The 72089-nt window shown below is 41.5% G+C and overlaps 2 protein-coding genes and 1 long non-coding RNA gene across 4 annotated transcripts; 1 reads left to right on the top strand and 2 right to left on the bottom strand.

Moving 5' to 3' along the window:
* Positions 1 to 30008: 30008 nt before the first annotated feature.
* LOC308398380 (high choriolytic enzyme 1-like) lies at positions 30009 to 34168 on the bottom strand (the record flags this gene model as incomplete). Its single annotated transcript, XM_080884955.1, has 9 exons — positions 30009 to 30118; positions 30228 to 30352; positions 30590 to 30671; positions 31865 to 32043; positions 32506 to 32623; positions 33415 to 33546; positions 33767 to 33817; positions 33911 to 33938; positions 34115 to 34168. Coding segments are annotated over 9 exons (771 nt in total). The 3' UTR covers positions 30009 to 30116.
* Positions 34169 to 39182: 5014 nt separating this feature from the next.
* Positions 39183 to 43024, top strand: LOC308398773. 2 transcript variants are annotated; one of them, XR_013972017.1, is made up of 5 exons: positions 39183 to 39223; positions 39345 to 39960; positions 40319 to 40471; positions 40838 to 40928; positions 41523 to 43024. It is a non-coding gene; the product is annotated as an uncharacterized lncRNA (long non-coding RNA). The 2 variants fall into 2 exon arrangements; XR_013972018.1 differs by lacking the exon at positions 39183 to 39223 and having other exon boundaries at positions 39231 to 39960.
* Positions 43025 to 55691: 12667 nt separating this feature from the next.
* LOC308398459 (low choriolytic enzyme-like) lies at positions 55692 to 56697 on the bottom strand (the record flags this gene model as incomplete). Its single annotated transcript, XM_080885117.1, has 3 exons — positions 55692 to 55824; positions 56256 to 56337; positions 56589 to 56697. 3 exons carry the CDS (start codon positions 56695 to 56697, stop codon positions 55692 to 55694), a joined length of 324 nt encoding a protein of 107 aa, XP_080741243.1.
* Positions 56698 to 72089: the final 15392 nt, after the last annotated feature.

Below are 72089 nucleotides of genomic sequence, written 5' to 3' on the forward strand. Positions count from 1 at the left end.
TACTGGCCCTAGCTAGAGAGAGGTTCTACTGGCCATTTATGAAACAGGAAGTTGAAAACTATGTCACAAGGAAGTGCATAAAAAAAAAAAAAAAAAAAAAAAAAAAAATATATATATATATATATATATATGTATTGTAATGACCTGGCTGGGGTTGTTAGCCAGGTGCATTCTGGGTATTGTGTTGTCTGTGTTTTCTATCGTTCTGCTAGTTCCTATGTGTTTGATTCGCATGTTGTGTTAGTGTTATGTTAATGTAAGCCACAGTGAAGTTGATGTGTGTTCTGTGGAGTGGGTTGAATTGGCGTGGTTGGCTGACACCGCGACTCTATGTGGTGGGAGCGTGATAGGGGTTCGGTGTCAGCAGCGTTACGTTGTTGTAGAAAAAGATGGTAAATAAACGCCTGGTGTGAACCATTACTGCCTCCTGCTGGATTATTTGGGGATTACCAGTCCGCTGCTGAGACGCTCGGGGTCGTGTGGTGTATGAGGCACGAGCGCTCTCCATTCATTGCGAAGTTTAGCGATAGCTGCTAGCGCCCCGCTAACCGTTTAGCTAGTGAGCAGTTTAGCCAGTTCAGCTCCCCAAACCCATGGTCGTTACAATTGGTGTCAGAAGTGGGATTCTGAGTGTCTAGCAGACACTATGGAGCCGACCAAAGGCAAATTAGAGCGTGTAATCCGAGACAACTGCTCGCTTCTGGAAAGCATGGCTGCCGAGACCCAGCGGAGAAGACCCGAGCTGGGGCGGCCAGAGGGCCACAGCGCGCCCCGGAACAGCCACCCCCTGCTCCCCCTGCGACGGGAGGGGAGTCCTGGGGCCGCACCACCGCTTCCTGGCAGGACGGCTGCTAAGCTACAGCACTACACTGGGCGACGCAGCTGGAGCCGTACCTGGCCCAAGTCACGCTGGCTGCCACTCACAACGGGTGGGGTCAAGAAGAGACTGCCACCCACCTGGCGCTTGCACTGGAGGGCCCGGCGCTCCAGGTTCTACTGGACCTGCCCCCAGAGGAGCAGCGCGACCTCCAGGCTCTAACCACGGCGCTCGACAGACGGTTTGGACAGAGACCACCAGCCGAACAGAGCAGGGAGGAGCTGACTCGCCGACGCGAGGGAGAGAGCCTAGGGTCCTTTGCTGCGGACGTCCGCCTCTATGCCCGACGGGGCTATCCGACGTTCCCAGGAGCGGCACGAGAGGAGCTGGGTCTCCACGCCTTCCTGAGGGGCCTCACACTGGAGAGGCTGCGACAGCATGTCCGGCTGTCATCCCCCCGAGACTTGGAGGAGGCATTGAGGGAGGCTGAGCGGGCTGAGGAGGTGCTGCGGGGCGAGCCAGTGACCCAACGATCGGTCAGGGTGGTCGAGCGAGAGATGAGCGCGTCCCAGTCGGATGAAGAAGAGGAGGCCAGACGAGCCCAATCAGAGGCAGTTCCCCGTCGGAGGCGCCGGACGGACTGCTGTTATCGGTGCGGGGAACCCGGTCACCTCGCCCGGAACTGTCCCGCACCTAGTCCTCGGAGCCGAGTGACATCACCGACGGGAAACGGCCACGGGGTGGGACAGTGAGGGAACCCCCACCCCAATCATTAAACCCTCTCCGTGACGCTCATCCCGTGGTGGGCCGCTGTGGGTCCACCCGTGGACTGTACCTGGACTGTATAATTGATGGACGGTCTTGCCGGGCCCTGGTAGACACGGGGTCCACCATCTGCTTGCTGCGGAGGGGGGTGCTTCCGGAGACAGGCGGCTCATTGCCGAGAGACTGGACCCCTACCCACACAGCGTTGTACACTGTAACGGGAGAAAAGACTGTGATACCGGGGAAAAAGACTCTGCAGGTGGTGGTGGGAACGAACAGTGTGAACCATGAGTTCTGGCTTGCCGACATAACAGACGAGTGCATTGTTGGACTGGACTTGCTGGCCCACTGGTGGGCACGGGTCGATGTGCCGGGAGTTGCCATCCACCTGGGTGCTGAGACCGTGCAACTCCAAGTGGGCCGCGGTAGCCAGGGACAGACCCCCACCCCACCAGCACCCCCAAAGCCCTCGCGCCCCACAGCTCCATGCCACAGCCAGGGGCCGAGGGCGGCAAGGGTGCGGAAGAGGACCCAGGGGGCGAACCTAAGCAGGGCCAACATCCCGCAGCCAGAGTCGCCGCCTAGCTCGGCAGTCTCCCCGTCACCTGAGACTGTCGCGGCAGTAGAGGAGCTTGGGCGGCGGAGTGGGGTACACCTCAGTGCGACACAGCAGCGGCAGCTGCAGAGCCTCTTGGCAGAGTTTATGGACACTTTTGCCGCCAGGGAAGAGGACTGCACAAGGACGGGCCTGGTGCAGCACACTATAGACACTGGAGCAGCTGCTCCAATCCGGCTGTGGCCCCACCGCCTGCCCCTCGCCAAACGCCAAGCTGCCGAGGAACTGATAAAAGAGATGGCAGCTAATGGCGTCATTGAACCCTCGGATAGTCCATGGGCCGCACCTGTGGGTATGGTGCGGAAGAAGACAGGGGGGTGGCGCCCTTGTGTGGACTACAGGCATCTGAACGCGGTCACCCGCAAGGACTCCTACCCGTTACCTCGCATCGATGACGCACTGGATTACATTGCAGGGTCCAGTTGGTTCAGCTCGCTAGACCTCCGCAGTGGGTACTGGCAGGTGGAGCTCGCTGCCGAGGCACGGCTCAAGACTGCGTTCACCATAGGGCAAGGACTGTGGCAGTTTAAGGTGATGCCTTTTGGACTATGCAATGGACCAGCCACGTTCGAAAGGTTAATGGAAAGGGTCCTCAAAGACATTCCCCGTGCCCGCTGCGTGGTCTATTTGGATGACTTGCTGACTCATGCTAAGGACTTTGAACAGGCCGTGGCTAACCTACGAGAAGTTCTGACTGCCATCCGCGGGGCCGGACTAAAGCTGAACCCGGCCAAGTGCAACCTTCTTGCTCGCCAGGTGAAGTTCCTGGGACATGTGGTGAGCGAAAAGGGGGTGGCTATTGACCCCGAGAAGGTGGTTGCTGTGGGGGACTGGCCTCCCCCATCGAACGTCGCCGAGCTACGAAGCTTCCTGGGGCTGGCCTCCTATTATAGGAGGTTTGTAAAAGACTTTGCCACCGTCGCTAGCCCCTTGCATCAGTTGACAAACAAGGGTCAGCGGTTTGCTTGGACGGGGGACTGTGCAACGGCCTTCGAGCAGCTGAAAGCTGCCCTGGTGAGTGCCCCGGTCTTGGCGTATCCTGACCCCAGCCAGCCTTTCCTTTTGGACACTGACGCCAGCAACGTGGGGGTCGGAGCGGTGCTCTCCCAGAGGGGAGAGGCTGAGGAGCGAGTGGTGGCATACTACAGCTGCAGCCTCAACCGGGCTGAGAGGAATTACTGTGTTACCCGGCGTGAACTGTTGGCTGTGGTCCTGGCGGTTCGTCATTTCCAACCTTACCTCCTGGGCACTAAGTTCCTGCTCAGGACAGACCACGCCAGCCTAACCTGGATGCTGAACTTTCGCCAGCCGGAGGGTCAGGTGGCCCGGTGGCTGGAAATACTACAAGAGTACGACTTTGAGGCCCAGCACCGACCAGGGCGGCAGCACGCCAACGCTGACGCCCTGTCCAGGCGCCCCTGTTCTGCGGATGAGTGCCGGTACTGCAGGCGCCTGGAGGAGCTGGACTGGGGTCCGACATCGGCAGCAGCAGAACCTGAGGGTGCGGATGAAGGGCAGGGACCTTTCACCGCGGCGGAACTACAGCAACACCAGGTGAGCAATCCAGCGCTGGGGATGGTGAGGGACTGGATGGAGGCAGGGACACGGCCAGACTGGTCCGCCGTGTCTTCCCAGGGGCCCGAGACAAAGTCGCTGTACTCCCAGTGGAACAGCCTGGAGCTCCATGGTGGTGTAATCTACCGGCGGTGGCGAGCGCCAGACGGTGGAGGCGACATACTCCAGCTCCTGGTTCCCCGGGCCTTGCGGCCTGAGGTCCTCCGCTGGGTTCATGGGGCCGCAGGTACTGGCCATTTTGGGAATGGCAAGACGGTGCGACGGCTGAGGCGGCGGTTCTACTGGCCGGGGTGTCGTCAGGACGTGGAGATCCATGTTCATTGCTGTGACGACTGCACGGCGCAGAAAGGTCCAAGCCAGCGCTCCCATGCCCCATTGCAGCAATACCTGGTTGGGGCGCCAATGGAGCGGATCGGAGTGGACACCCCCCTCCATCCTCAGAGCGATGGTCTGGTTGAGCGGTTCAACCGCACGCTGGCCACCCAGCTGGCCAACCTGACCAGCCAACATCAGAGGGACTGGGACCAACACCTGCCTCTTGTTTTGTGGGCGTATCGAACAGCAGTGCAGGAGTCAAGTCGATGTACTCCTGCAGCGTTGATGTTCGGGAGGGAGCTCCGAACCCCGGTGGACTTGGTGTTCGGGGCGCCCCCTGAGCCGGAGATTGCTGGTGGTCCAGAAATGGATTACTTCCGGCGGCTCAGGGAGCGGTTGCACACGGTGCATCAACTGGAAAGACGGACATTGGAGGGAGCCGGGGCCCGCCAGAAACGGGCGTATGATACCCGTGCGCACGGTCCTATGCTGGGGGCCGGAGATCCGGTCTGGGTGTTCTGCCCCCAGAGGAAGCGGGGCCTGAGCCCCAAGCTCATGAGCCATTGGCAAGGCCCGGGCGAGATCCTGGAACAGCTGTTGAAGGTGGTCTTCAGAGTCCGGATGCCGGGGCGGGGAAGGCAGGTGGTGCTACACAAGGACCGGCTGGCGCCATACCATCCGCTTGCCCCCAACCCGCAGGCTGGTGTGCAGCCTGGGGACTCCTCGCCCCCTACGCCCGGCCCGGATGGGGGCGCCATGGATTCCCAGTCAAGGCCGAAGCGTACTCGACGCCGGCCCGGACATTTGCTGGACTACAGTGTGGACAGTTAAGGTTGTGGGGACACTAAACCTTTTTGGGAGGGGGCTGTGTAATGACCTGGCTGGGGTTGTTAGCCAGGTGCATTCTGGGTATTGTGTTGTCTGTGTTTTCTATCGTTCTGCTAGTTCCTATGTGTTTGATTCGCATGTTGTGTTAGTGTTATGTTAATGTAAGCCACAGTGAAGTTGATGTGTGTTCTGTGGAGTGGGTTGAATTGGCGTGGTTGGCTGACACCGCGACTCTATGTGGTGGGAGCGTGATAGGGGTTCGGTGTCAGCAGCGTTACGTTGTTGTAGAAAAAGATGGTAAATAAATGCCTGGTGTGAACCATTACTGCCTCCTGCTGGATTATTTGGGGATTACCAGTCCGCTGCTGAGACGCTCGGGGTCGTGCGGTGTATGAGGCACGAGCGCTCTCCATTCATTGCGAAGTTTAGTGATAGCTGCTAGCGCCCCGCTAGCCGTTTAGCTAGTGAGCAGTTTAGCCAGTTCAGCTCCCCAAACCCACGGTCGTTACAATATATATACACACATATATATATATATATATATATATATATACACACATATATATATATATATATATACACACATATATATATATATATATATACACACATATATATATATATATATATATACACACACATATATATATATATATATATATACACACACATATATATATATATATATATATATATATACACACACATATATATATATATATATATATACACACACATATATATATATATATATATATATATATATATATATATATATATATATATATATACACATATATACATATATATATATACATATATATATATATATATATATTGGGGTGCAACAATACTCGTATCAATATTGAACTGTTCGATACAGTGCTTTCGGTTCGGTACGCATATGTATCGAACAATACAAATTTTCAAATTTATTTTATCAACTTTTCTTCTGACAATGCTGTCTGTGTTGAGAGCTCAGTGGATCTGCGTTCGACTACTCCGCCTAGGCTGCACTGTCAAGTACAGATCCACTGAGCGCAGCGCAAGCTAGCAAGACAGAAGCTAAGCTCGTTGCAACATGGCAACTGCCTCAACGCTACCCGAAAAATGAACCTCCCCCACCCTCATTCAGATCTGGCCTTTGGAACTATCTTGGTTTTCTTGTGAAGTATGACCCTGAAGGTAAGCGCGTCATGGACAAAAGTAAAACAGTATGTCGGATGTGCCACGCAATGCTCAATTACATGGGTGGGAACTACTGCGTTGGCGCAGTTTGCTCGTTAACGTGTTGACGCTGTCCAGCCCCACACACGGGGCGATCCGCGGTAGCTCGTTAACGGAGATTTGCCGTGTTGTGGCGTTGACGTCATTTCAGATTAACGCTGACAGCACTAATGGGAACACAATGAATATGACTGCACATTTACGCCGACATCCTCCTAGTGCAAAAACAAGTGGAAGCAGACAAAAACAACAAGCACGCATGCTACAAACTTTATCCGAGTCATTAGACAGCCGTTAGCACATGATTCTCCTTATGGGGACCTGATATGTTTAATATGCTGCTGAGAATATAGCCCAGAAGAAGCGTATAGTATAGCTTTTATTTTGGAAAGAGCCATTTCTCTGTAATAAACTCTCTTTTCCAAAGATGAGTGATTTCTCGATCAGATATATTTATTTTTTTTATTACTTTGTTTCAGCAACATTAAATTTAAAAACTGTACTTTTGAGTTAAAATATATATTTATAATTTTAATAAATGACAAATTAAAAAAGCATGAACATTTTTTGTATCGAATTTTGTGTATCGTTGCACCCCTAATATATAAATAAAAAAAAAAACACCCAGCACGCCCCTGCGGGCGGTTTATCCTTCAAGCTCGGGTCCTCTACCAGAGGCCTGGGAGCTTGAGGGTCCTGCGGTATCTTAGCTGTTCCCAGGACTGTGCTCTTCTGGACAGAGATCTCCGATGTTGTTCCCGGGATCTGCTGGAGCCACTCACCTAGCTTGGGAGTCACCGCACCTAGTGCTCCGATTACCACGGGGACCACTGTTACCTTCACCCTCCACATCCTCTCGAGCTCTTCTCAGAGCCCTTGGTATTTCTCCAGCTTCTCGTGTTCCTTCTTCCTGATATTGCTGTCATTCGGAACCGCTACATCGATCACTACGGCCGTCTTCTTCTGTTTGTCTACCACCACTATGTCCGGTTGGTTAGCCACCACCATTTTGTCCGTCTGTATCTGGAAGTCCCACAGGATCTTAGCTCGGTCATTCTCCACCACCCTTGGGGGCATCTCGCATTTTGACCTCGGGACTTCCAGGTTATACTCGGCACAGATGTTCCTGTACACTATGCCGGCCACTTGGTTATGGCGTTCCATGTATGCCTTGCCTGCTAGCATCTTGCACCCTGCTGTTATGTGCTGGATTGTCTCTGGGGCATCTTTACACAGCCTGCACCTGGGGTCTTGCCTGGTGTGATAGACCCCAGCCTCTATGGATCTTGTGCTCAGAGCTTGTTCTTGTGCTGCCATGATTAGTGCCTCTGTGCTGTCTTTCAGTCCAGCTTTGTCCAGCCAGTGGTAGGATTTCTGGATATCAGCCACCTCCTCTATCTGCCGGTGGTACATACCGTGCAGGGGCCTGTCCTTCCATGATGGTTCCTCGTCTCCCTCCTCTTTCTTGGGTTTCTGCTGCCTGAGGTATTCACTGAGCACTCTGTCAGTTGGGGCCATCTTCCCAATGTATTCTTGGATGTTCGTTGTCTCATCCTGGACTGTGGTGCTGACACTCACCAGTCCCCGGCCCCCTTCCTTCCGCTTAGCGTACAGCCTCAGGGTGCTGGACTTGGGGTGAAACCCTCCATGCATGGTGAGGAGCTTTCTTGTCTTTATGTCAGTGGCTTCTATCTCCTCCTTTGGCCAGCCTATTACCCCAGCAGGGTACCTGATCACGGGCAGGGCGTACGTGTTGATGGCCCGGATCTTGTTCTTACCATTCAGCTGACTCCTCAGGACTTGCCTGACCCTCTGCAGGTACTTGGTGGTTGCAGCTTTTCTAGCGGCCTCTTCATGGTTCCCATTCGCCTGTGGGATCCCCAGGTACTTGTAACTGTCCTCTATGTCTGCAATGTTGCCTTCTGGTAGTTCAATCCCCTCAGTTCTGACTACCTTCCCTCTCTTTGTTACCATCCGACTACACTTCTCCAGTCCGAATGACATTCCAATGTCATTGCTGTATAGCCTGGTAGTGTGGATCAGTGAATCGATGTCTCGTTCACTCTTGGCATACAGCTTGTTGTCATCCATGTACAGGAGGTGGCTGACAACTGCTCCGTTCCGTAGTCGATATCCGTTGCCAGTCTTGTTAATGATCTCACTGAGGGGGTTCAGGCCTATGCAGAACAGCAGTGGGGACAGAGCATCTCCTTGGTAGATCCCGCACTTGATGGTGACTTGTGCTATGGGCTTGGAGTTGGCCTCTAGTGTTGTGCGCCACATCCCCATTGAGTTCCTGATGAAGGCTCTTAGGGTCCCATTGATCTTGTACAATTCTAGGCATTCCAGTATCCAGCTGTGGGGCATTGAGTCATAGGCCTTTTTGTAATCAATCCAGGCAGTGCACAGGTTGGTCAGTCTGGTCTTGCAGTCTCGGCTGACTGTTCTGTCTACCAGTAGCTGGTGTTTTGCACCTCTGGTATTTTTGCCAATTCCTTTCTGTGTCCCGCTCATGTATTGACCCATGTGCCTGTTCATCTTAGCCGATATGATGCCTGACAGGAGCTTCCATGTGGTACTGAGGCAGGTTATTGGTCGGTAGTTGGAGGGGACGGGTCCCTTCTTGGGGTCCTTGGGGATCAGGACCGTCCGACCTTCGGTTAGCCATTCCGGGTGTCTCTCGTTAACTAGCAGCTGGTTCATTTGTGCTGCCAGACGCTCGTGGAGTGCATTCAGCTTCTTTAGCCAGTAGGCGTGAACCATGTCGGGCCCTGGTGCTGTCCAACTCTTCATACTGGAGACCCTTTCTTGGATATCTGCCACTGTGATGGTTACTGGACCCTGTTCAGGGAGGTCGCTGTGGTCTGCCCTCAGATCCACTAGCCACTGAGCATTGCCGTTATGGGTTGCGTCCTTCTCCCATATGCTCTTCCAGTATTGCTCCGTCTCCAGCCTTGGTGGTGCTGTTCTCTTATTATTATTGTTCCCTTGCCACTGAGAGTACACCTTTGCTGGTGTACTCTCGTTTATTATAGCTGGTTTATTCTCCTGCCTTCTATCTCTCTGGTGTACCTCCTCAAGCGGCTGGCCAAGGCTGTGAGTCGCACCTTTCTGCACCTCCGTTAGTTGGCTAACCTCCCTCCGTGCTACTTTGATCTTGCCCTCTAGCCTCCTTCTCCATGGAGGGTACTGCCCCTTGTGGCTGTTCAACTTGTAGCCAAGCATCTCACTGATCACTGCTGCCGTATTGTAGCGTAGTGGTTAGACTACACGCCTTTGGAACAGAGGATCGCAAGTTCGATTGCCTGGGGCGTCTGTATCCAGTAAAGGTCCTAAGGCTTAGACCCCCAATGCTAAGCAAGCCTACCGCAGACATGAGCGAGACAGATAAATATGAAGGCATGCCGGCTCGGACGTCGCCCGGATCAACAAGGTCCGCGTCAGGTGTTGAGGAACCAGGGCACCCTGACGAAAAGTGGGCTACTGGAACAAGAAGGCATCGGTGGGCAAGAGACGAAAACAGGGCATTGTTGGAATGCTACTACGCAAGCAGAAGATCGGAAGGGGCTACATGAATAGGATGAGGGACATATATATATATATATATATATACATATATATATATATATATATATATATATATACATATATATATATATATATATATATATATATATATATAGCTGTAGTAATTCCAAGTGACCCCTAATTAAGAATTAATGTGTCTAGGTCTTTGTTAAACTTTTCAGAGAATAACTGGAAACATATTATAATAATAATAATAATAATATAATATTATCGTGATATGAAATAATTCATATCGTGATAAATATTTTTTCCATATCTCCCAGCACTAGTTAGCAATGAACCTTTTAAAAGTCCCAAACTTCACAGAAGGAGGTAAAGATGATAAGAGTTTCATCTTACCCATTATGGAAACTAAGCCTTTTATTGTAAATGGAAAGCATGAAGCCCATGACTCAGGGCACTGAGGGCCAACGGGAGGACACAGTCATCACAGAGTAACAAAGCAGGCTTAGGTGGTTAGTCTCAAGGTAGCCCGGGATTATTCTTCTTAAGGTTTATGAGACTGTTGAAAGAAGATCTTCTTTCATTGCTTTAATGTCAGAGTGAAGACGTTCTTTATGAACTTACAAAGCTGTGGTGTTCCACGTCACTCTGGTTTTCAACAAGAACACTAAAGGCCATAAATTAGATTATTTAGTCAGGATGAGTGAGAGATGACAGAACAATGAGTGCCATAATAGCAAGAAAGATGAAAAACTACAAAGAGAAGAAAACTCATAAATGACAGTGTTATCAGTAAAGTGGCTGCTCCTAATACAAACTTGAGAGTTAAAAAAAGTTTCTCTGAAGCTGACAAAGCAACACAAGGAAGCCTTGGAACAGCCATTGTGGCACCAAAGAAAAACCCCAGTACAGCAGCCATGTACAGTGAAAGTTGCCATTTAAAAGAAAATACAACTTATGTGTGAAAGTAATACCAGAGGAAGGTGAAAAACATCCACAGCGTTGGGTTTTTGAAGCAAGGTTTGTGCTGTAAATGGTAAATGGTAAATGGCCTGTATTTATATAGCACTTTACTAGTCCCTAAGGACCCCAAAGCACTTTACATATCCAGTCATCCACCCATTCACACACACATTCACACACTGTGCTGTGACAAGCTGAGGAAAAAAACTACTCTGCCCTGGTACCATGGGCATTTTTAATCTGTAAACAGTTTCACACCATTTTCAGGATAAAAGTTTATCTGATCAATAGCATAAATTGAGCAGGTATTTTCTGTATCTCTCGACATGCCACACACTTGTTTATGAACACGGTCTTTGAAGCATTTTGTTGCACTTTTGATTCTCAGTTAAGATCAAGGAAAACCTAAATCCACAGACTGTCATAAAGTTGTTGCAAACCAAGCCCTTTGAGTGTGTGTGTCTCTGTGTGTGTTTGTGTGCATTACATCCTGGAGAAGCGAGCTATTGTTTGATATAGAGACGTTTAAACAGCCTAGAAGCAGATTTGTTTCAAGACAGTTCTGATTGTCTCTAACATGACAGTCAGCCGCGATGCTTTCTCAGGCCTCCGTTCTACTTTTTACTTTGCCGGTGTACTAAGTGCGAGCCTACAATAGAGCCAGATATGTGATAGGAATGCTACGGTGACAATATATGCCATATATCAGCATAATCCGGAGCCTGCGGGCAGATCTTCTCGCTCCTCTGAGTCCAATTATAAAGTGTGTGTTGTGTGAGCACATGGGGCCCCAGATCCAGCCAGCACCAACCTCCTCCTCTCTAACACCCACACACAGCTTCATATACGCAGCCACAGAAACTCATGGGCAGACACATACACAGCATGAACGATTGGTTGAGGTTTAATGAGGCTGCTGTAGCGCTGCATTGTTGTTCTCAGTGTTACACATTCCTGCATGTGTGTAATTAGAAAGACTGAATTTATTTAATGATGTGAGCGACGGCAGAAGAATTCCTCACTCTCACTGCAGCAGTTTGATTTTCTTCCACTTACACAACTGTACCAAACTCCGTGCAAAAATGCTCCGACTTATGTAACAAAAGCACGCTTAATGACCCGCATTTAGATGTTTTGGGGTTTTTTAGGTCTGAACTTTATGATGAGATGACATCGTTTAGGGTGATTTATGCTACGTTTTGATTAAAAGAATCTCTGGTCATTATATAAAAACTCTGCTAACAAGCTAAAAGTGCAGTGCAGCACATTTTACAGACACAAAAATGAGACTAATTGTCAGCGATGGTGTTTGCACGCTTCTGTTTACTGCTTCCCACTGTCCCTGAATCTGGGACCTGATTTATATGTTGTGCTCTCTGCACTGGCTGAGTGGAAGAAAACAAATTTGTACAGCAAGATTAATGGCAGATTTGCGCTCTGCAGAAAGTCATCTGTATGAGAGCAGGTTCAGGTTGAGTCAGAAAGCACCTTGGCTTTGTGAGTAAAATTGTTTATGAGCAAGCTCCACACTGGAGTGAGTGCTGTGTGGAACAACCCCGAGCAACTTGTTGAACTGTGAAGAAAATACACGTTCGTTTGATATTTAGTGTCAATACTCATAAATAAATGAGAGAATCAGAGGTGTTTGATTGTGTAACCATGGAATTTGGGTCAGGAAACATCACAGCAAGCTACTGAAAGACGTAACGGTGCAGAGCTGTGTTCACCATCTGAAGGCAGATCACTCCATCTTTAGTGATCGAATATCATCAAGGCCTGAGAATTTAATGCAAGTTTACAAACAATGAGTATATTTCATTGAGCAGAAGATTGCTGCACTGAGCAGAAATCTGGCAACCCCCCCAAACATTTAACGAGCTTGAGAGTCATTTACTACTAGTTACCATTTACTATTCAGCTTTCATTTGGATCGTAAATGCTAACTCGGTTTAATACATTGGCACTTTTGCGGACTTTTAGTCCAAAATCATCATCAAGTTTTCCCATAGTCATGAGTATGGAATAGAAAGTGTGTGTCACTGAAGCACGACTCTTTACTGTTTCTAAAAATGCACATTAGCCCCGATGTCTGTGAGATCTAAGGCACATGAAGGGTCCTGCCATTATTAATCTGTCATTCTTTGAGAAGCAGCTGATCTGTGAATTTACAAGTTTGAATTTACCAACATTGGTAAGAACTTTCTTCTAAATGTCGTGAGAAAACTGCAGCATCATTCATGATGACTGTTTTTAATAGTTGTGACACTGCATCAGATTCTTGGATTGAGTGTCAGCTAAAACACAGTGACACTGAGGATTTGTACTTTTACGTTATATAGCTCAGTTTTCAGTTTTAAACTACGTCTTGTCTTCTTTGGGGACTGGAAACATGTTGCTTACATGATCAAGCACTAGAGCACCAAAATGCATGTAAATAAGCAAAAGCTGCCATGTTCACATACTCGGCATGCAAGACTAATCATTTTAGCCTTCAGTGAAATGCACTGCTGAGTGAGTATTTAAAGCCAAAGCTGAAATGATATATTACTCAGAAAACAGCCCATTTGGTTTTCTTTGAAGTCATTCATCCAGTAATTAAAAAAAAAAAACATAATTTGTTTATGCAAAGATGTATTTGAATCCAAATGCAGATCTTTTCCTACATCTAATCGAGTAATTCGGGTAATTTAGAAGAACCAGTTTGCAGGTTGCACCTTTACAGATTATACAGGGTGGGCCATTTATATGGATACACCGTAAAAACATGGGAATGGTTGGTGATATTAAAGTCCTGTTTGTGGCACATTAGTATATGTGAGGGTGCAAGCTCCTCAAGATGGGTGGTGACCATGGTGGCCATTTAGAAGTCGGCCATCTTGGATACAACTTTTGTTTTTTCAATAGGAAAATCAAACTTATTACACACACAGACTCAAACTTATTGGTAATGTCACAAGAAAAACATTGGTGTGCTTGGTTTCAACGTAACTTTATTCTTTCATGAGTTATTTACAAGTTTCTCTTTGTTCACAGTCATTGACATGTCGAAGAGGTTAACACGTGAGGAGCGGATCGAAATTGTGTTGATATCTGGTGAACACAGTAACCGGGCCATTGCAGCAGATTTCAATGCAAGACACCCTATGAGACCACCCATCTCCCATGCTACAGTTAGCAAACTGCTTGCTAAGTTTCATTAAACTGGTTTAGTGTTCGATTTGCCAAAATGTGGACGCAAGAAAACTGTCACTAATGAAGAAACATCAGTGGTTGTCCTAGCTTCATTCAGCAAGAGCCCACAGCGTAGCGCTCGCTGCATGTCACTGGAGAGTGGCATTAGTTGAAGGCAATTGTCTATGGTGTGAAGATACGAGATGTGCAGCACCTGAAACTACAGATGCTGGATGCCTGTGCTGGCATTTCTCCTGCGGTGTTGCTATCAGTGTGTGAAGAGGGGGAGAAGAGGGTTGCATTGACAATCCAACACAATGGGCAGCACATTATAAGTGGTCAGAAACTTGTAAATAACTCATGAAAGAATAAAGTTACGTTGAAACCAAGCACACCATTGTTTTTCTTGTGACATTACCAATAAGTCTGATGTGTCACATGGCCCTCTTCCTATTGAAAAAACAAAAGTTGTATCCAAGATGGCCGACTTCTAAATGGCCACCATGGTCACCACCCATCTTGAGGAGCTTGCCCCCTCACATATTCTAATGTGCCACAAACAGGACTTTAATATCACCAACCATTCCCATTTTATTACGGTGTATCCCTATAAATGGACCACCCTGTATATTTAGCTTAATTAACTAAGCTTGCTAGCATTAGTTAATAACTTTACCCTATCGAATCCCAAAAAGTTGATTCTGTTCGTTTTTCAGTGGGAGAAACATTTCAGCACTCATCCAAGTGACACAGAGTCCTGGTGACAGAGAATCAAAATGATGACGACTGATGTTATTTTCACTTTGTGCCATTCTGCTGTGATTGTGAACTGGCTTAGCAGTGTGTGGACCCGTTTAGTCTTTAAAGACAGTGATCAGAGGCCCAATGCCTGTAATAACAGCCAGTGGGGGGAGGATATTACTCAGTGCCAAAGACCTTCCTTTCTGAACACATCTGCTTCACATCCTCACATCTCACAAGTGATCTCCCTTTGCATGTTTTGCGCTTCATTGCTCGTCTCTAGTTGTGCAAACCTGTTTCTGAAACTGTTAGGATGTTTGTTTCAAATTCCATGCTGTTTTTAAAAAAAAAATGCATTTACTTTTTTTAAAGTTAGGTGCCAACTATCTCATCTGTATCCTAAGAGCCATGTTTCTGTTAGAGATGGACCGATCCGATATTACGTATCGGTATCGGTCCGATACTGACCTAAATTACTGGATCGGATATCGGAGAAAAATAAGAAATGTAATCCGATCCATTAAATATCACGAAAGCACCTCACAAAACTTGCAACACGCCGTAACTCACCTCAGAATGTTAGCACGTTGGAGCAGTACGCATCACGTGATAGAGCGGCTGTGGCATGCGGGACCTGTCGGTGGTCTGGATAGCATTTGGAGCTTCGCTACAAACCCGGCATTTCATCTCCGACAAAGTTATCCCGTGAGAAGTAAAGTAAGTGTGTAAGTCCATCTCTGAATGTTTGTAAAGCATTCCTGCGTTAAGCTTAACAAGCGACTGCCTCTTCTTGCTGCTACTTCAATCATGAAACTGCTTAATGATCAGCTGATCGGCTTTTCTGTCTCTCTTGTTTGTTTTTGGCCCACTTTGCACCAGAAAGAGGAAACCAGCGGCTGAACAACAGCAGCACGTTTAAGCTTGATAAGCTGTTGTTAGAATTTATTTAATATTACTTTCTACACCAGGATCTTTTTCTACGTAGCTGGCGGCTGGTAACTGTGCAGGGGCGGATCTAGCAAAGTTTAGCCAGGGGGGCCGATAGGGCATTAACAGGGAAAAGGGGGCACAAAGACATACTTTTCTTTCTTATTCTCATTTAAAATGTCTAGCTTTTAATAAATAATTATCCAAATGGTAATGGCCTGCAATGGTAATGGCCTGCATTTGTATAGCGCTTTTCTAGTCCATAGGACCCCAAAGCGCTTTACACTACATTCAGTCATCCACCCATTCACACACACATTCACACACTGGCGATAGCAAGCTACATTGTAGCCACAGCTGCCCTGGGGCGCACTGACAGAGGCGAGGCTGCCGGACACAGGCGCCACCGGGCCCTCTGACCACCACCAGTAGGCAAACACGGGGTTAGCATCTTGCCCAAGGATATTTGGCATGCAGCCAGGGTGCAGCCTGGGATCAAACCACCAACCTTCTGATTAGTGGTTGACCTGCTCTGCCACCTGAGCTACAGCCACCCAAATCTTACACCCAAAGTTTTAATTTGATGTAAAATGAATAGAAGTCAATTACTGTATATAGTAACTATTAAGTCTAATATATACCCTAGTAAGCTATAGTACTTTTTCCTTTGGGAAGGTACCATCTGTGCAGTCTGCAATTTTGTTGAAGAAAGATGTTGAATCTATTTAATATTTCTTGAAAAATTATTGATTTCTGTGCATTTTTTTCACACTGCATCAAATTAAGGTTGATTACGTCAATTAAGCATCATGAGGTGGAGCGTGAGGGGTGGTTCCCTATTTTTTATTTATTTATTTTTGTTGTTGCTGGGAGTTGGAACCCTATTAGTTAGGTTGCTTAATATTTACGCTAAGTACTCTTTAAAATACCAGAATAGGGAGGATGGTGTAGGTTTAAGTTTATTAGATTGATCAGTATTGCTGAACTATGAAATATATATTTTTTTGCATACAGGTATAACAGAATAGCTTTAGTGTAGTTGTTTTAAACTTGAGTATGAACTTATACAAAATGCAGCAAGATATAAAAAAAAACAGTTTTGTTGATTAAAAAACACTATATCGGATTCATATCGGTATCGGCAGATATCCAAATTTATGATATCGGTATCGGTATCGGACATAAAAAAGTGTTATCGTGCCATCTCTAGTTTCTGTATACACTCTCTATATTTAACACGGCTAGCACTTCAGCTATAGGAACAAGCTGTTTCTCTCGAGGGTTTATCCTAATATTTAATAATTTGATATGTATGTACCATGAAAACAAATTCCTATCAGTTGTGTCATCATTAGGGAGATACGATCCAAAGTCATTGAAATACTGAGTAAATACAGGAATAAGGAATAAATTAAGATATAAGTGAAATTTCCCCACTCTTTACTTTTCACCTACAGTAAATGATGATAAATGTTAAAGAACGTGTACCATATTTTTTGGACCATAAGACACACTGTCGATGAACGGGTCTGTTTTCATACACAAGGCGCACTGGATTATAAGGTACATTAACTGAAAAAAAAAAAAAAAGGTCAGATAAGTCAAACTTTACTCATCTCATTCTTCTTGCTTCCTCCACTTCTGTACCATTGATTCATTAACGTTTAATTGTCTCGCAGCCATGGGGCGCCGTTTGTAAAGTGAAACATGCTGAAATTAACAGCAACATTTTTCCACATTTAGTTCAAAACCTTACAAAAACATTTTTTTTCCGAGTCGTGTTTTTAGTAAAATATTTGTAACTTTTCATATTTAAAACAATTTTAAATGTTTAAAACAATTTTAAATGTTAAATCTAAATATTTAATGCAGTTGCTCTATTCCCATGTTGTTGCAGTATATTAATGACTAACCTCATATTGTGGATGGATTATCTCAGTTGTTCTCCTGACTAGCCAAACTTCAGTAACCCTACAAATGTCACTGCTGTTTAGTTTTCTGTTTTCATTTATGTTGAAATTAATAGCAGAGCTGTTCGTTTGAATTTGTTTCCGAAATCTCTCAGTCAGGACATGATATATTGTATTTGGATGCAAGCTAGCGAGCTAACTTCATGCTAACTTCTTGTCAGGGCCCTGTGTGCAGGCGGATGGAGAGGAGGATCCAAATGCGAGACTCTGAGACTGAATTGAAACTGAGAACCTTAGCTTTATTGCTGGTGATAAACGAAAACATGAACTGAACAATGACACCGAGAACTGAACACACAGGCATAACTCTGAGGGTACGACACGACACTGAACACAGGAAAACACAGGGCTAATATACACAGGGTGGTAATCAGGGAATGAGCAACAGGAGGGAGACACAGCTGGGAGAAATTGGACTAAGGAGTAGTGATGTTCGATTCGTGAAAGAATCGTTCAATACTCGAGAATCACTTTACCGACTCGTGAATCATGATTCACAAGCCCAACTGACTCACTGACTCATCCCTGTTGCTGTTAGCAAACTAATTTCATTAGTAGAAATATATCTAGCTTATAATTAAAATTGTGGGGGGGAAATAACAGCCAGTTTCGTAACAAAAGCATTTCTGCTCTGAACTGGAAGAAAAAACCCTGAGTAGAAGCTCACATCAAGAAAATAGCTCCTCGGTTCAGAGTAGCATCGCGCTGCTAACATGCTAACAACACATTTGAGCTACTCACCCCCTCCCTTCCTGTGCTGAATCAAAGAGCGAACGAATCACTCAGGACTCACTAACCCCCTCCCTCCTGTGCTGAATCAAAGAGCGAACGAATCACTCAGGACTCACTAACCCCCTCCCTCCTGTGCTGAATCAAAGAGCGAACGAATCACTCAGGACTCACTAACCCCCTCCCTCCTGTGCTGAATCAAAGAGCGAACGAATCACTCAGGACTCGCTCACCCCCTCCCTCCTGTGCTGAATCATAGAGCATGCGAACGAATCACTCATTCACTCACCCCCTCCCTCCCTGTGCTGAATCATAGAGCGAGCGAACGAATCACTCACTCACTCACCCCCTCCCTCCTGGCTCACAGCTTCTTCTTCTTCTTGGTTGGCAACCAATGTTAAGGCGCATTACCGCCCCCTGGCTCACAGCTCAGTGGACATTTAGATGAGAAAATATATATTTGACACACTTAAGGAAAATACTAATAAAATACAAATAAACAAAATAAATGTTTATTAAGCAATTTTGATAGGAAATTGCTTAATTTTAGAAATGTTTTTGCTCTTTTTTTGCTCTATAAAATAGTTGTTCTTTTTTTTTTTTTTTAATCATTCATCTTAGCAGTGGGATTTACATGAAAAGGGAAACAAATTAAGTTTGAGTGAAATTGTAAATTTTTTGCACTCTCTGGTCAACTGACTCACTGAATCAAATGACTCAAAAAATCCGATTCACTTTGGTGAGTGACTCATTAACACTCGATTCAGTAAAAAGAATCAAATTTACCATCACTACTAACGAGACAAGGGGAGCAAAGCTGCACACACTAACATAACGCAGACTTTCACAATAAAACAGGAAATAAGACACAAGGACGCAGACTAAGAAACACAGACTTAACACGGGCAGAACTAAAAATAAACCAGAATAAGCTGGAACATAGAACATCATCATAATCATCATCATCATCATCATCATCATCACAAGCACTAAGAGAATAAGGAAACAATCAAACACACCAAAGTAACTTGAAACGCAGATTCATCATAAAACCCAACAAAGCACCAGAGAAACATAAAGAACAATCCATCATTCAAAAATAAACCAAAACATAACTCAAAATACTGGGTCAAACTCACCCAGAACCGTGACACTTCTAAATGCAATAAATTCTGTTTTCATGGATGCCTGGATGTTAAACTTAATTGTTACACGTGGTAAAGCAGCAACGCTGATCATTTTATTAAAGATGAATGAATTTAGACAGTTTTTAACTCTCAGCGATGCTGCAGTGTTTGTTTGACTTTGGGACCTAAAGTGGACGGAGTTTTGGAGCCAGATTACTCCGCGAGGCTCCTGACTACGGTAGCCGTAATGCTCCGACTATCTATCAAGCGGTGCGGCTTCGTAGCTTACCAAAGTCCTACTAAAACATTTCATTCTTCCTTTCTTTTTTTTAAACAATATTTTTATTGCTTTTTGCAACAGCATACAAAGGTTTGTTTTCACAGTAATATCCCCCCTCACCTCCCATCCCTGCTCTCTCCCAAACCTCCATCAAATAAAAACACTTGAAATATGCATACATTAGTAAAATATGTGGCATTTATACATATCGAAGGAATTGAAGGACACCAGCCTTGCACGTCTTCCCTTCTAGAAGATGCATGCTTAAATGAAGATAAATAAAGATGAATAAAGGTTTTGTGAAATGACTACTGAGTTCTGGTGCCGTCTCTGGATGCCCGAGGAATAAAAAGAACCGGGGTGAAACTGATTTCGTAACAATAGCTAGCACAGACTAAACAATTTTCCCGTCATCCACACTACTACAGGAGTTGTCCCATGTTTATTTCTTTTATAAAGTTTTTAAATGGCTTCCAAACATCATCAAAATATGTTAACTTGTCTTTGAGAAAACACGTTATCCATTGCCATACACTGTGCCAAAGAATTTATCCAAGCACCAATAGCGGGAGAATCTGATTTTTTCCAGTTTAATGTAATTATACGTTTTGCATGTAATGTACAATAATCCATAAACTTAATTTGATGGGCTCTTAGTTTAAGATTTTTAGGATACATATGTAGCAGCATCATTTCTGTATCTAAAGCAATCTTTGTATTTAAAATTTGGTTTATTTTGTTCATCACCTCCTGCCAAAATGCACGGACAATTCTGCATTCCCATATACAGTGGAAAAAATGTCCCACGGGCTTCTCCACATTTAAAACATGTATCTGGAATTCTGTTACTATATTTGTTCAATTCTCCGCGTCGAGCGAGAGAATGGCTGTATCTTCCTCTTCACTTATGAAGAATGTTGAGGACTCGTCTTACATTATGAAAACTCTGCCCATGTTTAACAAATCCATTTTGATCATCTCCTATAATAACTGGAAGAGCATTTTCTAATCTTTTGGAGAGAATTTTACAGAGAATTTTTGTGTCTGTGTTGATTAAGCTTATAGGACGCATGTTTTCACACTTATTATTTAGTTTTCCAGGTTTAGGAAGCAATATTATCAGGGACTCCCTCAATGAGGCAGTAAGATTACCAGTATTAAAACATTCTATATACATATCTAAGAGAGGCTGTTCTAATTTATCTTTAAAGTATTTGTAAAGGTTGATTGGAAATCCGTCTGGACCAGCTGTTTTACCAGCATTTAGAGAGTTTATAGCATCAGTAATTCATGCATAGTAATTTGCCTGTCAACATTTTCTTTTTCTTTGTCTGAAATTATGGGTATATCAATTTTATTTAGAAATAAAGATTGCATTCTAGTTGCATTGTTGTATTCAGAATTATATAACGTTTCATAAAACACTTTAAATGCATTGTTTATCTCTAATGGGTCTACTATGATATTTCCATTTGAAGTTTCAAGTTTTGTAATTGCCTTTTCAGATTCCTGCTGTTTTATACGCCAAGCCAGGAGTTTGCTGGGTTTTTCACCTTGGTCATAGAATATTTTAGCGCCGTGTACCACATAAAATTGGCTTGAGGTCAGTAAGCACAACCAGAATTCATACATAAGGCACTGTCGATTTTTTTAAGAAAATTAAAGGATTTTAAGTGTGACTTATAGTGCGGAAAATACGGTAATCACTTATTGTTGGTAAGTAGGATTGATCTAGATTTGACGGGGGTTGACAACCTTTCTTTCAGATTCTTCATAGGTTCATGCCCCACACACTTCTTTTAAAAAAAATAAATGATCAACAGTAAAAAGGATTCAGGTGAATTATTATATTATAATATTCAGTGACACAAGGAATACTTGTTCCTTTACTCCTAAAACAATCCTCTTTTTCAGTCCATCTTTTTGCCTGAACACCTTTATTGGGTTGATCCCCCGACCAGTAGTACACAACCTAGCAGGAAGCTAATTCAGTAAAAGGGCTAGATGTTAGAGTCCCTGATAATGCATTGCTTTAAATGGAGAGAATCTTGAGGGATGGCTGTTATGAGCATAGGCAGCCCAGAAACTTTACCAGCAGCACACATCGTTATGCCTCAACTTTCGGTGTTTTACCCAGGCTAATGTGCCATTTTTTCTTCCTTGGTTAGGTTTAGGTATTAGAGATCTGATCTACATTATCATATTAAGATTTGGGACACATCGTCAGTAGTGGACCTTGGATTCATCGGGTGTTTTGGCCATTATCACTAGACACCCTCATCCAAGGAGGCCCTTCCAGGGTTGATCAGACCCCGAAGTGTGTCACTGGTTTATGTTAACATTGTTATTTCTCTTCTTCTTTCTGCTGTTTAGTTTTCTACAGTTTACTTTCTTCTATCAATTCACTGCAACTAAAACCTAATACTTACCTCTTTAACATTTGTGGAGCCTCACTTCTTCAAAGGGATAGAAAAGGTGATAGAGAGAAGTAAGACAAAAGGGACAAGATTGGAGTAAGCAGAGAGATGAGCCGGAAGGGGGGCGCCTGATCTGGCTTCCCACACCTCCCCACCGGATCGGGCTGTACACTTTACTCCCCACTGCCTCCCAGAAAAGGGAAGAAGAGCAGAGAGGAGGAGAGCGGAACATTTTTCTTTCCTATTCTTTCATTCTTCCTTTTGGTTTCATTACCATGAGGTTAACTGCACAGCCCCCAGGAGGTCCTGAGACAGCTGTATCAGTTAACCAGCAACATTTCTAATGTTATATTTTACCCTTTTGATGCCCCCTGTTGAGGCAGGCCCACCATGGGTTGATCAATCCTGGGCGTGTCTCGTGGTTAGCTGACTGCCTTAGCTGCCCAAGTGATGTCAGCCCTGTTGTCCTCGGGATTCCCATATACTTGTTTGCCATTCACCTAGGGACCAATTTTGAGCCGAGGACAACACATAGCCAGTGACTGGTCCTCTCAGCAGTGTTAGCTAATTCTCTTATAGCCTGCTGTTGCGCCTGTCCTCTGATCCCAATCTCTCTAAGCAGTTTTGCTGTTGTACTGGCAACAATGACCCTGCACCTCACTTCCACCGGGCGCACCTTGATCTTCCAGCCTCTGTCCTCTGCCTCAGCTGCCAAGTTGGCATACCACAGCTTCTTACGCTCAAATGCTTCTTCAATTGCTTCCTCCCACGGTACCGTCAGCTCAATGAGGTAAGCAAGTTTTTGGGAGTTAGACCAAAGGACGAGGTCTGGTCGCAGAGTCGTTGTTACAATCTCTGTGGGAAAAATTAGCCTCTAATCCAAGTCCACTTGCATCTGCCAATCCCTGGCAACCTTCAGCGGGCCCAGGTCCGGAGCTGAGGGGTTTGTCCTCGGCTTGTCTCCCTCCCAGACAAATGTTGACGAAAGCTGCCGCTCCTCTTGTTTTGTGAAAGGTGTTGATGGATTTCAAGACCAAATCCTCCTCTGCCCTGTTGGACGTGACCCACCACGTCACGATGCTGAAGAGCAGATTTGACCCGTAGCACAGATGTGGCTGGAGTCCACTTCCTTGCTAGGGTGGGAGCAGTGCCTCTTACTATGGGGTCCCGGGAGTCTGTGAGTCACATCTCAAACCTCACTTTTGCACACTTAAACTCCTCTACCAGGCTAGAGATAGGCAATGACAGTATCCCGTCGCTACAGAGTCCAACGCTGCTGAGGCATTTGGGAAGTCTGAGCCACGTCTTAACGTAGGAGCTCACTAGCTTCTCTAGTCGATTGACATGATTGAGTGAGACCTCGTACATTGTCAACGGCCACAGTAGTCTGGGTAATAACCCAAACTGGAAGCACCAGAGCTTCAGTTTCCCTGGGAGTGCAGTGTTGTTAATCCGCTGGAGGTCATCGGCCAAGTTCTGCCTTAGTTGTTCTAATTGCCACGTATTATTGAGGTCTGCATTGTACCACCGTTTTATGATAGAGATGCTGCGAGATTTACTTAAACTCCATTCTTGCCCATTCGATGTTTTCCAGTACTGTTTAGTTTTTTGGTGTACTGCTTGTTGTTACTTAGGTTTAATTTCTTTTGTGCAATTTTTTGTGCTTCTTTTCTTCTTATTTCTTTCTTCATCCCTCTGCTGTCATTTTTGACATCTACAAGGTGTACAGAATCAGGTCAGTTCTGTGGCACAGAGTCTCTCTCCCTCTCTTTTTCTGCCTGACTTCATTGCCTCCCCTTTTTGTTCAGATTGTCCGTTCCTGAATTCCCTACCCTTTCATCAATCCATCCTTGCATCTTTTCCCTTGTGAAGCCAATCCCATTCACACCCAGGAAGACAGCAACACCTCAAAAAAGAGAGTGTGTATGTGTGAGATGGAGACAAACAGTGGTGAGGTGGTGCTGTATGGGTGAAACAAGATGGGCCAAAAGGCACAGACAATCGGTAAATCGAGCTTTGGGCTTACACAAAAAGACAACAGGAGTTTAAAAAGAGGAGTTTTGTCCTCACAGAACTCACATTCATTCACTGGACGAAAGCAGCAGCGGTGGTGATATGTGCTGTTGCTCACAGCAATTCCACCATCAGGCTGAGTCTTTCTGTGTGGAGTTTGCATGTTCTCCCCGTGTTCTCCGCATGTTCTCCCTGTGAGTTCTCTAAGGGCACTCCAGCTTCTTCCCCGAGTCCAAAGACATGTAGTTAGTAGGTTTGGGTTATTTTAGTAATTTAAAATTGCCTAGTGTGACTGTCGCTCTCTCTGTGTTAGCTCTGTGACAGACTGGTGACCTGTCCAGGGTATACCTTGCCACTCACCCAATGGGGACTGGGATAAGCTCCAGTTCCCCCAGAACCCTGATTCAGATAAGCAGAAGATAATTGATTAAGTGATCAATGGAAAATTTCTTCTTCTTCTTCCTTGAATGTGCAGCCTATGCAAATGTACATATTTGTAGTAAGGGCATAATAATTAACAAAAACTATATGTAATACAATTTTACTGAAATGACTAGAAAAACTAAAATAAAACAACTAAAAAATAAATAAATAAAGGAAATATTTTCACGTATCAACTGTTGGGCGTGGATGCATTTGTTTTTCCTTTGATTCTCAGATTTATTTGAGTTGTAGTGTCTATTCTGAACTTCTGAAAAAACTCAACAACAAATAAACAGTAATGTAAATAAACAAATATCCTTTATATCAGGTTCATTAAAACATTAAAATTATAACTACCAGAAATTACACCAACTATTTTCAAACAAGAACTTAAATGAACTTAAACTCGCTCTGACAACATGTCAAACAAAAACTCAACTGCCAGTGAATAGCCCGGCAGTGTTCACACTACATGAACGCAGACTGCTGATTCACTTCACTACAAAGAATAGGAGCTGGAGATAAAAGAATGCAGTTTTAGCTTTCGGTTTGACTGACCTTTGATCTCCACAACAACATTTATCCAAGGTAACAATCACAGATCCCTATGAGCAATCCTTATGACAGTAAAGAGGAAGAACTCAGTGGAATAGATCTGTGGCAGAGCTAAGCTCAGGGATGGGGGTGCTGAGGCAACAAGACTAGCTTATGGCTACCTAAGTCTGTTTACCTGTCTTTCAGTCTTTATGTGAAGATAGGCTAATGCTAGCTTAGCATAGAGACAGAAAGAATTGTCTGTTCAGTACTGATGAAAAAGGGGACACTATTAGAGTAACAGATCGCATAAACATGTTCCCAAAGTAACTGATAACAAGCTAAACTTTAATACTAAAAATACTACTAATTAATTTTTAATTCTCTCATATATTAATAATCGTGTTGCTCTAAGGTATTCTTCAACACCAGTTGTTTCCCTTTGATGGTAACTAGTGCAGTAGCTGTGTAGGATGACCATTGCTATTCAAAAATGCTGTTCACTTAAATACTTGGAATATTTAGGAATAAAATGTTTTTTAAAATCCAAAGAGATTAATATCACCATCAGAAATCAATGAAGTGCAGATATCAGGAATCACTCACTGAAACGCGACATCAGGTAACTCAAATACAAAGCCTTTTGTCTGCTGCCCGGGGGCTCAGGCAACAAACTAACCTATTAGTGGAGAGTCTGGACGTGTGTGTGTGTGCAGTCTCAATAGTTTGGTCTACCTTCACTGAAGCATTCTCCCCTCTCCTCTGTTAACGTGCTGTTGCTAAGATACCATCTGCTCATCCTTACTCTTCTACACACAAACAGCAGCTTGTGTGTGTGCGTGTGTGTGTGCATGTGTGTGTGCATGTGTGTGAGCAAGAGACATGTTTCTCACTACCCCTTGACTATCCTTGGTATAAACATTCCTCCTCATTGCTTCACACCCTTTCACCGCATTAAAGGTCACCTGACAGTAAGAAAGGTGTTTAATTCTTCCCCCCACTTGCCTGCAGATCCTTCCCTGTCTCCTGAAACCTGCAGACAATTTGGGCTGACCTGAGAGCAGATAAGAGAATTCAGAAACCAACATTTGTGCCTTACACTTCTTTAAACAAAATCCCACAATGTATTAGTTCTCCATTTAAATATATTAATGATAACACAGTGTATGGCCCACATCACTAAACCAATAGCTGGAGGTACAACTCCCATGAGCCTTTTTACAGTGTGCCAGTGGCAAAGACTCATACAGTGCTGGCAAAACACAGAAAAAGTAAAATTGTCAGATTCTTATCAATTACACAGAACCCTCAGGGTAGCATCTGATCAGTCCCAGTTTGTTCTGCAGCATGGCAACAAGCCGAAACATGCATCCAAAATTATATAGAAAAAAATGCAACAAGGACAACAAGAGTCACACACTTTCCCCAGGAAGTGAAACTTTCACTTGTTATATTGAGTCACGCTCTCAATGCAGTTCCATTATAGTAGGTATGTAGGGACATTATGCCTATTTACTCTGTAAACACAATAACATAATTATAGAAACATTAGACCCTGCAGTAATACAAACAAAACCCCAACAATCATGTGGCCTCTTATGAGAAAGCGCTTGACGACAGACGGAAGGAAGTCCCTTTTCCCAGGAAGAAACCTCATGGATCACCAGGCTTAGGGAGGGGCGGCCATCTGCTACGATCGGTTGTGGGTGAGGAGAGAATGACCTCAAATACCAAGTCACACACTGATGAGTTCCATCCATCCACCCACCCACCCACCCACCCACCCATCCATCCATCCATCCATCCATCCATGAATCCATCCATCCATCCATCCATGAATCCATCCATCCACCCATCCACCCATCCATCCATCCATCCATGAATCCATCCATTCATCCATCCATGAATCCATCCATCCACCCACCCACCCATCCATCCATCCATGAATCCATCCATCCATCTATCCATCCACCCATCCATCTATGAATCCGTCGACCCATCCTTGAATCCATCCATCCATCCATGAATCCATCCATCCATCCATGAATCCATCCATCTTCTCCTGTGCATTCAGGGCTAGGTTGTGTGGCCAGCAGCCTCAGCAGAGAAACCCAGAACTCTCTCTCCCCAGTCCCCTCCTCCAGCTTGTCTGGGGGAACACCGAGGCATTCCCAGGCCTGAGAGATATAATCTCTCCAGCATGGGCAGACCCAGCATCAATCAACGCTGATTAGTTGATGATAGAATTTACCACCTCAACTACTGCAATTAACCAATAATTTAATTATTCAAGAGACAAATCCATACAATTGCCGACATACATAAATACGTAGACATACAAGATTTTTTTTAGCATCCAACAGATGAAGTGGACTCAGATGATGTTTTCTTTTATACCTCTTGGCTCTGTTATTAGACTTTAGATTAAAAAAAGATGGGAGACTCTGGAGTCTACTTTGAGTGGTGTTTTTTAATTCTGTATTTATTTTTGTCTCTTTCATTTAACCAAATGCCCGCTTCCTGCAGCCTAAACTGCCATGTGTTTTGTTACTCACCCTATTTATGATGTGTTCCTGTCCAAAAAAGAGAAAATATTGAGTGAGTGGCAGTTCTCTGAGGTGAATGGGACAGACTGCTTGGAGCTAAGAAGAAGGTAAAAGTATCTTAAAGAACCACTCATTACAACCAAGCTATGGAGAAATGCCCCGCTCCTGAAAACCACTGATCACAGGAGTTTAGCAATTGTTTAGCAGGAGACTGGGCTGCAAAATTTTTTCTGTGTTTCAGCCACAGAACAACACACAGAGCCAGACACTGTAGGGATTGCTGGTGTTTATTTGAACATATTTGTACTCATATCTGAGTGCGTGGATGCCTGCAGCACATTAGATGAGAGGGACACCTTTCAAAATAAAGCTTTCCATGGGAATCCATTTTCTGCTAGTGCTAAAAATTCTCCTAATTTTAGTTTTTACTACGAAAATGATTGCACAAGTGCACTGAGCTAGGATCCGAGGCCCACTACCATTGAGTGATGATTCACTTGAGTGAAATAAACAGCAAAGATGCAAAGAGAAACACAGAGAAAGGTATAGAGAAATGCTCTGTTTATGTGGGCTCTGTCCATCAGCTGGACAAAGGAGACCCAGAGCATTTGGCTTTTTAAAGAACTCATATGAAAAATAAAATAAAGAAAACTCCCACTCCCTTAGTAAACAGTACATGTCTGTGGACAAGGACAAGACTTGTGCGCCTTTGTTTAGTCACAGCTGACCCAAAGGCTTTCCAGTATGACATTGAAACTGTTGTAGCCAAAACTATGTGTCAGGAGCACTCTAGTAGAATCAGTCATTAGTCATTTACATGTATATTAACATTTCCCATATATTCCTGTGCATAAGTTAAAGGCAGTGAGAGCAGGAACAAGACCCCACCACAGAGCATATCGGGCATGTCTGAGTCATACACAGCATGCAATGGAGGAACTGGGGTGAAGGTGGGTTACAAAGCGACTTGCAGGACAAAAGGGCTGGCAGTATTTTATGGGACCTCAGCTGAGCGTCATTCTATGCTGCTCATTTGTTTTGTTCCCCAAGTGTCTGAGATCTCCAAACTATCATTTCACCTTAAAACGTAGCTGTCACTCAGCATTAGACCAGGAAACTAAGCTGTTAGCCAGCAGCTCCTTAAATGCCACCATTTAACATTCCCAGCTTGTATACTTAATTAGTTACACAGACAAACAGACAAAGGCAACTTTGTGAACTGGAACTAGTAGAAACAGTAACAGTGACAAATAATCGGATCCCATAACTGTACGGTGCATCATGGTGGTGGTGGGAATATTCAAGTTTGGCTGTTCTGGAGTTACCTGGACTGAATTGACTCCACCTGCCCAAGAGGAAGTAGTATGTTTCCCTCTTTGGTTGAAATCGTTCTGGAGAATTATTGATACTGGAGCGGGATAATGAGCCTAAACACACTTTTACAAGAGCTACTAGTTGACCGAGAAAAAATATTTTTTACAAAATTCTGTTGCTGTTAAAGAAAAAGGAGGGAAGATATGTTGAGAAAGACATTTTGATAAAAAGAAAAGTATTGTGACAATAATCTACAATTTGCAGATTTTAACTTTCACTTAAATGAGTAAAATGTGGGACTTTTGGACCCACAAATAAAGATTTGTGTGACTTTGACTGGCTACGATATTACAATGCTGCATAAATATTAACTTAAGAAACGCTTCTGCAGGCGCTGCTTTACATACTTCTAATACCCTGTTCAATAATATTGTTATGATTTTTCAGGTTTTAAATGCGGAACATTTATTTATAAAGTCAAATTTATGCATTTCTTGCACACTGAAAAAGTCACTGGTAACATTTTGTCCAACTTTAACCACAACAGCTATTTCTAACATAACTTTGAGTTGAACACACTGCTCAAAGAAACCTGCTGTGATAAAGCTTAAACAATCATGGTGCTCTAAGGACTTTGGGGATACACTGCACTGTCCTCTACATCTCTGTAAAATAATGAAACAATACTGCCCCCTTTTGCTGGAAATATGGGATTTTATTCGATTCAACTTTTATTACAGAAAGAGACGAGCAACCCGAAGAAAAAAGATGGCATGAAAAAAAAAAAGAGAAGATGCTGCCAAAGTTATGTATGCTGGGATTAAATATTCCTTAGTTTGACTTGGTGATTTCAACATGGCTAATGTTAGACATGTCATGCTAATATTACTTTAATTTACTACAGAGTGAGACAACAATCATGATGATTCCAGGATTATTGTTTGAAGCGAGTGGTGGTCACAAGGCTTGGGGCTATGTCTGCATCATTTACAATTAGAATCTGAATTATTATCAAATTACAAGAAAGAAGAAAGAAATCAGGTAGTCATAGTTGACTAACAAAGATGAGAAACATAATGACCCCTCTGGCATATAAGCATATTCTCTAACACAAAGACTCAGATCTTGATCTCTCAATTGTGACAAATGTGACATATTTGCAAAACTTTGCAGCACATTTCCTGTTTCTTTCATATTTTTGCAGCATCGACGACATGCTCCTTCTTGTAATCCTGATGTTTTGAGAACTGAAGTATTTGGATGTAGAGTTGAATTGTCATGCCAAAGTTCTGGTTTGAGAAAAAATGATGAAATCCAGTGAGTACTGTGAAGTATGTGATTCTTACAAAAAGAAAGTATGTTTGTTGTTTTGTCTTATTGTGTGTCTTAATTACTCACAGCATTCATAAAGCCTGTTTATACGAGCAATGTCATTGGCGCTCATCTGAAAAGCATTTCCGAAGTCAAGATTAGGATTGGACCTAGCAACAATCGTTGGCTGCCCATTCCTGGAGAAGGAGTATCTAAAAGAACAAACGACAGCATATACTGTGACTGTACCATGCTCATATATGCAGCATTCATTCTTATATAAAGAATATTTATGAACAGGGGAGAAAATAGGCCTTTAAAAGTATTGAATAGTCACACTAAAATCCTAGCAATGAATCCGTGTTTTTTAAATTCTGGATGACATTTTCTCTCAGAAAATGCAAAACATGAAAGGTAACACAACACCTTACAAGCTCCATCAAACTCACCTGCCATATTGCATGACAGAGTTGAAGTCATAGGGAGTCTGCAAATTGTTGGTAAGCACTTTCTCAAAGTTGCTCTCTTGTCCTGCACAGATATTTCCAGGAGACAAATGTTTAAATGTTACTCTGTCGTGGCTGCCACGATATTCAACTACAAATCTTTGCTCTCAGCTCTGTGAAGATGACAATTATCTAACCATAAGGTCTGCATGTTGGTATATTTTGTCATGGTCCTGGGTCGGTGACCCAGTGTTTTGAGCTTATTGTTGATTTTGTATTAGTTGTTAGGGTTTGGTTCTGGTGTTCAGTGCTTTATTATCCCACCTGAGTTCTTCCCTGTTGTGCTCTGTTTGTGTCCCTGAGTTTGTGTTTGTAAAACAGTTTGAGTTTCCTGTTTTACTTTGAAGGTCTGGGTCTCGTCGTGTCTAATTAGGTTCAGCTGTGTTCCCCTCTGGTGTGTCATTCCCTCATTACCTTGTGTGTATAGTGTGTGCCTGCCTGTGTTCCTCGTTGCGTCATCTGTGTAACCGGGTGTAATTTCTGTGTCTCTCTGCCCAACATTCTCTGTGCGTATGGTTTCAGGTTAGTTCTTTACTTTTCCCCAGTTTAGGTATTGTTAACTCCCCGTTCTGCTCTTTCTGTTTTTTTACTTTGCTTTTACTATAAATAAACACTCACTCGCACCCTAGCCAGTACCTGCATTTTGGATCCTTTTTCTCACAACACCACATGACTGCTGAACCAGCCGTGACGTATTTACAATATAACATTTACATTCCGAGCGAAAATGAGGAAGAAGGTTAAACATGAATGACTACTGCAAAGCAACAAAGAAAGTGCTATGGCAAAACATTTTTTACATGTACATGAATAAATGCTTCCATATCATGAAGACATATATCTACTATTTATACTCACAAAAGACTATTTACTACTATATAATTGGTTTTACTATTTTGTATCCCCCCAAGCAGTAAAGTATCATGCTTAGTAGTTACTCCATGTTGCATTGTTACTTCCACACTTTCTATTTCCCGTCAAATAAAGTGACTGAGATACTTCTACATTCCTGACATGATGCCTTTGAAGTCTTACAAACATTTATTATTATTGGTTTGAGAGTCTCGGGACCAAAGGAATACCGGATGCACTGCTGTCTTATCTGCTGAGCTTGGAAAAGCACAGCTTACTTGTAAAATGCTCATTGGTATAAAACAGAGTGTCTGCTGTCCTGGACTAATGTGAAGTGTAACCAAAGGTTTGTGTAGTTGAGCTGACCCGGGATGATGTTCTCGGTGAGGATCTTCACATACTGGTCCCTGTCGGAGCGGACCTGCTCATGGTGGAAGCCCAGAGCATGAAGAACCTCGTGTTGCACCGTTGACTGGAACAAGCAACCGTTTCTCTGGAGGGAGAGTCCCTGTCCTCGGCTCTGACGGCCCACGTACGAATAACACCTGATACACAGTAAGATTGTTAAAAAACGATTGAGATTGACACACAAACAGTTATCTACTATCAGCCAAAATAAATAAAAAGATACCGGTCTAACCAATCTCCTAAGGTTTTTAAAGATCTGTTTTCCCTTGATCATTTAACAACCCACTCCAGATTCATCTTATTGCCTTACAAGATGCCAGTCTCTAGTCCTGGCACGAGTGGACTAAACAGTATGTGAAATAATTGAGAACAGATCGTCAAAATGCTATTTACCCTCTTATGAAGGGTATACATTTCATATAGTAGCAAACAATAATAAAGCTGGACATTTTACAGTAGAATTTCAGCACAGGATGGAGCTGTCACATGATACAAATAGAATATTTGCAATAATTATTTACATTTTAAAGGGTTTTGAGGACGTGAGTGTGTCAGTCCTGTCTTGTCATACAGTGTCAGTACAGGGAGTGCATTCTCACCCTTCTCCAGAGAAGAAGTAAAGGTAATTGACTTGGTCTGTCCTCCAGACGAAGCGAATGCAGGTGGACTCGTGGAAGGTGAGCAGGGCACTGATGATGATGTTGCGCTCCTGGGTGGCTGCACAAACAAATACGAGTCTGCTGAGGAGCTTCTTTGAACAACAGTAACACTGCATCACCTTCATGTGTAGTTTATTTGATGCATAGAGTTGAATTTCTCAGACATGCTTTATGAGAAAAAATTCAACAGCTTAGCAATGTTTATGTATATTTTCGTGCTTCCCCTCTCATCACGTGACACCTGACAGTCGTCTGTATATTTAATATTAGCAATCTAAACTGTGCTTTAAACACTGCCACTGTGACAATAAAATTACAAGTATAACAAACAGTTTCAGCTATCCATGTGGCAACATCAGTGGTGTCACCGCATTGTAAAAAGGTTGTGTTGGCTTTCTGTGTGTGGAGTTTCCCTGTACTTGCTAGTCACCATATTTCACAGTGAATTTTAAACATAAAGAGTCGATATCCCCATAACTCTCATACTTCCCATGCTTCCATTCCCAGGAGAATGGAAATCAACATTAAATGAAAACATAATTTGACACGTTTGTGGATCTGTTTGCTGTAGTTGTCACAGAGTTTTAGTTTTCTCTGTGAAGCTGGTTTCTAAACATGTTATTATTTTCAGTTTACATAATTTCAGTTCAAGTGACTTATTCTAGAAACAACCTAAATTATATATCTATTTGATTCATTACATATTTCATCCTTCAGCCTAAACAGCTCGTGTTTCCTGGTCTGTCTTTTAACTCTTTAATAAAGATGACATTTGACAACAAGTTTAATGAGCATCCAAGGGAGAAATATCTGAAGTCAGTGTTTAAGGGTAAAGTTTGTGTTGCTTACAATATACAGAGGAGATGGAGACAGGTACAGTGACGTGGCTTCCACTTTTGGGCCACTTGCAGCCAGTGGCTGTGCATGGATCAGCATTCTTGGTTAAAGTGGGTGCAATGTCGCCATGAACCAGGCCTTTTGCTGCAGCACAACAAACAGAGAGTGGATGGATGTTCACAGAATGCATGTTTACTTGTTGAATGCTAAGTGATAAAATGTAAAACAAAAAGGAGAAAGTGAGTGATTGATCATCATGAGTGTTGGCCATCTATTTTCTGTTAACAGGCTCTGGAAATTTCCATTTTTCCTCCAGTATTTCTATGTTAACCAAAAGAGTTTTATTATGTACATTTTCACTTACATATGTCAGCGTTGACTTTTTCAATGATCGCTGAGGCACCCAAAAACTCATCTGAGGACACAAGGGAGTGGCAGCATGTTAACTATAAGCTCTCAGATACAATTTAACTTTAACATCTGGGAAGTATTTTATCGTTCAACGCACCACTTGGATCTTTGATGACAGCAGCCCTCTGCAGTACAAAAACAGCAAACACATTAACTTGCTGTTCATCGCGTTTAAAATCACACTGACAGATTTTGGTATCGTGGTCACTGGTATAAGCAGACATGGTGAGAAGTTCACGGCTTTCACAGAACAGCAGGCAGCGTTTAACAACATTACCAAAACAACAAGAGTCAAACGTACCAGAGAAACGACCGTCATTGACAGGAAGAGGGAGAAGAAGAAAGCTGGAGTCATGATGTTGGTCCTCTGCAGTTAACCTACAGTCAAAGTCTGACCAGCATTTGGTTATAAGAACTTCAGTGTGTATAAATGCTGGAACAGTAAAGTAAATCAATGCTGTGAGGAGAACCCAGAAATCTGATTCTTCTCATCTGGATGTTGAATTTTCTCCCACTGAAAATGCAACATCCACATGAACAGAATCAGCTTTCTGGGACTTCCTTACCTGTACGATTGAGCATGTATCGAGACGAAATGAGGAGGTGAGCTGCTTACCTGCTGTACCAGGCGTCTGGTGGATGCAGAAGCTGTTCAGCTGCTGCATCTTTATAGACAGCTCACACAGGGTGTGGTTGACGTTTCACCAATGTCTTTTGAGGTTACTTTACAATTCATGACTTTGTTTTTGCTCATGTCAAAACACTGAAATAGCAACAATTTTCCAGGAAGGAAATTTGAACAAAGAAGCGCAGGCTGATAAAAGCACTGGGATCATTTCATTATTTCAATTAAAAGTTGCAAAACCCAAAGACGTATGCTTTGCCAGTGTAAATGAAATTTTAATCAGACTTGCTGGGGTGAAATTTATGAAATAGCTTTATTACCATTGGGCAGAATAATCAACAAAAACATGATAATTTATTACATCATATACTTTTCACTGCTAGCACACAAAATACAGAGCTTCCCTCTGAGATGCAGTCAAAAAGGAAAAACTCAGATAAAACACAAATAAACTGAAACTGTGGTCTGAACAAAGGTAGGAAAATTAAACAAAGAAATTCATTAAACCTGTTGGCATAAATGGGCAATAAATTAAAAATCATTGTAAAATCTTGTGATGCATACAAAAAAGATAAATACAGATATAACAGGTGTGACTGGCTGTGGAATCTGTTATGTAACAATGTGTCCAGATCAACGTATTTACAATAGCTTTTTTGATCAAAGTCTAACTGTGTCCTTGGCTTATGACTACAGAGAACTTTCTCTATCATCTCTTGGCAAGTGAGACATGCATGGAAAAAAAGAGTATATCTGAATAGATGAGTAATTTTCAAGTGACAAAAGACGCAGTGATAACTTTGAGAGCTGGGATGGAAACAGGAAACTGTTTTTTTGTTTTTGTTTTTCTAAATAAAGCATCCTGTGTGTGACCTAAATAAAAAGACAAATTGTGCTTAAGATGACATAAAACAAAAATATACATGGAGAGTTGTACTGTCCATTTTCTTACTCATTATAATCCATGCACTCAGAAGAAATGATGTTTCTTACATGAAACAAGTGTTCATTTTTTCATTTGTATTATTCTTTTTATTTATACACGGAGGACAGTTTCAGGTGGAGGCCTCAACAATGAGGAAGTTGCTGTGCTTTTTTTGGAAGTCGAATTTCCCAGAGGAACCCACCCGAGGGATTAATAAAGTTCCATCTTATCTTATCTTATCTTATCTTAAAGCTGGCATCAGCACAACTCAGGGATTTTCACCACAGACACGTAACTACAAACAACGCCTCCAAACTTGCTCACCGGAGCAGAGTATCCCATTTATAGTAACAATGGACAGCACCCTGGGGTTAGCAGATCTATTTTTATGTAGCAATTTAACAGCAAAATGTGTCACTTTAATGCTCTCATCACTGTCCTTATCCCTGCCAGTCTTACTGGTTCACAGACAGAAAGTCTTTCAGTTTATGAAGTGTGATCTAAACAGGAATGTTCACTGAAAGCTTGGGGCAGCACCACAGTCATGCTGGCATTCAGACAGGGACTTTAACGACTCATTTATGTTTGACTTATGAGATCCTTCAGCACAGAAGGCTCATTGTTTTAGTCAGGAATGTGGCAAAGCTGCATGTGTTTAGGTTTAATTTTATGGATGCCTGCCCTGACCTGTCCAGGTGTGTGTGCTGTTCTGTGAGTGCTAACCACTACAGCACTGTGGGAAATGTCAGACGTTTTACTTTTTTCTCAGATCAAGAAAAAAATAAAACACACTAAAAGGTACAACTGATTCTGATTGATCTGTATTGAGGAATTTTACCTGCAGCAAAACTTTGCACCACACTGCAGAGTACGTTATGCCAGAACACAGGCCCTCGTCATGGCACATGACTGTTGCATGGTTAATGAAATGTAACATGTTACACTGCACTGTAGTCCATGATAGACACTAATGTACCCACCTACCAAACATGCACTATTACATGCCTACATGACGTCCTATGATACGCAGTAATTCAGTTCAATTTAAACATATTTACCACCAATCCACAACAGCTGCCTTGAGGCCTTTATATTGTAAGATAAAGACTCCTCCTAAAAACTCGTCTTCTTTTACTATTTGTCTACACAACTGCTCATTTATTCTGTCATGGTTGTTGCTAATGCACGCTGTGTCGAAAAGAAAGAAAAGGGACAGAAAGGCGACTGAGGAACGTCAGCGTTTGAGAAACTGTTTGGAAAGAAAGGTGAACTGACTGACAGCTAACAGGTTAGCTATTAGCAGCTGTTACAAACAGTGTCAGGTGGGACGCTGTGACTATCACAATGACCAACTCAACACCATGAATTTTATTTGACCCTCAATTTCAGAAAGCAGAAGCGTACCCCACTCCATGATATATGATATGGGCTCACCCTGTATCATATCATATGACACATGCGATCATATTTAGATCAAAACATTGCCTTTAAATAATTTCAAAATAAAAGTACTTTGAGCTAAATACTGAGATGACTAAACCCGAAACAGCAAGGCAAGATGATGACATGTTACTAATTAATGAGAACCAAGCTATCCTTTGCTCATGAAGACCAAACGATGTAACCAAAAGTCTTAAAATAGTGACTAAAAGTGGGATTGTGTCATGTGACCTGGGGTAGAAGGAGAAGTTCCCCCTGCCCCTACATCACAGCTAAGAGGCTAACAGGTCCTAATATCCAGGCTTATGTGAGTAAAAATGATCAGTGCTAAACCAGAGCGTTTCCCTACTTTCCAACAATAAAGCATTTTTAATTCTTAATAAAAGATAAAATATAAATGTGATCAATATGAGAAATGTAGTTTGAGTAGTAGAACTGCCTCTTCCAGTGACTGAGGTTCATGAGTGTCTGTGGACATGACCCAGCGTAAACCCTGGCAGTTCTGTGTGTGAAGGAATGCAGGAAGATTACAACTGTGTGGCCAACTAATCATAAACATAATCCTGTATTAGAAAAATAGTATTAAGTGTTGTCACGGTTAAAGACAGAACCATCACTTAAATGTGATTTTACTCATGGTTAACACAGTTGCACAATCTCTTAATACTGATCAAAGGATTACCCAAAATATTAACATGAGCATGTACTCGTTACCAGTGTTGGTCAAGGTACTTGAAAAAAGTAATCAGTAACTAATTACTGATTACCTCTCCAAAAAAATTAATCCCATTACTTTACTGATTACTTATTTGCAAAAGTAATTAGTTAGTTAGCAATAGACCATTTAGCCCAATTCTATTTTTTATAAATAATACATCATATAAAATTAAATCAAATGAAAAACTTGTTTTATGAGTTTTACTCTTTTATCTTTATGCATCAAGCAAACATTAAATGGTATCAACAGTCTTTGACTTGAAGAAACGTGTTTAACATTTAAACCTATGTTCTGCATATTCCAGCATATAAAATCAAATCATGTTTTGTGTTTACACTCTTTCAAATAGATGCAAGTAAAACACAGCAGAAAATAAATAAAATCAAAGACTCAGCGGCTCTTAAATCTGTTGTCCGTGTTTAACAGGAGTGGAGCGGGTGGAGGTTTGCCCACAGCGGTCATATCAGTGGGAGGATCCGGGGGTTTCTCTGTGAATGTCACGTTCCCGTGGCGGCGTGCTCGCTGCTTGCTCAGATTTGAAGTTTCATTTTTCGCTGTAGAAAGAAGTTTTCTTCCCACGCAGAGTGAACAGCAGACGCTAATGTTTGTGTCACTTTTTACGGAATCAAACTCAGAGTAATGTGATTACTTCCACACTTTAAACGCTGCATGGTCATACTCTCTCCATCACTCCATATTATCCATTGTTAATCTGCACACGTCTGTTGCTGCCACAGATGTTGCACACTCATACGTCACTGTCTTGAGACACTCTCACAAACAGAATCACGGTTTAGTAACGCAGTTACGCAGCGTGGCTACGGGAAAGTAACAATAACCTAATTACTTATTTTGCAATAGTAATCCCTTACATTCGTTTCAAGTAACATTCGTTACTTGAAAAAAATTATCGGATTACAGTAACGCGGATTACAACCGCTTCCGTAAACACGTTGACGTCATCATCGGAGCTGTTTCTGAACATGTCCCAGTCTGCGTCGTCGAGTGCGTCCTGTAACGTGGCCACCGATTGGTCTGTCCAGCGCGCGACTTTCCTCTGAACCGGAACTTCCTGTTTCAGCCTTTGTTTGTATTTTGACATGAGGAAGATGGCGGCGAGATCGGATTTGCCAAACGGAGGGCGAAGATTGGCTCTAGGAAGGTCACAGTTGAAAAATCCAGCAGGGAAAACCCAACCTGTGAACCTGCAGATTAGTTTTGTATTTTTTGGCTTCAATGGTTAATCCAGAAGGGTTTTTACATCACACTTCCTCTGAAGCCCAGCTTCTTTTCACAGTTGGGTGATTTTAGTTGGAACATGGAGATAAGTGCATTCTTTGACCTGAATGTGCTTATCCTTTCTCTAACCTTTCCTCACCAACCTTTTGTGAGAGGTAAAGGTAGAAGTCTGAGTGTTCTTCTTCATTAGTGCAGATAGCTCTTAAAGGTTACCCTAGCCTGTTAAATCTTTCCTTGGAGCCTGCTATCCAGGCTACTAAAGCCATCCCAGTACCACCATCAAGACGGGAGCTACTGTTAACAGGGGGCTGACAAGCCTTCACCTGCAAAGCTACTCGGGTTTCTTCTTATCAGGGTTAGCAGGGAATCGAGGTAGTTAGTACTGGCGAGTCCCGTCACCTACATGGGCTCCAGCTGACTGCTGTACACTGAAAAAAAGGGACTGGCCATCTCTTGGATTTATGTAAGCATCTTGCATGCATTTAACACAATTGCCTCATGTTTTAAAGTTAAATGTAACTATATAGTGTAAAAACTACATGATATGCAGAAAGGGTGTATTCAATTGTTCATATCATGTTCAGGTGAAGTAAGTCAATAAGATAGCAACGTTAAATCTCGTGAAACCACGCGTGATTTCATCTCGCGGGCTTTGGATCGTGGTTTAAAAAAGGCATCCATCTCAGTCAAGTCGAGCAGCCAACTCTACGTTTTTGGTATGTCTTGATTTTTTGAATTCATTTTTACCATATTTCAGCCAAATGTAGTTAAACGTCTAGAGTGTCGCCATGTAACATGCTAAAAAAGAGCCGTTAGCTTATTTGCTGTTTTATCTGTTGTCAAAGAATTGGCGCTTTTTCATTTGAATTTGTCTTTGGCACAAGAGCCGTAATATCACATTAAACCTAATTACGAGGCACTCATAACATAATTTGGTTTTCTGTGTGAATAGATTTGTCAACTGACTCTTCAGTTACATTGTGTATTTACTGCACCGTGGTGTTAGTGAGATTTTGGACATTGAACAGCTTTAGCTAATATCATCAGCGGCATTATGCTAGCTTACATCCCTACCCCTCCTGCCCTCACCTGCTGTCCTTTTGTTTTTGTTTTTGTTTTTTTTGCTGCACATTGAGAGATGACCTCTATTCTGCATTTCACCAGGAGTCAGCTGATGGATTGTGGGTTCAAGGTGTTATGGTAAGAAAGTATATTCTATTTTCGTTTCTGTAACTTAATTATAATAGGTTTTTTATAATTATTAGGTGCATGCATACTCACCCTATTAATACAACTGAGAGATCCAAAATCTGCCATAGGTTTAACTTATACCTGTATGTATTGCCAGAAAGGTGATTACTGGACTCGCATTAATGCACACTTGAACTGAAATGAGGTTGTAACTTGTGGGTTGTTGGGTTGCAAATCAGAAACAAACATCTTTGGATTTTTTTTAATCCCATAAGATCTGGAAACACAGTTTTTATTCAACAAAACATTACTGATTAACCAAGCACAGTGCCTGCTGTTATTTCAAAATAATTTTATGTCATTTCAGATAAAATGCAGCATTCCAGTGCATCCCAACCATGCCTTTACAGTCAAGGTTTCTGACGGAGCTGAGTTTTTCTCTGACAGTCTGCTGAAAGTGTTTGCAAAGTGATCAGGGGAACAGGGCACAAAGCTAAAGGATGTAGCTGCCATAATGACAGTAAGAACTTTAAAATTCTTTAACTACAAAGTGTATATGTATTGCATTAGGTCAGTAAAAGATTTTTATGCTACATCCATTGAAACAGTCAACTATTACCTGTGAGTAATGATTCCACTAAAAGGATGCCATAATTTTCGTCATGCATTTACTGGCCCACTGAGAAAAAATTATCTTTTTTTAAAAATAAATGTTCTGGAAACTATATATCCATAAAGTTGATGTCAAACAGGAACTTTTGATATTGCTTTGTAGATGCTGGTGTTGCATGTTGACTGGTTTAAAAAGTCAAGAGTTTTTGTCTGGGATCATTTTCTTCTGTGCTACTGAAAAGTTCACAAATCTCTGTTTTCTTTGTTATAATAGTCAAGGATGACATTAATGCTCGGAGTCCCTCATCAAAGTGCTCCGCATCTGTGTGAAAGACAATTGCAACATCTTGGTGCAGGAGTTCATGGTGAGTGTTTTATGGGTAGATTGTGGCTTTGCAACATTTAAAAATGCATTTAGTTATCCACTTGATCCTCATTGGACTGGTTAGGACCAGTAGTCCTCTTTAATAATTTGAAGTTCACATGAGGCCTGGTAGTGAACTCGGCCGCCGGCCCTTGAGGCCCCATCCCCACCCCTGTATTAGGGGTCACATCAGTGTGAAAAAACTTTAAATTTGTCATTCTAATGAACAAAGGAAAATCCCACCACTATTTATATTAGCTTTTGTTTGAAAAAATGACCAACTGACCAACAGCTAACCAAATTGTGGGGCTGAAAGTCTAAATTCTAACATCTTCTGAGTGACATAACCTGGATTTCTGATGGGCCGGTGTCTTTCTAACAAAAACTAATGTAAAGCATTTGAAATTATTATGTTTTTCACCCTCTCTTAGAAACTCTGTTAGACCATGAATGGCAGCATGGCAGACCACTCTTTGGCTATAGCTATTTACTATGTTGCTTGCATTGGTTTAAATTACTCTAACATTAGAACTGGTAGATTCAAAAGAGATGAGTTTAAAAAGGAATCTTAAAGAAATGTTTTGTGTTTAACCAGGACTTGACTGAGGCCACTGCACAGATTGAGAAAACCACAATGAACATCTGTCTCCAGAGGATGCAGCAGGCAATGACTTTTCTGATGTTGTTCTTCAAGATCTGGATAACGTGACCTTTGCAGTAGCCATGCTGTTTGGACCTTTTTTATTCCTTCAACATGAGTTACCCATCACAACTCTGCTACACTTTTGAGGTGATTCAATGGGTGGTAATGGAGTTGGATGCAACTCAGCTCTCAAGAAAAGCTCACAACTAAGACAAAACTGCTCCTGCAACGAAGCTCACTGTTATGCATGTGAGGTGACCAGCTCTAGGTGAGAGGACATTTAAATCTCACACTTGTTCTGCTGCATTTTTGAAGCTCAATTCCAGGAACGGATCGCAGGGTTCATTTTTATATACTCTGCAACTGCCATGAGGACGAGCCGTTTTTTGTTGTTGTTTGTTTTTCCTTTTGCTCTGTACAAGTTCTGTTTGTCTGTTTGGCAGCATTTTTAAATTTCTCTTTGTATTTTTTCTTTCTTTTACTAGTGAAGAGATGTAGCGTGAACAGTTATACAGTCTAAATATCCCATATGGGTCGTGTGAAATGGTATTTTCAGTTTCATTCAGTTGAAGTAAAGAACGTTGAATATTTCTAAGTGTGCTGTTTTGAACCAAGATGTCACAGTATGATCAGTGCTGTAATTTTTGACAGTCACTGTATCAATGTTATTTTTGCGTCTCTTGAATAAAGGTTTTGACCTGCAAGTGCTAATTTCTTTAGTTATTGGGGTAAAATGGGTAGTGTTAATAGGAAGGTGTTTGCCAATTCAGTAACCTAATTTAATGTTAATGGAAACTAACATTACCTCAAATTGTTTAGTTATAATTGTTGTTTAACTGAATCTTGACGTTAGAGGCCTTAAATAGAATGTTTTGTATTGTTCTTTCCCAACATTTTTCAAAAGAAACAGTCCAATTTCTTTGCTGTGATTGATTCCAGAGAACACGGAAGAACTGACATTATTTAACTGTTGATTTATATAGATTCAGTAGAGGAGTAATGTCAGTTTAATTCTTTACCTACTGCAGTGAAATTAGACATGTTGTTTTGAAAGGTTACTGGTGGATGCCAGCAACCATCTTGGAAGAGAACAATACAATCTGTTATAAGGCCTCCATTTGAAAATTGTGTATTTGATACTAGAATATAATAGCAAAATGTAATTTGAAGATAACATGTAGTATTTAAGTGACCAAGTAGTATTGGGTAAAAGTTATTGAATCGTGTTGGGATAACGTGAGAAAATTGTGAAGGATTAAAATATTCCAAGAGCTCAAATTACTTCATCAAAACATGTTTAAGTCACATTTTATCAACACAAATTGCACAAGTTTATTGAACATGAATAAATTGTGTTAATTTAATTCAATTGTTTAAGTTGCTGCCAAAGCAAAACATCTGTGTGCAACAAATGTCCACCATTGAATTAAGTAAATCCAACAACATATTTTTTTCAGTGTATACCGACTTAGACCCATAGGATCAGGGATTGGGACTTTTTTTAATCAGAAACCGAAACCATCTTCCTGCATAGGGGTTTCAAAGGTCATACCTTTCCCACCATTGGTCATACCTGTTGTTTGATTTGCACAAAGGTGGTTATTAATGTTGTTCTCACTACACATCAGACCAGCTTTACACCTTCTGAATGACTGGTGCAGATTGGCTCTTTCGGTTTTCAAGCTAACACAAGTTAATCAGCCTGACAAATGATGATTTTAGCTCAGGAGTGGAAAACTCCACATTGCATTTTTGCCATGTCACCAGCTTAGGCCAGATTTAGGCATTGTCTAGCTAATCTGTCATCAGCAACAGTCATTAACAGTGATATAACAAAAGCCTCTGCCTCATTGTTGTGTAATCTAGCATACCTCACCCCTTTCAGCCCGTTCCCTCCTTTGGAATGGCTTCCTTATAGTCGCCTTTTTAAAAGCTTCAGCAAACAGTTGATGTGAAGAGTGAACTGAAGAGCCAGGTACATCTCTGAGGTCCTATGTCAGGACTTGATTTTAATATAATGTTCTTCTAGAGTAGATAGTTTTTTTTAGGTCTGCCATTTATTTTATCTTACACTTTTCCAGTTTCCTCAGTATTTTTAACGACACACGCCAAGATCTGCCAAGTTCTCAGCTATTAAAAACCCACACATGTGCAATAAGACTGCTGCATGTGCAATTCTTTTTCTGACATAGTTGTACTTTTGTATTTTCTTACTCAGTTGTATATAGCATTTGTATTCTATTTTATTCTATTGTATATATTATTCTATTTTATTTTATTATATTGCATTCCAGTATTTTCTAATTTCTGCTACATAACTTTGCACTTTTGCTGTAACGAAACAAATTTCCCACCTGTGGGACTAATAAAGGTCATCTTATCTTATCTTATCTTATTAACTCTAACTGGAAATCCCCACAAAGATAGTAACAAAGTGGTTAAAAATGTTACCGTATTTAAAATTTGTATTTGCTAAGTATGATGATTTATGATGATTTATGTATGATTCACAGGTCAGTGTCAAGTGGTTTAACAAACCACAAAACATTCCTCAGAAAATAGTCAAGTACAAGGACTGGAGTAAAAATGAGTGTAACAATAGCTCATGTTCACATTAATTATATAACTGACTTTTATGATTTGTTTAATTGACTCGAGTATTTTAAAACTGGACTTGATGTATTTTAGATCCACTGTGATAGCACATGGAAACAAATTATGAAAAGTGTCTGACTGTCGAAATATTTCCAGGAAATGGGAAGTGGAACTGTGTATGAAGTGCTTTAAAAGCCTCTTTGTGTCTGCTATTACTGACACCAGTGACTCATGGCCTTTTCTATAACCTGCAGGTGTCAAAGAATCATTAGCATCATCAGGGAATCAAACTCCTTGGAGATTACTTGGAGCCTATCCCAGCTACCATAGGCAAGAGGCAGGGTATGAATGTCGCCAGTCTGTCGCAGGGCTGTCTTATCAATGGCTTTCTTGCAGGAACTCGACTTGTCAAACATGTAACTGGCAGTCAAAGCTGAGACTTGGTGACTATAATCATCATGAAGCTATATTTGAAGATGTGGTCCTGTGAACTGTCCGTCATACAAGCCATTGACTTTCAGAAACTTGTCCTCTGATTCAGTTGTGGCTTTGGGTCTGCCAGACGTCTTCCTGTCAGAGTTTGTTTCTGAGTGCCTTTAATGACTGAGACTGTACTCAGCTTTCACAGCTGCAAGAGAGACACTTTTAAAAGTATGAAAATCTGTTTCTCTTTTATTGTTAATTGCCTTTTCCTCATCATTTTCCACTATTTTTCTAACAGAAAAAGGCCATTTGTATATTTTGAAATGTATATTGTTTTTCAGTTTAGGGTAACCTTACCTTTTTTTTAAACCACTGGGAGTTCACCACTTATGTTTCTGCCATTTCAAGCTAGCTATTCATTGGACTTGAACTGCTTGAATTTCAATAAGTAACTGTAAGACCTGAAGTGTTGTGAAACATTTGATCAGTGTTGCCATGACAGTCATTCCCAAAGATCCATGGTGTCTAAGTGAAAATGAACTCTTGATGATCTTCTACAGGGTTTTGTGTAAGTAGACAAAGATGCAGGACTATCTCCTTGCCACTGTGCTACTGCCAAACTGTACCAATGAATGCAGTTTGGGCAGTGATATAAAAAGGTTGGAACCATACAACAGATACATTATTATCCAGGTTATTATCCAGAGTATCCAGGATACATGCTCATTGTGATAGAAGTCATTAGGCAATGTGTTTGTGATTTCACAGTCAGATCCAGTTCTCGGCATCATACCTGGTTTAAAAATGCCAAAGTTCTTATCTTTAGGCCTCAGTAGGTGCAGTCACATTCTTTACACTGCCTGTTACTGTGACATTTTGTGTGGTTTGTCTGAAATAATAAAGAGTGACCTGGAGTCAGAGTCCTTGTTTTCTAAATCTGATTGTGATGCTTCACACCTAGAAAGTAATGAAAACCACCTTAGGTTAAAAGTAAATATTAAGGACTAATAAAATAATGAAAATATGTGCTTTAGTAGGAGATGACATTTACAACATTTGGCTTAAAACCTGTTAAAAAACAAACCTTTTTCACTATGTCATTATGGAAAAACTTGGAGGTAAAAAATAAATTGAGTAAATTGTAAAAAGGCTTTAACGTGACAAAATGTGGAACAAATGAAGCACTGTGAATACTTAGAGATGCACTGATGTGCAACGTTACTGCCACCTTCTGATACAAGTGTGGATTTTTATGTTGAGTGGATCTTTTATGTCATTACACAAAATATTATGAAGTCATTTATTGACACAAGTTTCTAAACATAGAAATACAATTATAAACCATAACAGATTAAGTTATCCACATTTTGACTTTGATGTAAACTCTGTGATTTCAAAAATGCCTTAGCAGAAGTTCAGACATCATCACAGAGTTAAGTAAAAAAAAAAAACCATGATGAAGATTTTTAACTTAGGAGGGAAACAGGGCAGGATGTAGGGCTGAACGATATATCGCATTTGCGATAATATCGCGACATGATCTGGTGCAATTTTCTAACCGCAAAGGCTGCGATTATACTCTGGACATGTCCAAATTCATGGGCTGCATCCTCCTGAGGCCGCATTTGTAGACCGATTACGTCACAGCGACGCGCCGAAGGCTGTCCAAATTCGTAGACTCCTCCGAATGTAGCCAACAAATGCGTCCTCCTTTTCCCCGAATTTGAAGGATGGGTCGGGTGTGTCCTTCGTGGCCTACCATATCCCAGAATTCATAGCACGGCCCAGCCAAACTCCAGTTTCCAAAAATGGCGGCCGCTACTAAGTTTTAAAATTACTCATACTAATCTTTCTGGGTCACAAAATAAACTTTTAACATATTTTCAGGCAAGAAAGTAGTTGTGTAAACATCAAATATCTGCTCGGTTTATCAAGATATCGCATATTTGCAAAAGTGCTTCGACGTTTTCGGAGGCGTCTGCTACCCACCAGCTCGATAGCTAGCCGGGAGCTCGAGGGTTACTGATGCGGCCGAGAACGGCACAACTCCCGGCACATCATTTTCAGATCACCACGGACTTTCGCTGCTCGGGTTAAACGTAATATATAATTCACTTAGACAACCTAAAAATGTTATTGTTGGGCTTTTTTCAGTGTTTTGTTTGTTCGTGAGTAAATCTGTTTGGCTGAGATTAAAGTTATTAGATTAGATAAAATAAAACTTTATTAATCCCCCGGGTGGGTTCCTCCTTGGTTTTCACACAGCTGACTAAACGTCAAACAGAAAACTTATTAAACAGAAGTATGAGACAGTCGAGAATTTACACCAGTGTCTGGTTATATTTTAGATAGCAAGAAGCAGACGGCCAAGTTTATTAAGCTCCACCGAGACAGCGGTGACGCTAATCAGAAGGCTAGACCGTCCAATTTCACGGCCATTTACTTCCGGCCTACCCGACCGTCTGAGGACCAGTGCGGCCTCTTCAGCTTTGCCTCTGCCACTTGAAGATGTCGTGGAGGCAGAGTTGAATAGTTACCTGTTGACCCCTGTCATTGACGGAGAGGATGATCCCTTAGCCTGGTGGAAGGTGCACAACATTCACTTTCCACGACTGTGCAAGATGGCCCGCAAATATCTGTGTGTGCCAGCCACAAGTGCCCCCTCAGAGCGTCTGTTCAGCACTGGAGGGAATATAGTGACCTGCACTCGCTCATCCTTAAAGCCAGCAAAAGTAGATATGCTGGTCTTCCTAGCAAAAAACCTGTGAGCTAGGATGATTATGGCTAGCTGAGCCATACTCATTGTTTATACAATTGCTATTATGTTTGCACTTTATGTCAAATCAAATCAAATCACTTTTATTGTCACATCACATGTGCAGGTACATTGGTACAGCACATGTGAGTGAAATTCTTGTGTGCGAGCTTCACAAGCAACAGAGTTGTGCAAAATACAATAATGTAAACAAGCAAAATACAAGAATGGCTACATCTGAAACTAATAAATATATGTACAATATATAATAGTATATGCATTTCTGGATGTGTACACTAAATATTTTTCTACACGTGTGTGTGTGTGTGTGTGTGTGTGTGTGTGTACACATATTTTACAAATTAAATAGAGTAAACAATAAATAAAATATATAAAAATGTGTAATGTTACTGACTGCAGAGATCAGTAAGATGTGTGCATTTTTTATTTATTAGTTTTATTTATTTAATATTATTTTTTAATTTAATGACTGTCTAGTAGTTCACAGATGTCGAAAAACTGAGTGTGGTAAAGCCACTGATTTTTTTTATGTATATTTCTGCAATCTGCACATTGTACTGACTTTCATTTTAATGTTTACACCAGGGTTCCTTGTCAGCACTTTATGCTCAGATGTTTGTAAGCTAAAAATAAACTATTGTGTATGTTCAAATATACTGTTGTGATTGAAGAAGTTAAATAAAAATGTCAGTCATCAATTCATGCATCACCTCATGTCATCATAACAGAGGTCTGTCTTCCAGGAAAGAACAGTTTAAAATTAATGTAATATAGTATTGGCCATACTATATGATGTATTGCTTGTCTTTGTTTAATAATACAGAAGACAAAGACCTTAAAAAATAATCGCATATCGCATCGCAATCGCAATATTGGGGCAAAAAATCGCAATTAGATTATTTTCCATAATCGTTCAGCCCTAGCAGGATGCATCTCTCTAAATGCAGAATGACATTAAGTTAAAAGCAATAATAAAAAGAATAACTACAACATTAAAACCTGAAAGTCAATGCTCAAAAGCTGGGTATCCTGGTTTGGTCTTTGGCATGAAAGTACTCTCAACTTTGAAGCAAAAAACAAACTAAACATGCCAACAGTGGCTTGTTCAACCACACCATCCACAGACTGAGGGAAACATATAACAAGCAGTTTAACTTTCATTATACTTTATAATAATAATACATAATATTTCATTTGATATGTATAGCCTTAATCTGTAAAATAACTGAAATTGTTGTTCTCATTAGAGTTAGGGTTGAAAAAAGAAAAGAAAAAGAAACAATATGAAAAAAAAAAACTACTGACTTAGTTTAAACCCGGAATTTCTTTAAAAGCGTATGAGCTGTGTCACGGTCTGCGGAGACAGGCCATGTGGTGGTATGTGTGATGGACCCAGGTGCGTACACAAGTGAGTAGACGGGAGTGAACTTTAACAGAAAGCAAGCCTTTATTATGGCTGAAGACAAAGTGTACAAACACAGCAGGGATAGCGTGACTAAACTAGACTATAACTAAACTGGGAAAACTAGTACTGTGACAAACTAAGAAGACTCAGAGACTATGGTGATAACTGCAAAGTCTGACCGTGAAAACATGGAGGTGGGAACACAGACGACGTGACACAGGCTGCATGAAACACAGAGGCTGTGTCCCAATTCAGGGTCTGCACGCTTGAAGTACGCGCACTACGCGTACTACGTACGGTGCGTACTAGAAGTACGAGAAGTGCGGAAGTGAGAGGCTTGTGACATGGGACGGTATACGCTTCGTCGCGCTGTTCAGGTTGCCTAGCAACCATTATGCTAACCGCGAGACACGTTACATACAGCTTTGTTTGACAGAAATGAAGGAGAAAAATGTTTTGTTGGTCATTCATTTTTGTCATGACATCACTTTGATTAGTTGAGTATCTGAGGCTGAGACCACGGGACTGTAAAACATGATAGTTGGGCTTCATTTCATTTAAGATTAGTTAGTAAATAACAATTAGTTAATGTTGTTCATGAGACTAAAGTCATCTCACTGTGGTAATGTAAATATAATATGGCCAATATTATAGTATTGTCAGATTATTATGATATATATATATACATATATATTAGGGGTGCAACGATACACAAAATTCACGGTTCGGTTCGATACTTTGGTGTCACGGTTCGATATTTTTTCGATACAAAAAAAATGTTCATGCATTTTTTATTTGTCATTTATTAAAATTATAAATATATATTTTAACTCAAAAGTACAGTTTTTAAATTTAACCCTAACCCTTGTGCGTGTTTTTTATTTTGACAGCGAATGCGCACCTGCGGACCACTTATGTGCAGCCCTGGTTATTTAGCTCATCATATTGCAGCCACAGAAATTCTTTTGTCCATGAAACCATAAAGCTGCACTTTCTTTTTGCCTTATAGTCTGATTTGTCATAACTTCTCCGTTTTGTGGTAAGCTTTTCTTTGGCTGTCACTTCTTCACCCTGACCTGTCTTATTTGGCTCAGCAGAACTGAAATGCTTTTACACACGCACTCACATAAGCTCAGCAATTCTCTGCGCGATCAACCTCTCACATGTTTAAGCTTGCTGCGGGAGATTTCACTTGTCATGTTTGCATAGTAAGCTAACGATTAATAAGACGATGTCAGAGGAATTGGTGCACAAATTATCATCACTCACAGATCAGTGCTGTCGCTCTCTATACACAGTTCGCACGATTGCAAAGTGAAAGCAAAAAAACAAGCGCAAATTCAAACGCGATTTCAATATGTCACATATTGACAGTGGCTCACCGATGCCAATGACATAATTACCCAGCTACATTTCTGAAAGAATGCAAAAGCATTGACATATATTTTTCCTACAATAGCCCGACGGGCAGGGAAGAGATAGATTTTGGTAGCCCGACTGAAAAAATCGCTAGCTCCGGGACGTCGGGCTAGCGATATTGCGAGCCCTGTATCTGATTGAGGAATCACTCATCTTTGGAAAAGAGAGTTTATTACAGAGAAATGGCTCTTTCCAAAATAAAAGCTATACTATCCGCTTCTTCTGGGCTATATTCTCAGCAGCATAAGGAGAATCATGTGCTAACAGCTGTCTAAATGACTCGGCTAAAGTTAGTAGCATGCTTGTTGTTTTTGTCTTTGCACTAGGATGATGTCGGCGTAAATGTGCAGTCATATTCGTTGTGTTCCCACTAGTGCTTTCAGGTTAATCTCGTTGAAATGACCTTAACGCCACAACACGGCAAATCTCCGTTAACGAGCTACCGCCGATCGCTCCGTGCATGGGGCTAGACGGCCAACACGTTAACGAGCTAACTGCGCTAACACACTAGTTCACACCAATGTAATTGAGCATTGCATGGCACATCCAACATACTGTTTTACTTTAGTCCATGACTCGCTTACCTTCAGGGTCATACGTCACATGAAAACCAAAATAATTCCAAACGCCAGATCTGAATGAGGGTCAATTTGCCTGTTACAAGGAGAGCTTAACTTCTGTCTCGCTAGCTTGCCCTGTGCTCTTCCTTCTGACTATGCTGTCTGTGTTGAGGCTCAGTGAATCTGCATTCGACTACTCCGCCTAGGCTGCACTGTCGAGCCTAGGCGGAGTAGTCGAATGCAGATTCACTGAGCGCTCAACACAGACAGCATCGTCAGAAGGAAAATTGATAAAATAAATTACAAATGTTGTATTGTTCGATACATATGCGTACCGAACCGAAAGCACTGTATCGAACGGTTCAATATCGATACGAATATCGTTGCACCCCTAATATATATATATATATATATATATATATATATATATATATATATATATATATATATATATATCATAATAATCTGTTCTTGTTGTTCTTGTGCTGCCATGATTGGTGCCTCTGTGCTGTCTTTCAGTCCAGCTTTGTCCAGCCACTGGTAGGATTTCTGGATATCAGCCACCTCCTCTATCTGCCGGTGGTACATACCGTGCAGGGGCCTGTCCTTCCATGATGGTTCCTCGTTTCCCTCCTCTTTCTTGGGTTTCTGCTGCCTGAGGTATTCACTGAGCACTCGGTCAGTTGGGGCCATCTTCCCAGTGTATTCTTGGATGTTCGTTGCCTCATCCTGGACTGTGGTGCTGACACTCACCAGTCCCCGGCCCCCTTCCGCTTAGCGTACAGCCTCATGTGCTGGACTTGGGGTGAAACCCTCCATTATATATATATATCATAATAATCTGACAATACTATAATATTGGCCATATTATTATAGTATTGTCAGATATATATATATATATATATATATATATATATATATATATATATATATATATATATATATATATATATATATATATATAGTACACTCTCAAACCACGAGCTAGAAATCTAATTTGGGGTATTGAGCTCACTTTTTTCATCATCCTTTTCTGACTGAAAAAGTATGATCACCAGTCTTCATTTTATCCATTAGCACAGTCACATAATGAGAGTTTCACTCTTTTAAGTCAGTGATAAGCCAGCAAAGTCATACTTACATAAAACTGTGCTCAGAAAATGAAAGGAAGACTTTTAATCAGAGTAGAGCATCAGGTTGATGCATTGTTCTGGTCAGTTGAACCAGAGGGGGTTTAATCAGTTTCTGTTGCTTTGGTGCTTTTGAAATTAACTGTTGGCCCTCTGGGGCTAGTGCACTACAGGGGCAACAGGGCGTTCAACATCCTGTAGTGGGCCCTGTGCACAGTGCCCAGCACTGTGGAGCTTCATGCTCAGGATAAATCTCTATGATTTATCATACGTGTGACTATGAAAGTTATAAACTGCTAGATGGATGTGGCAGCACGGTGGTTAGCACTATTGTCTCACAGCAAGAAGGTCCTGAGTTCAATTCCACCATCAGGCCATAGTCTTTCTGTGTGGAGTTTGCAGGTTCTCCCTGGTTTCTATGGTGTTATTTTTGTGCCACTATTCTGAGCGCACGTAAAAAAAATTTGAGCGCACGTAAAAATTTTTTTACAGGTGCAAGTGCTGCATTTTGAGGAGAAATTTATGTGCACTTTTGCATATATGTGATGTCTTGATAAATCGAGCAGATATTTGAAGTTTACACAGCACCATTCTTGCATGAAAATATCTTAAAAGTTTATTTTGTGACCCAGAAAGAGTAATACTTCAAACTCCGCCACTCTGCGTTCCTCCGCCACTGCCTCATTTGAGTTTTGGACAAAATGGATTCTGGGATATTGCATTTCGTCATTTCGAGCTGATTGGAGACGAAAACAGCCAATCAGATTTTTTTTGCATCCAAGTCTGTGATTGGCTAGTTTTGTGGCACAAATATAACGGTGTACAGAAAGAGTTGAACGCGCACGGGCAACACATTGCGAGCAAGCGCAAATGCAAAAACTGAGAGAGAGGGGCTGCTATATTGTGTGTATGGATAATAGCAAACACTGAAATACAGTTTTTGCATGCAGCAATGAATTTTGTTCACTCAAATTTAGCTTTACTTTACTCAAAATAAATTTCTCGTCAAAATGCAACATTTGCACCTGCAAATTTTTTTTTCACGTGCGCTCAAATTTTTTTATTTATTTATTTTATGCGTGTGCTCAGAATAGTGGCACAAAAATAATGCCATAGGCTTCCTCCCACAGTCCAATGACATGCAGCTTGTGGGCGTAGACTGGATATTGAATGACAGCAAATTTCATGGCCAATGATCACAATTGGCCATGACAGAAACACCTTTTAGTAAAAACCTCAAAGCTTCACAATTTAGATGAACTAAGATCAATTGTTTAGGTTGGAAAAAATATGAACCAATAAAATCCCAAGGAGGAAAAGAATGTGTTTGTCTTTGTTATTTATTAATATTTGTTATGTATGTATGTGTATGTATATTCTGAGGAAGGATTAAGTTGAAAAAACAGTTGTGAATAAATGTGTAAAAAACATAAATGTCTAACACACTTTAAATAATTTCATGGGGTGCAGTTCATGATATCCATTGCCATGAGGAGGTTGATTATGCTTGGTATGTGCTATGTAATTAAATCAAAAAAAGAAAGTTTCTGTTCTGGGGCTCTCTGTGCAACAACGATCCACTTTGACTTTGACAGTATTTTAGAAACCACAGGAGCGCCTTTCATATCACACACATGTTAATAACATGGGAGTGACTGAAGTGTATAAACAGCAGCACCAATGACTGTAACAAATGTACTGCTGTGGGGATAAATGCTGAGGAAAGCAGTCGTTTGCTGGTGGAGCTGTTGGTTCAGGTGCAAATAAGTGGAAAGGATGCTGGACTGGAAGGTAAAGTGATTATAGAAGCCAAAAGAGCCCTAATGGGATAGACTGACATAAGAACAAAGCATCGTTAGCGATGGGCCTTACAGATGATTCTTTACTTCAACTCCTACAGAACAGTTATAATAATAAATGTATGAGTCATTTATGAGTAATAAATTAGATTTTTATTGAGAAGAGACACACCATATGAAAATAAACCACAAAATAAAAGTTGGTAGGTGGTACTAGTTGGTATAAGATGTAAGTGTAACTGCACCAAAATGGAAACAGGATATAAAGGAATTCAAAGGAATACTGAAGTGCAGACAAAGGTGAAGACATTTCTCCCACATAAAGTATAACAGATGATGATGAAGAAGAGGTCTTTACCACGTTCTAATAGAAACTTAAAAAAATGTCAGGTAGGCTCTTAGTACTCGAAGGCTACAAGCATCAATCCACATTTTCTGGTGCTGGAGTAACATTTTTGCAAACAGCAGATCTGGTTTGCTGATGTGAACATGACGAGTTGAGAGCTCAGCATCAGTAGTCCTGTTTTTGCCATCGTTACAGATCTGTTTATGTCACGGTTGACGATGGCCAGCCGTGGGGAAGTAAGGAAGGAGGACCCAGGCGCGGAGCTCGGAATATCAGCAGTGCGTTTATTTACAGTGAAAGGAAACAAACAACAATAAATCCCCGTGCTCTCCCGTGACTCCCGTGTCGTGCCCTCCTTGTGCTCTCTGCTCCCATGTGTCTGCACTCCCCGTGCTCGCTGCTCTTCTGGCTTCCCACGCTCCTCCTGCAGGAAACAATAGCGGCAGCTGTCAGGACACTTAACTATAGCAGGCATGCACTCGCTGACTAAACCTAAACTGGAAGACTAACGTGGAGTCTCACATAGTGATCCCGCGTTGGTGGAGGCTTCACCACACCATTAACAGTAGCATCCCCAGGCTTCTACCTTTCTACCTTTAAAACCCAGCAAAGACTGATAAGTTTGCTGCAATTTCCAGTGTGTGGGGATCATTTGTCACCAACTGCATCACGTGCTACAACCCTGGTCTACATATCACCGTTGATGAACAGCTTTTCCCATCAAAGACTCGGTGCTGTTTCCTGCAGTATATTGCAAGTAAACCTGACAAGTTTGGGATCAAGTTTTGGGTGGCTTGCGACCTACAATCCAAGTACATTTGCAATGTCTTCCCATATCTTGGCAAGGACCCCAATCGTCCCACTGGGGAGAGACTTTCTGAAAATGTTGTAATGAGGCTGATGGAACCATTCCTAGACAAGGGCAGAAATGTTACCACGGACAATTTTTTCACATCGCTTTCACTTGCGCAAAAACTTCTTAGACGGAAAACCACCATCCTCGGCACAGTCAACAAGATTCGCAGGGAAATTCCTCAATCCACTCAAACCCCCACTCCCCTCCCTCCAGAATTCCCAGGTAACAACCTAATATACATATGAATGACTAGCCAATTTAGCTTCCACTTGGCTGAAGCTAAAGCTTAGCTAAAAGCCTACCAGCCATTTGGCTGCTCTCCGGGTTTTAAAGGTAGAAAAGCCAAATGGCTGCTCTCCGGGATTAAGTAGCTCCCTCCACTGACGCTGATCAGCTCCAGGTGTGTGGCATCCTCCTTGGGCGTGTTCAGTCATCCACAGGCCTGACAGTGCCTGTAGCCCGGTCTCCTGGTTACAGCCACAACCACGCACGCACACACACACACACACACACACACACACACACACACACACACACACACCTCCCTATACATAGACACATGGAACAAAACCCCAGACAGCAGAACAGTGCACACACATACACCAAATAATAGTAATAACAATAATAATAATAATAACGACAACAACAACAACAAAAGTCCACACTGCTCACGGACCCGGCTCTGGAGGACTCGGGTCCGTGGCATTTTAACAATACAACACAATGAGTACTGTCACACATTCACTGGGTTTCTCACATAAAATAAGAAAATGTCATAGAGAAAGGTTTACAGTGACATAGTTTTTACCTTTTCACTTACTGCACTTGTAAAGTCTGTTTACACGGGCGATGTCTTTGGCACTCATCTGTTTGCCATGTCCAAAGTCGAGCTTATGTCTGGGCCGAGCAAGAATGGTTGGACTCCGGTTTCTGGAGAAGGCATGTCTAAAGAAAAACAAAAACATGTTTGTTAAAAAGAGTAAGGAAACACAAACACATACGTATATCAGGGATATTTATGATTAAGGAGGTAAGATTATTAGGAATTCTTTCCTGCATATTATTTTTCCTCTCTCTGTTTTTTTGTAGGCTAATGCAATGACTTAATGTAGTGTCAGTCTGTGAAAGTTTTGCACCAATTTCTATGCAAATTTAGGAACACTCACACTTACCGAGAAGACTGTTTTTGTCAGCTGAATTAAACTTATTCATAGTAACTAGTTCTGACACTTTTAGTCAAATTTTCCAGGAAAAAAATGGGCCGCATGCTGTACAAAGAAAGTCTGTGCAAATCCTATGACTCCACTTTAAGAAACCAAGTTTGACATTGATTTACTCCTGAAAATACATATGTAAGGATTCACACAAAGAATTACTTCCTATAGTGCATGACAGATTTAAAGTCATAAGTAGTTTCCAAGTTGTTAGTCTGCACCTTCTTGAAGTTGTGTTCGTGTCCTGCACAGGAATTGAAAAAAGAGCAAAGACTTAAACACGAATGTTGGTTTTCTCAGCTGCCTTCCAACCTCCAAATCTTTTTCCAGGTTTAGGTTGCATGGAGAGTCTCGTTATTCATTAAATGCCACAAAATCTAAGCAGGAGCATTTCATTTTCCTGGGAAGCAAGGCTGTAATGAGACATTTTAAAGTAACTTAGCAACATCTGCATTCATTGTACAGCACATAAAAATACACCCAAGCTGAGCTGACCTGGCTCGATGTTTTCAGTGTGGATGTAGACGTGCTTGTCTCTGTCAGAGCGAGAGTGCTCGTGGCGAAAGCCCAGAGCATGGAGAACCTCATGTTGTACAGTGGCCATTTTCAGGATTTTTTCAAGGAGATTTCCTGTTTCCCCCCCGACGGCCCACTTTGGATGAACACCTGATGTACACATAGTGAAATCAGAAAGACAGGTTATTATAGGTATCTGATGGTGTTGACAAAATACCCGACTTTCTCTCATAACACATTTTTCTGACAGAAGTCATCTTGTTTTTCATCATTTGTTTATGGCCTCTACAAGCCTCCTAAATTAAGCTCTTTCTACAAAAAAAAAAAAAATTAAATCTTGGATTACATCAACTTTGGTGTTGACGGACTATGGTTGTGATACAGAGTTTTATCAGAAAGGTATGCCATAAATGAAATAAAATAAAAAAGATTATCACAGCAGTGACCTCATGGCATGTGTATCAAACAGGAAGTGGTAAGGGGTCCTCAGAGTGTAAGCTACCCACAATAATTCCAGATTTTTTTGTACTTTTAAAAAAATCTGATGGTGTTGACAAAAACTCTGGACACGATTTTAATCACTTAAAAAAATGTGTAAAAATAAATTTTCAATTGCACATTTTGATATTCTATAAGGTATTGACTTAAATACTTAGTGACAAGAGCCATGATGTTAAATTTTACATTACTTTTAATTTTCCTTCTGTATTTTAATACACTCAACAAAAATATAAACGCAACACCTTTGTTACTGCTCCCATTCCCCATGGGATGGACGTAGAGACCTAAAATTCATTCCAGATACACAATATAACCATCCCTCCCAAACAGTGGTCACAAATCAGTCCAAATGTGTGGTAGTGGGCACATCTGCCATATTGAGATAATCCATCCCACCTCACAGGTGTGCCACATCAGGATGCTGATCTGACATCATGAGTAGTGCACAGGTGTACCTCAGACTGCCCACAACAAAAGGCCACCCTGGAATGTGCAGTTTTTTGGGCTATTGGGGGTCTGGGGACCCAGAACCGGTCAGTATCTGGTGTGACCACCATTTGCCTCATGCAGTGCAACACATCGTCACATGGAGTCTGTCAGATTGTCAATTGTGGCCTGTGGAATGTTGGTCCACTCCACTTCAATGGCTGTGCGAGGTTGTTGGATATTCGTGGGAACTGGTACACGCTGTCGTATACGCCGGTCAAGCACATCCCGAACATGCTCAATGGCTGACATGTCCGGTGAGTATGCTGGCCATGCAAGAACTGGGACATTCTCAGCTGCCATCTGCCCTGAACAATGTGAACCATGATTCATCCGTGAAGCGCACACCTCTCCAACGTGCCAGACGCCATAGAATGTGAGCATTTGCCCACACAAGTCTGTTACAGCGACGAGCTGGAGTCAGGTCAAGACCCCGATGAGGATGACGAGCATGCAGTTGAGCGTCCCTGAGACGGTTTCTGACAGTTTGTGCAGAAATTGTTTGGTTGTGCAAACCAATTGTTCCAGCAGCTGTCTGGGTGGCTGGTCTCAGACGATCTTGGAGGTGAACCTGCTGGATGTGGAGGTCCTGGGCTGGTGTGGTTACACGAGGTCTGCGGTTGTGAGGCCGGTTGGATGTGCTGCCATATTCTCTGAAACGCCTGTGGAGACGGCTTATGGTTGAGAAATGAACATTCAATGCACGGGCGACAGATCTGGTTGACATTCCTGCTGTCAGCATGCCAATTGCACGCTCCCTCATTGCTTGTGGCATCTGTGGCATTTTGCTGTGAGACAAAACTGCACATTCCAGGGTGGCCTTTTATTGTGGGCAGTCTGAGGTACACCTGTGCACTACTCATGATGTCAGATCAGCATCCTGATGTGGCACACCTGTGAGGTGGGATGGATTATCTCAATATGGCAGATGTGCCCACTACCACACATTTGGACTGATTTGTGACCACTGTTTGGGAGGGATGGTTATATTGTGTATCTGGAATGAATTTTAGGTCTCTACGTCCATCCCATGGGGAATGGGAGCAGTAACAAAGGTGTTGCGTTTATATTTTTGTTGAGTGTATGACAAAATATAAAAAGAAAGACCAAAATGACCAAACCTTAGCCAATTAAATATGTTTAGGGATAATTTTAGTTAGAAATTGTGTTACATTAATGACTTAAATAAAGGGCTGTTATGTGTTAACAGGTACTTTTATTTTAGAAGAAGGTCCAAACGCATCTATCTGGAGGCACAATAAACAGTTTACAAGCACTGACATTAACAACAAAGTTAAAAACAGTCACAACACAAAGACATTCATTTGCATTTCCAGATAATTATCAAATAGATTAAATATTAAATTAAAACAACATCACACATAATTGTAAAAAACAAGTGAATATAACTTTCCAAATATAAACTTCAGATCTCTATATTACATTTGTTTCCAATATTTTTACAGGACAACAGGCCGAGCTGAAGCGTCTGGATTCTGGTTGTTTCTTGCCGTCCTTAAAACTTCTGGTTAATGGAAGAAACATAAAACAAACTGAGTGCCGTGTATTATTCGTTGTGTTTCATATGTTAATAGAATGACTTTCTTATAGTAGTATTATACTATAAGAAAGTCATTCTATTTGGTTTATTATTTTACTCACGATCTTTTACCAGCAGCCATAAAGCTTGTTTACACGGGCAATGTCATTGGCGCTCATCTCGCTAGCATAGCCAAAGATAAGGTTAGCATTGGACTTGGCCACAATGGTGGGCTGCCCATTTTTGGAGAAGGCATTTCTAAATGAAAACACAAAGAGATCGGTTCACACACAGCACAGACTTTTTCCACAATCATGTATTAATGATATTTTTTGTATTTTTGCCAAATGAGCAGTGCACGAAAAAAAGATGAAATTGTAAGAAGCTAGCCATTAATGCATTTAAAAAAACAGGACTGCACCAAAGTAAAAACAAGAGATGTCACGATACCAATATCATAAATTTGCACATCTGCCAATACCAATATGAATCCGATATGGTCCATTTTATAATCAATAAAACAGTTTTTTATAAATATCTTGCTGCATTTTCTATAATTTCATACTCAAGTTCTAAAAAACAAAACACTAAAGCCATTCTGTTACATCAATACGCAAAGAAAATACACTGCACCCAAAATATTTCATAGTTCAGCAATACTGATCAATTTAATAAACTTAAACCGGCACAATCCTTCTTATTCTGGTAATTTAAAGAGTACTTAGTAGAAATATTAAACAACCTAACCTAATAGGGTTGCCAACTCCCATCAAAAAAATAGGGAACCACCCCCCCCTCTCTGCCTCGTGATTATGTAATCAACTTTAATTTAATGTATGTGTAAAAAATGCACAGAAATCAATTATTTTTCTACAATAATTAAATAGATTCAACATCTTTCTTCAGCTGAACTGCAGACTGCACAGATGGTATGGGCAAAAATTGTGGTCATAAATATTTTGTACTTGTAAATCAGTTTTGTATGTGTAAAAAGAATTTGTGTGTGGACTTAGCCAAAAAATAAGTGTGAAACCCTGCTCTCAAGTTTCAAGGTACAAGTACGAATTTTGACCCTATTTTTCTTCCTTTCATCTGATTGGTCAATGTCATGTCAATCACAAATTTAACTATCCAATCAGAGAACAGATGGGTTTGGCTATTGGAGGGGTGTTTTATGGAGCTTCAGGTCCTTGAAGGGAATAAATGCCCTTTTACATGCCACACCCCTGAGAAGAAAGTATACCACAACAAAAATGGCACCCATGAGGAAAAGTTTTGCCCGTGTTGATGTGGAATAAAGTTCCCAAAATATTAAGGACATTTTTGCCTCCGTCGTTACTTTCGCTGTTGATGCTGCAGTACTCAACAGGGCCAAAAACAAACAAGAGAGACGGGACTCGCGACAGAAAAGCCAATCAGCTGATCACTGATCAGTTTCATGATTGAAGTAGCAACAGGAGAGGGAGGGGGGGAGAAGAAGAGGCATTCGCTCCTTATTCAGTATCAGTTGTAAAGCTTCACTTGGGAATGCTTTACAAACATTCATAGATAAACTTACACACTTGCTTTACTTCTCTCTGGGATAACTTTCTCGGAGATGAAATGCCAGTTTGGGAGCACATAGCAAGGCTCCAAATGCTCAACCAGACCACCGACAGGTCTTGCACGCCACAGCCGCTCTATGACGTGATGCATAGGCTACTGCTCCGACGTGCAAAGGTTATGAGCTGAGTTATGCCATGTCGCAAGTTTTGTGAGGTGCTTTTGTGATATTTAATGGATCGGATTATATTTTTTAATTTCTCTCAGATATCCGATCCAGTAATTTAGGTCAGTATCGGACCTAAATCCATTGCACCATAAATCCAAGTGTTTATAGAGTCCAACTTACCAGAGGAACAGCAGTCATCAAGAGCAAGACAAGGAAAACTGGAGTCATGATGATGGTCCTCTGTAGTTTAACTTCAAAGCTAAAACAGGTCAGAAAATGCAGTGAGATAAATAAGAGGTAAAAGCAGGTGTCTGGTACTGGATGCAGCAAGTGTAATCTCTTTATAGGGAACCCAGAGAGGTGTGACTGTGACCCATATAATGTCAGTCATAGATCAGTAACTTTCAATAGTTTTCATATAAAAACAAAAGGCAATAAATACATATAAGAATACAAATACTTCCCTTAAACTCATTTATGATTTTATGATTCATGCTTCTGTCAATCATTAGGTGTATTAGATAAAGGATGTTTTTCCTTTGTAAACAGGACATTTCAAAGCAAGTTTACAGTTCTGAGCAGTAGGGCGTGTACTGTATCTGTGTGATGGCAAACACATGGAAAGGAGCCGTGTGTGTGTGTGTGTGCATATAACGTAATGTAATAATGTAATCAGTGACAGTAGTATTTGTGTAAGCTTTTTAATTTCTAAAAGTCAGTGTTTTTAATCATTCTGCAATGCAATGATCCTTCCCTCTGTATTATTCATAACATACTGCTGCTCACTCCTGCCCCCCCCTCCCCCCCCGCCCCCCATGTACATGTGAGCAGTCACATTTCTATTTAAGATTTCTTTCTTTATACATGTGTGTATATATATTTATATATATTTAGTCTTTTAATGATTGTAATATTATTACTGTACTATACTGCTAAGAGACTTGTCTTCTGCTCGTCAAACACATTTCATTGCAATGTTGACCCTGTGTTAACTTGCATATGACAAATAAAACTGAAAATGAATATCAACAGTAACACAGCTGATCAAACAAGGTAACATACAAAAATATTTCAAGTTACTGTTTTTGAAGTTTTCCTATATATTGTGTGTATAAAGAGTTAAATAAGGCTCAGAGGGAGGATCCCTGTGGAGGTTATAATCATATGGTGTGGATTTGAACACAGAGGGAAGGATATATTCAAAGTGTACTGCTGACACAAAGGAGTTTCCTAACAGCTGACACTCAGTTTGAACCAAGCAGTGTTATATTATTATTATTACAATATGATTTTAATTAGCTGGCCCATGAAGGTTAAGTGATAGTGATCAATTAGGACAACATGAGTCAAGTCAAAGTAAACTTTGTTGCCATCTCTGTTATATACAGTACACAGTACACAGTATATTGAGAGAGGAGAAAACGAGGTTACATCAGTGCAAAAACCAAACAATAAATATAAGAAGAGTATAAAATAAATATACACTTTAAGACTACGGCAAAAGGATCAATAATTATTTACATTTTCAATTTACAGTTTTGAATTATTTAAAGTGACCTTGAATTCTGGGATCAGTGTTTTAAATAAGAGGGGCCATCATCAATTCTCCTGCCATTAATCCTGGCATTTATGATGAGGTCAAATTTTCAAACAGATGTTCATTAAAAAACAGTCTGTTTTTCACCAGTTGCAGGGATTCTGCCTTTCCACTCCTTGACACTGTTTGTTGATAGTAGTGATTATAAAGAGGTATTGGTGTATGTGACTTTGTCCTTTCCTGGTAAGTTAGGGGACGTGAGAGATAAAAGCTTGGCAAGTGAATGGCTTTCCTATATTACACTGGAGTTCCATGGTACAGAGCCAGATTGCACGTGTTATATTATGTGTAATTGTTTTATGCATCCTGTGATGGTCATGACACCAGGCCTGCATCCTGTCAGTGAGATCTGTCCTGCATGGTGAATTGCATGCAGTAGTGAGGGGAGAAAATGGGAGACTGGTCACTGAAAAAGACGGAGTGTTGTGGGCTCAGCAGTGTGCTCGGCGTGCTGAGCTTAGAGCTGTCATTGAGGCCCTGAAATTGGGGAAAGGGAAAAGAGTGAACATCTACACAGACTCAGCATATGTGTTTGGGGCTGCACATGTGGAACTGTGCCAGTGGAAACGGGCTGGATTTCGAACTTCAGCACAACAGCCCATCAAGCATGAAAAGGAAATGAAAAAGCTGGAAGCTCTTGTTGAGGAATATATTTTTTTTTCTTAGTGCTTATTTTCTGATTATATTGTTTTATGTATTTAAATAATAAAGGCCTGTATAAAGGAAGGCCAGCTTTGACTCACAAACAAACAGCTCAGCCAGACTAGAACTGTGCAGAACAGGAAGTCTTGCGTAGAGCTGCAGAGGCAGTATATTAAGAACAGGAAACAGATGCAGACAGAAAAAGCAGAACTAGACACACACACACACACACACACACACATGAAGTAAGGACAGAGGTAAAAGAAGTTGTTGTGATCGAAAACTGTGTGACGTGTAAGTTGTGCCAAAAATAACATGAGGAGCTAGGGTGCAGACGTTTTTGCAGCTATAGGGCAGACTTGTAGTATTGAAATAGATCAAGTGATGATTTAGTAGGGGAGGAGCGAGCGGATTATAACATAGGCGATATGCTTGTAATGCTTTAGATCTGCAAATGCTTACCACCGTGCGGATCTCTCTTCCAGAAGCCGTTTGAATAAAATGATTATAAATATTTTGACCACTCTGAGTCTGAATTTTCTCTGTCCAGTAAAAGAATAAAAAGAATTGGGTCCAATATTTGGTGCCGAAAACCCAGGATTCTTTTACGGCTGAGAGGACAATTCAGCCCAAGGTGGGATCGTGAAATGAGGCGAACAGAGGACCGGTCCAATAGAATTTGAAGGTAAGCACCACCTGTTAAATCAAAGTGTGCATATTGGATGAATTCCAAATTATCTGTTCGCTCAGTTAACGAGCTTCACTGTTAAATTGGCTCAGTAGTTCTGAATTGGAAAACTAAACTAAATTATAAAGTCTGTTTGGTAGATTTCTGGTGAATGCACGTGGTGATATTGTGTAATTTGTGAGAAGAAAAGTAAAAGTCTGGAGAAATATGTGATGAATGTTTATTGCTGTACATATTGGGGTGAACTTTAAAGTTGATGTGTTGAGTGTATTGTCAAGTTTATTTCGTCAGCCAAGAGAAAGGAAACTGAGATAGGTAATTGGGAACAGTTTTATGGGTATCAAGTCCCAGTGGTCAGAGTGCTAGGCCCGGCCATCAAACAAAAACTGGGGATTCAAGCCCTTCTGTGATGCGGTTTGAGTCTTCAGTGATGGTTCTAGATTCATCTGAATAAATTCATTAGAACTGGGGTCGGCGTACCCCTAGAAGCGCGAATTCTGTTCCAGTCTTGGAATCCTCACTTCCTAGCAGACGTGTTAGGTGGACCGGCGGCGTCCGGAGTTTCTAGGTTGGCTAAAACCTTACCGACTCGGGACCGGTAAAATAGCCAGTGGCTGCATCATTGAGTTAGTCCACTTAGAGGGGTTAAAGTATTTTCTCCTTGGGTTGTTGGACAATAACCAGTGTGTGTAGTCCACTTAGAGGGGTTAAAAGTCCTCTCGATTCGCACTTAGTGGTCAGCAGAGCGAGGCTCGGGCATCAGTCAAAACGGGCGGTTCGAGTCCCCCATGGTGCTTCTAATGTTTTCTAAGGATGAAAGGTTAAATGGTTAAAAGTCAACTGAGGTGTTAAATTCCTTCTTTGGCGCTTGTGGCTTTGTTGTAGTGTGGATAAATGTGATCTGTGTTGTGAGATATCTTGAAGCTCAGATGAATCATAGGGGTGATTGCGTAATAAAAGTTGAGAAAAATTGTGAAACTGATGAAATACAGGGCAATGAGGGGTGGGTGTGTGTGTGTAAGAAGCACTGGGTGAGTGTGTGTGTCTGTGATAGGAAGTGAAAGTGTCTGCATGCAGTTTGAAAGAGAGTGGCTGTGTGTGCAACGAGTGAGAAATAGAGACGTTTCAAAGTGAAAACAGAGGGATCAGAATGAACGTGTTAATAAGTAGTGATAAAAATGATATTAACCCCTGGAGGATCTTAGAAAAATGCATACGCTATCGGACCTAGAGCCACAAATTGACCACGCCCAAAAAGTGCTATAAAAAATTTATATATTAATATTTTATTCCACTTTAAATTAGCCAATCTTTTAAAACTACTTCTCCCTGAACTATCCATGTAAAGTTTTAATTATATTTCGGGGGTTTTAACCCTTTTAATCGCAGTTTAATTACATGTGCGCACCGTTTTTTTTAGCCCCCCGAAACAAAACGAAATATTTTAAAAAAAAAACATTTGAAGTAATATTTGATTGTTATTATAATTAGGCCTTTAGATGGACTAAAGATTGGCACCAACCTTCATTTCGATCGCCTTTTTTTTTTTTTTTCCGGACCAGAAAATGGTCTCCAGGCGGCAAATGCTCCTCCTCTAGGCCGGAATCGGTGCATGCTCCCGGGTTGACTCGCGACGATGACCGGGGCATGTTGCGTCGGACCCCTTTTTCCAACACACACATCCGGTACCACGTCACAACAAATACGTCATTTCCTGTTGATTAAAAAAAAAAAATCCAACCTCAAACGGTCCTGGGGCCGAAAATTGTCCCGCCCGATCAGCGGGCGAAGCCGCTGCAGCACGCCGGAAATGACGCTTCATTCCCCGCAGGTCTCTTTAAGCAGCCCGCTGTTTTCCAGCCCCGGGTCAAATGTGGAGCAAGGGCGCCACCCGGTGGACAAATAAAAAAATTACAACTCTAAGGCCAGTACTGCAAGCGGAAGCGGAAGCATTACCGATCACGATCGATTCGACCGTAATTTTTTTGCCGTGAAAAATAGCGTTTATAATGGGTTTCAATGGGGCACAAATCGACCACTAGGTCCGATAGCGTAAGTTTATCGATAGCTTAGCCACTGAAGCTAATTTCCGGAAGTCATACTGAAATTTTAACAGTAAATGTGACCGAACTTTTTTTTGCAGACTTTCGCTATATTCAGTTCAGTTCAGTTCAGTTCAGTTCATTTTTATTTCAAACATTTCAAACATGTGCCTTCACAATCATTACAAAATATCATTCCATTATTTGTTTGAAAAGGAGTAGGCTGAAGTATTTACTTATTTGTCCCTACCCCCTCAAGTTTTACCTCTCATTCATTTAATTTTTTTTTGTCTTAAATTAAACAAACAACATATGAAACATATAAACATATGAAGTAAAACAAAACATAACATACATAAATCAAAAACAAGAAATTAGCAAGCCCCACCACAGTATAGTTTCTTTCATATGAAAAATACAGAATGTGTATATTTGCAGATACACAAGTTATGGAAAAACAACAAACCAAAACAAACCGAAAAAACCAAAAAAGAACCGCAACACCATTACCAGCAACATTACCGTCCTGGGTTAACCCCGTTTTCTTCATTCTTATACTTATTTAAAATTAGGTTTTTATATTTTACTTTAAACTGTTTTATGTTTTGACTGTCTTTTATTTCTTCTGTTAGACTGTTCCATAATTTAACTCCTGCAATTGAGATTGACATAGTTCTTAAAGTTGTTCTAGCACTTTGTATTTTTAAATTCCATTTCCCTCTTAAGTTATACCCACCTTCTCTTTCTATGAACAATTTACAGATTTCTTTGGGAAGCAATTTATTTCTGACTTTATACATTATTTGCGCTGTTTTAAGCTTCACCAAGTCTTGGAATTTAATAGCTTGCATTTTGACAAAGAGTGCATTTGTATGGTCCCTGTACCCTACATTATTTATTAATCTAATGGCCCTTTTCTGTATTATAGTTATTGTTTGTGTGTTACTTTTGTATGTGTTTCCCCAGACCTCTACACAGTAGCTCATATATGGCAGTAGTAAAGCACAGTATAAAATGTGCAGTGCTTTCTGATCCAACATATGCTTTGCTTTTCCCAGGACGGCAATGCCCCGTGCCAATTTCCCCCGAACATAAGTAATGTGTGGCTTCCAACAGAGCTTGTGGTCAATGATCACCCCAAGAAATTTTATTTCATTTACTCTTTCTAAATATACATTGTCAACACATATTTCTACTTCGATGTTTTTCTTTTGGTTTCCAAACAACATAAATTTGGTTTTATCGAGATTCAATGATAATTTATTTATATCAAACCACTTCTTTAATATCGTTAATTCCTGTGTGATCATTTCCAAAACCTGTGGCAATTCCCCACCTGCACACAGTATATTTGTGTCATCTGCAAATATTACAAACTTTAAAATCTCCGATACTCTGCAGATATCATTTAAGTACATAATAAACATTTTTGGACCCAGTACTGAACCTTGAGGTACTCCACAAGCTATATCCATCAAATTAGATTTATATTCATTTATTTGTACATATTGTTGCCTATTCCCTACATAGCTTTTTAACCATTCCAAAACCACTCCCCTAAACCCGTACTTTTCCAGTTTTTTTAATAGAATTTCATGATTAACAGTATCAAACGCCTTCTTTAGATCTAAGAAAACTCCGAGCGCATACCTCTTATTATCCATACATTCCGTTATCTTTTCCATTAAATCTATCAGTGCCAAAGCTGTTGATCTGTTGTTTCTGAACCCATACTGACTATCTGTCATTAATTCATATTTTTCCACAAAACTGTCAAATCTTTTTATGAAGAGTTTTTCCAGTATCTTAGAGAACTGGGAGAGTATTGACACTGGTCTATAGTTTGTAAAATTATGTCTTTCACCGGTTTTGTAAATGGGAATAACTTTAGCAACTTTCATTTTTTGTGGAAAAACTCCTTTTTGAAACGACAAGTTGAATATATATTTTAATGGTTTTACGATACCATCAATAACTGTCTTTACCGTTACCATATCAATATCATTCAACACTGTGCAAATGGCATGTAATCAAAATTTGAAAATAGCCACAAATCGACCCAAGACCCTCCAGGGGTTAAATAAATGTCTTAGTGTGTTAATACAGGTGCCCATGGACATGGCTCAACCTCCTCGATGAGTACAGCGGCAAATTGATAGGTTAACTTAATTGGAACAACAAACAGGCCAGGTTTTGGCTAAAAATTTCACAGTTTCACTTCTCATACTGTGCTTATCCTGAGAAGAAGAAGAAGACTTTGACCACTCTGAGTCTGCATTTTCTCTGTCCAGTAAAAGCATAAAAAGAACTGGGTCCAATACTCTAAAAGGACCTTTGGAAGTGGCAATCATCAAATGCAAAGGTCACCATAATTCAGACACATGGGTAGTGAGAGGAAACAGAGTAGCCGATGAGGCGGCGAAGAAGGCGGCTGGATACACGGGAGTGAAATAGATGGTGAGTATGGGTATGGAGTATGAGGAAAATCCTGGATTGGAGAAGAAGGACATCATCAAACAGCAGGAGAAGGCCCAGCTGGAAGAGAAATCAGTATGGAGAGAAAGGGGTCCAGAAAAGTGGAGGAAATACGGAGAGGACCCAATGGGAGACCGGTTCTAACGGCGGGTCTGGCAGAGAGGTAGATCGGAGAGGCTCATGGCCTAGGACATGTGGGGGTGGCACAGATGGAGAGGAATCTCTGTCATTGGTGGCACCCATATTTGAAGGACATGGTGCGGGAGCATGTGAGGACTTACCTGATCTGTGGACAGTACAACTCTAAGGCAACAGTGAAGCCGGAGATGGGTAAGTTTCCCCTGCTCCAAATACCCAGGCAGGAGATTGTAATTGATTACACGGACATAGCTGTGTCCACAAAGGGGTTCAGATATCTGCTGGTTTATGTAGATAGTCTGACGGGGTGGCCAGAAGCATGGTCGGCGAGGAGAGAAGACAGTAAGACGGTGATTAAGTGTTTGGTGAACCGTTACATTCCTTGGCATGGTTTCCCCGAAAGAATTAGATCAGATAATGGGACTCATTTTAAAAGTAGACATCTTCAGGAGGTGAAAACTGTACTCTCGGTGTCCCAGTGGACCTTTGCCTCTTTGGATTGGATACGCAGACGCATACGACAACCTTGCTGTTCCTCCTCACGTCGTTCTCTCTGTCCTTGCCTATAAAATGCTTCATACTCTTCAGGTTCTTCAGTCTCGCTGAAATCCAGTCGATTTTTAGGTGTCTCATGATTCTCATCTTCTTTCACTGCAGCTGTTACACAACCACCCCACGAATCATCATCCCACTCTCTATCTTTTACTCTCATTTTTCGCGCCATCGCTGGAGTAAACTCTGGACACTTCTCCTGACTCCCTCGCTCCGGATCTCCCTCTATTTTCTTTACCAGTTTCTTAGGGGCCGGGAGCACAGCCGGGGTACCCCCTGTCCCTTTCGAAATTCTGTACCCAACTCGAATACTTGAATACGTCCAGGCTCTCTTCCCTTTCCTGCACTGGACTGCGCCCTCTGTCTGCCTTCTGTGTCAGAGCTGGAGTGGGTAGTTCTTGAAACAGAATCGGTTCTTCACCCTCTTCACTTACCTCTCCCTGCGAGGCCTCCTTGGGGCCCCCTCCTGTGGCCATTCCCACTGTGGCTTTGTCCGGGCGAAGAGTCAAAGTTGATGGTCCCCGAGTTGAGCCTCACCACTGTGTCGTCCTCTTTCTCCATACTTCCGTCCATAACCACGAAAGTTGGGAAATTTCCTGAACACAATGGTAGGGCCGGGAGACGGTGGAGACGGGAGACCGTGCTTACCTTTTTCCTCCACTGGCTCCCTCATCCAATGCTCCACCCCCTGGCAACAAATTCCCCATCTCATTAGGTTGGCTCTTCTCTCCTCCTCCTCAAATTGTTTCCTAAATCCCCTTTTCCTCCATGTATTCCCTCCTTCCATCTCCTTTCTCAATTTCTTTCCCTTTTCTTCAGAAACTTGTGCAGCTTCTAGCAGTACTTTGGCTAGCGGGCGGCACATATTATCTGTCACCCCTTGCTCATCACATATTTCTTTAATTTCTCTTCGTTGGGCTGCCCGCTCCTCCTCCTTCTGTCAGTCTGCTTCACTGTGTGCAAAATGGTGACTGGCACCCGACAGTGTTATTACTGGGCAACCTATTCTAGTCTAAAGAACAGCATTTCAGTAAGTTTCCACTACAAGATGATTCTCTCTTATCTACTGCAATACAGGCAAACACGGGCGAGAGTCTACGACTAAAGGACATCTATTCTAATGCCTTTATTATTCAGGGATGTGTCCAATTAACACTACTTCTATATGATTATATAGCAGTTTTGATTAATATGAGATTAATATAAGGCACAGTAATAAAACACTCCATTCCAACACTGTGCATGTATGAACACAGACTGTCAGAGGTGTGGACTCGAGTCACATGACTTGGACTCGAGTCAGACTCGAGTCATTAATTTTATGACTTTAGACTTGACTTGAAAAAATGTTCTAAGACTTGTGACTTGACTTGGACTTTTACACCAATGACTTGGGACTTGAATTGGACTTGAACCGGTTTACTTGAAAAGACTTGATATTTCACCCCAAATATAAAATTTAACATGCATATTATATAGAGATTGAAAATGTGACGTCATTCAGGGGTAAAACCGCAAAGGATTCTGGGAACTCGTGGCAAGAGGTACTAGCGCACGCAGGCTTTCAATTGAAATCAGTCACACAGCGATAAAAAGAAACACAAAAATGTCAAGAAGCTGTTGTATTATTAACTGCAATAGCCGGTCACATGACAGCCACGGGAAGCCGACGGGTAAAGAGATCGGTTGTTATCGGATTACGTCGTTGAAGAGAAATTGTTCAAGCCATGTTTCCGAAGTAACAAAGACGCGACTGGATTGCAGCCATTTGAAGACCAAATATAACATCCCAGAACACTCCAGCTCACAGGTTAGTCTGCTCAAGCATTTACACGAAGGTCAGTGTTTTTTAGTAGTTAATACGTCATTTTCATAACATAATTGGTGAAATAGGTTACAAGCAAGTCTGGCGCTGAACAGAAATTGTCGCGCTATGCTCCTTTGTTTATTGTGCATAAATAGTGAATTGTCCTGATACAATATTGCGTTTCGCCTCTGTTATTATGGTACATTGACAAAAACATATACTTTTATTCACAGGGTAAAACAGTTGTTTTGTATCACTAATTGCCCAGTACGATTACAGCATACAGTATTATTGTCACTGCTACATTTCTGTAACGCGTACCAGAAATTATTTCTACTGCTAATTAATTACCATTGAGCTCAAAGGTCCTATTAATAAACGGTTAACGAATGTGTATTTATGAAGACAATTTGTGAGACTGGTAAACTTATGATATGTACGATGGTCTTTCGTTCTACACGGTGCATTTCAAGGTCCTGCACCCATCCGTCGGTAAACTGTACCTGGGCTTGTTGCAGTGACCTGAAGTTACTAAACTTCATGAGTGTATGCACTTACTCCAAGAACCGTATGATTATAAATATGCATATAAATATGCTACAATGAGATAGCTGACTTCATCTAACTAGCAAATGTTGTCCAGGCTACGTTGGTGATGCAGTTTTTTTAAATATGTATGATATTTTTGTCATGCGATTTTAAAGCTGGTCCTACAACCGCATCCAAGAATAACATGCAGCTTATCTCAGAACTGTCGGTGAAAATTATTCTTGGAGCTAGGTTTAATTGAGCTGCATTTTAAAGAGGTGCAATTTCACAATTTGTGTATATTTTCTAAGTTCACTATTTTGTCATGTGTTGAGAAAAACACAGATTTAAAAATTACATGGTCTAATATTTACATTTACATATAACTGCAACATGCTTTTTTCGTTTTTTTTTTAAGACTCGAAAGGACTTGAAATTCAAAATTTCAGACTTGTGACTTGACTCGGACTTTTACACCAGTGACTTGAGACTCGACTCTGACTTGCCTGACATTACTTGAGACTTGACTTGAGACTTGAGGATAAAGACTTGAGACTTACTTGAGACTTGCAAAACAATGACTTGGTCCCACCTCTGGGACGCGGTATGAAAAGGGAAAAAAAAACAACGCTTGGACACTGCTAGCACAGGCGCCTACACAAACGCAAAGCAGGAGATGAAGCATAGCTGAATATGTTTCCAAACCAACTTCATTCTAAGCCAAAGACTAGAAAATATGGTGAAGCATATCTTCCCTTTGGTTTCACCTGCAC

The sequence above is a fragment of the Rhamphochromis sp. 'chilingali' genome (genome assembly GCF_963969265.1).
Source record: "Rhamphochromis sp. 'chilingali' genome assembly, chromosome: 6".
NCBI classification, from domain to species: domain Eukaryota; kingdom Metazoa; phylum Chordata; class Actinopteri; order Cichliformes; family Cichlidae; genus Rhamphochromis; species Rhamphochromis sp. 'chilingali'.